Raw genomic sequence first — 72,089 nt, 5'->3', positions numbered from 1 at the left:
TCTGTTGAAGAGATTATTCTCAGCAAACTTTTTTTTGTTTTTTTTTTTTTTTTTTTTTTTTTTTTTGCTAGGGAGCTTAAAGAGATTTTGGCAAACTACTTCTCTGTGAGAGTGTACTTTGAAACGTAAAACTAGATTGCTCTTCATCCTATTGCAAGTACTGCCTCCTTATCACGATCTCCATGGTTAGAAACACTGGAAGAAATAAGTTGGTCAGATGTGACCTCAAGTTTATGAAATGACTGTAAATTTAGGACTGAGGGATCAAGCTGATCTTTTCTGAACTGCTGCAAGCGGAATGCTGAATGATGTTGCTGTTGGTGCTTTTACAGGAAATAGAACAAAAATTCCAGTGATTCAGAACTGGATTTTTTTAAAGCTGTACTCAAAACTCAAATATTTAAATGATTGAAAAGAAAGTTAACTTTTTTCCCACTAATGTATACAGTGATTCAAATTGTGTTGTTTTTTTTTTTCTCTTTCATTGCATAGTAGGTTATCTCAACTGGAAAAGTATACACTTTCTATTACAAACAGGAGAAATGCTGGTGGATGTTCTAAAACATTTTGAACCCTGCTTACCAAACTGATCTGGATTGGATTCCATATATTCAAATGCAACTGTGAGAGCGAGAAAGCTGTCCGATTCACAATCAGATAATATTTTTAATAAACTCTTAATTGTAGTCAGAGGTTTCAGTATAATAGTTGTTTCAGTTTCACCCTCTCTTGAGAATGCTTACCAAAAAATCACTGACATAATACTAATGCCTTCTCTTTCAAAAGTTTTTGTAGACCTTCATCCCAATTATAGTAAAATTAGGAACTTATTTTTATTGAACTGATCAGCAAGCTCAACTCTCATGCAAGAAAGTATTCCAGACAGTATGCAGATGTCTACTGAGTTCTTTCTAGCTTTGTGTTATGCTGTCTTTGGATTTTGGTGTTCCTTAATGGGTATTAATTGGGTTCTAGTGAAACCAAGTGAAATAGCTTAACATAATCAAAGTTCAAAGATCTGTGTTGTTTGTGTATAGTATCCTGATATTGTTGGAATGTGTCCGTTGTTGAATGAACGGCATCACTCAGGATGTTCTTGTTGCCATAGGTGCAGTTAAGGTGTAGTTAAACAGTTAGTATTTTTAGAATGTGTTAGATTTTTTTATTGCAAGAAGTTAAGCATAACTTATGGTAATATGCTAAATAAACTTTTTTAAAATTAGTATCTGGCCACAGAATTTAAAAAAATATTATTTTGTTTAAAATATGCATTAAATTCTTAGAAAAATGCTATGCGTAATGAATTTTTGTAGCAATGTGGAAAATGTATAGCACTTTCCTATTCTGAGCACAGATGAAGATCAAATTTCACTGTCTTTAATGATGACTCGTTTAAAACTCATTCAGATCCTGATTGTACTATGAGCAGAATTTAATTTTTCCATTATTTAAAACCCGGTGTTTCAGAATGGATGTAAAGCTTGTGCTCCCTTTAGTCTTTAGAAAAGCATTAACTTAGGAGCACATGGTGGTAGAAAAACCCCTTATGTTTCTGTAGGTAGCATATATGAGTTTTTTAAAAATAAAAAAAAACCCCAACCAAAAATACCCAAACAAACAAACAAAAACCAACAAAAAACCCCCAACCAACCAAAACTGTGCACTTACTAGTCATGATACTGTTAGGCTTGCTATAATTTACCAAAAACAGGACAAAGCCACTATATATACTTTGATGATTTTTCTTAAGTTAGCTAAACACTCGAATACTAAATATCTAAAGCTTGTTCCAGAATTAATCAGATCTGGTACTATGTGCATGCTGGCTGCTTGGTCTGCTGGGGCTGCCAGTGGAGAAGGCAGAGTTCCACCTGCTTTTCCCCTCACTTAAGGCATGAATTCAAGTTCCTTTTTTCTACAAAGCTGCCAGTTTTCACAGCAGTTGTAGAAGTCTTTTTTATCTTCAAGACTTTTTACACCTCCTTTAAAACGCACCTGAAAATGGTCAGAGGATGCAAACGCTTATTAAAAGGACAAACAGAACATGTAAATGCAGTTTCTTTAAGAAACCTTAGTTAATTAGACATGCTAGAAAAGAAATTTTTGTAATTTGGGAGTTCAGAATCAACTGTCCCCACATGGATAAGATGTTGAGATGCACCTATTTTCTGTGTTGTGGTTTGTTTTTATTTTTTTTAAAGAAACACAGTTCCTTTTGGTTTTTATATGTTTGTGTAGTGTATAAACCATCTTTAATTCACCTTTCTAAAGACACAAATCTTGAGCAATTATGTCTTCTTTAATCCTGTATCTCAATAAATTTTGAGCTCATGAGCTCATTTCAGCAAGGAAACTAGCCAAGGGGCAAGGTCTCAAAGATTTTACATTTTAATAATGTTTAACAAACTTTGTTAAAATTGATGGCTTCATTGAGTAAAATCACCTCTTTAGGGGAAGGTTTTGCATGAAGTTAGCAGTTACCTGTATTTAGCCTGCCAGCTGGCCAGCAAACAGTCGTCTGTGGGGTAAGAACTAGATATGAAGTGTAGTACTTTTCAGTCAGTAGTTAGAGGACATGAGAGGTTAAGTATATTGTGGCTAGTACTTGGAAGAGAGGGGTAAGATAATAGGCATCTGGGATAGAGGTGGAATGTGACTACTTGGAACACAGGGGCATGGCTGAGAGAATGCAAATCTATGGGAAATGGGGCTTTGTTAGTTCTGCTATTTATCGGACAGTTCCTTTAAGAGGAGGGTTAGCAGCAGCTGCCAATTTTGGTTTACTAAACAAAAATCATGTTACAATAGGTTCTTAAGAAGATGAAGACTGGAAAAAAAGGGGGGGGGAAGAGTGAGATCCGTAAGGTAGCTGAGCAGACTGCTGGGCTGCTAAGATTGTGTTGTAACAGTGGCATTCTTTTGACGGCAGTGATAGAAATTCTTAGGGTGAGGTGGCTGTTAGATGTTTGGTGATAATTGTTGCTTCCATGCATACAGGCTGCTTCTGCTGTGCCTGCATATGTCTTTGTATGGGTCTGAGTTGACATGATTACCCTAACAGCTAGACTGACACAGTGCATGTAGCAGCACGGGGCAACAATGTGCACGAGTAAGGGAGTTACTTAAGCTGTGTAAGAAATACATGTTATTCTCAAAATGCATTATCAAAAGCATTATTTTATTATTACATCGTATATAGTTACAATTTCTTTAGAAAACATGACTTAGATGTTTGTCTCATGCTAATAGTATAATTCAGTAATGCCTCTGTGGGCTGTTGCATGCCGTGGTATATTTAACGTACTCCTAGGTCTAATAGATTTGTCTGTAAAGGTGAGCCATGGTAGTATCAAATTGTTTTAATAAGCCTGAAATAATTTGCTATTTATTACAGGTTTATTACAGACTAAAGATTTTATGGAGTTCATGAATCTTGAAATAAGTATCTGGTATACCTCTATTTTGTAGATAATGCTAGTAGAACTGGATGAGAAATCACTGGCAGGTGTGAAATACTCTTAACAGCAGACTTTTAATTTTATTTGCTGCAGCATATCTTTATTGTTCAAGAAGATGCTTTGCTGTTATCTGATATTTTCATAGGTGACTTGTAGAAAGATCAAGCATAAATATATTTGGGGAGTAATTCTTGGGAAAATTCTGAGAGGCTGTCAAAGCTAGGGCTTCAGAGTGCATTTTTCAAAGGAAATTGCGTTATATGTTTGCAGAAAAATCTCTTTTGTTGATTCATCTGTTTATCGATATGTTCTGAGAACATCTTACTTTCTCAGCAGGATAAACTAACTGAAAAAAAAAAAAATACAGTAAGTTTCAGAATCTAACCACCCCACGAGACATTAGTACTTGTTACTGATCCAGTGCCTCAGAAGCTATGACTAATATGTACATCCAGATAAATCATCTATTTTCCTGAAGCTGTTTGGGGGGAGTGGTGGTGTCAATTTCTACTTTATACTGAAGGTTAGAAATGCAGAAAAGTCTCTTCCCATGTAAGTCCTAAGCCTGATTTCCCCAGGTGGAAAAAATTATGAACTATTTCACCTCCATAGGAAAAAAAAAAAACCACCACACACATGGAAAAAAAATGAAGTTGTACAGTGTGGCATGTAATTGTATCCTTTGTCAATTCATGTGTTTAAAACCTTAAAAATCTCCACCTCCTGTGACCACGCTGTGCTACATATCTCTTTTTATAGTAATCCCTGTCTTTTTACAGCACTCATTTTTTTCTGTTTATTTTTTCTTGACTCTTTAAAAATTTGTCCCATGCAGAATTTATCTCTTCTAACCACCTTTTTACTGACATCCTATCATATTTGTAAGTGAGCTAGAACAGGGGAGATCTGTTAATTCACATCCCTTCACTCGCCCTTTCCCTTGCCTAGGCAATGTATGATCTGTAGTTTACAATTGAAGCGTTAGTGCCCTCTTGTTTATACTTCTCTTTGGCATTCTTTTTTGTTCTAATCTTTCTTCTTGGAAACTTTTCTTCCTTCTTAAGAGACCAGTTCAGCACTCCTCGTTTCTTTCTCATTCTGTTTCCTCTTCAGAGTATCAGTTGCTAAGTTTGCCCTTGCTCCATTTAGGCTTTCCTGAGAGAATGAGAGAAAAAAAAGTGTCATGAGTTCTGTACTTGGATTTCTTTCAGTTCATATTCACTGGTTCAAACTGCTACTTTCCGTTTGTTTTTTGAAAGGGAATGGTAGGTTATCTTAGCCTTCTTTAACAGGTTTAAGCCTGGGAACAGGGATTCTGCAGGGGCTCAGCAAAAGTACGCTAAAAGGGCATCTTGGGTTGATAAGTACAAAGCAGTATGTTTCACATTGGCTTATGAAGCTGCTTCAGTTAAAAGTTTTGATGTCTCATTCCCTTTTTCTAAATACTGGTCTTGTCTTTGGTAAATGGGGGTAAGGGGTTTTTCTGTGTGTGTGTCTCAAACTCTGCATATTAAACTGTCTTGCTGGAATAATTGCCAATACCAGATTATTATATTTTACTTATGCTTTGATATTGGCTAGAGAGCTTGACTTGGATTAGGACCTTTTGTGCAAGGCACTGTATAAATATTTATTTAATAAGTCAGTCCCAGAAGAGTTTGCAGTCCCATGAATAATAAAGTTTGTTTACCGAGATGCATATATTGGATTAGACAAAGACATTGAGCAAAGTATTCGTGTTATCTTTCAGCTATTATGCCTGTTAATTCTTCAGTCGTTTTAAGCTGTGCCAATCTTAAAAAAATTAATTAAAGCTGTCTTTAATAGCTGTAATTCATTGAGCTGTTTTGACACATGACTTTTAAGATTTGTCTGAATGATTCATAGAAGAATTGAAATTACTTGAGTTAGACCCTGAGTAGCTCGTATTCATTGATAGCTGCTTAGGGTAGAGTTAGGTGTATCAAAGCTGGGAGTTCAGTTGAAGGTTGTGACAGCAGATCACATCTATGATGCTTACACTCTGGACTTCAGTCAGAATGAGAACCTTTTTTTTTGTAAAATGAGTTGAATACAGCGAGAAATTTGACGACTAGCAAATTTTTAAGCAATATAACTTTATTGTGTATCTCAGTTAGGACTTAGCATCAATGTATGTGTAAAACGGCTTGCTAAAGAATTAGTTCCTGCTCCCCCTACAAGAAGCATGTTTTGATCTTCCCTTCCTAGGCCTACGGTGCAACACTTTCTGGATTCCTCTTCCACAGTATCTGGTGAAGGAGAATAAAATGAACTGTAAGCAGCGGGAGAGAACTGTCATTTGGATTGTGGAAATTTCTGTTTTCTCCAGCCTCTTGCTTCTAGCAGGTGATGTGTTTGTCAGTAAGGTTCAGAGAAAATACCCGTTATTTGTTTCTTTTTTCCCCTGCATGGTGTTGAAAACCCCTGTGGTTTCCAGGCTGAAAGGAAGATGTCAGTTCTCCCAGTAGTACTTTCATACAGTTACTGCAGAAGAAAAAAAAACCCCAAAACTATGATAATCCATTATCTTCACTCTTCTGGTGACATAGGTCTCATCAAAGCTGTGAATGGTACCAACACGGCTGCATCATTTTGGATGCATGCAAGTGTCATCCTTCCATAATGTAGCTGTATGCATGCAGAAGTTGCTAGTGTAGCTGCAGCTACACATGCAGAGTGGTGTTATTTTTCTGGAAGAGCATCAACCTTGACTTGGGCGAGTACTTTTGGTTTATTGATACAAAATATGCCTTTACTGCCGTGAAAGGAATGCTTTAACACTTTTGTCAGTACTTCTATGTAAATGAGATACTCTTGGAGTAATATAACAAAATGGCTTTGAGATAGCAGGTTTAAAGCAAAAAAAATGGTAGAATGCAAGCATTTGTGAGCATCGGGGGCCAGTCTGATAAGTTTGCTGTGACTGAACAGGGAAGATTTCTTTCACTGACAAAAGCAGCTGGTCTCTGGTGCTCACTCGTCTCATTTGTCTGTGAGCCAGGTCAGTCTATGTACTGGGGGTTAGAACACTAATCAGAAAAAGCTGATTGCTATTTAACTGTCTTAGGTGATCTCATGGAGTGAGACTAACCCCTTGATGCTCAGGAGCTGTTAGATCAGTTCAGTAGTTTCCTGTAACTTCGCACTGAGGGGGATGTTTTGCACTACAGCAGTGACAGTGTACGGATTTGCCATCCTTTCCCCTTAGTTCACTGATGCGGTTTATAGTATGGTCCCACAAATAGTTTTTTCCACAAAACTGTGGTATGGTGATGAAGTGGAAGAAGAGATAAGAGTTTATTAAGCTGATACTGTTGATGAAGAAAGCCTCTCATGAAACTGTAGGCCTAAGAGATGTGCTATGATAGACAAGCAGGATGACTAGTTCAAGAATTCATCTCTGACCAGTGTGGCACTGCAGCTGTTTACAGGGTCACCAACACAATCACCGAAATGATGCAAATTAAGTTAGCTCTTTGAAAAGTAGGAGAGGAACTAGTTGAACTGACTTCACCCCAGAACCCACATATGTGGATTCTGCCACTGTGTGAAATCTTTACCAGTGGCCTACCTGGGTGAAAGATGGTAACAGTAATCTTTCTGCTGTTTCCTGGAGATAATCAAGGAGTCTTAAATGCTTTCAACAGGCATGATTTAAGTGAGCTGCAAGTGATGGTGCCTGTAAGAATCCTAGCATTCTTCTCTTTGTCAGTAAGAACGGCTAGGTTTTTCTAAGGTGTTCAGTCTTTAAATGTTGTCGTCCAGTTTTGCAGTGGAGTAGGAAATTCAGATCCCATTGAAACTGGTAAAAGTGTGGCTAATACATAAGCATAACTGCAATGAGGTGTGTAAACTATGGAAAGAGAGAAAGATGGATAGAATCATTTAGAAAAGAGGCGCAGCACTTGTCAACACTTGAGGAAAGATGTGGTTAAAATGGGATAGCAAACAGATCTTCTGTAAAGATACTTCGTTTTGCCTGCGTACTACAGGGGAGTATTATTTGAGCTGGCCTTGAGTTAGAGCTTTTTGTAACCTTTAATGGTTATAAGAGGAAATTGGTGAATCTATTAAATTATAATCTGCTATTCAGCCATGTTAGTGAATATAAAGCTTTGTTTAAAGATGAGTAAATTAAAATTGGTGTATAGGTGTTCTCTTTCTTTAAATTGCAGATTTTGGATGGACTTTGGAACATAACAGTAGCTGCTGCCGATTTGGCCTGCATGTTCAGATTCTAGGCTGGCAGATACTAACAACTTCTTCAAGCTAAAGCTTAATGTAAATGTCCATCTGTGTGCAAAATGTTCTACAAAACACAAGTGTTTAAGCCTTATCTAGGTGCTGAAGTTTGACATTACTTCTTCCTTGTTTCTTGGCTGAGTTTGTTGTATTGGTTTTGCTTAATTTTTTCTTTTGGATTTTAGTTTCAAGTAAATTCACTGCAACAGAGAGTATCTTAAAGTACCACTTAATGGTGTTAGCAGAGTTGATGGAGCTACAGGCTTCCTTCCTGTTGAAACTGGCCAAAAGAACAGGCCAAACTGTAGCTTGTGTTTCTTCGGTGTAGAGCCAATGGCAACTCTCCGGAATGTTTTTTCCACTCCCCATCAATGAGTGGAGAAATTCTTGCCAACGCAAATGAGATCGAGACCTGCAACTTGACTCAACATAATACAGTTCATACTGAAAAAAGTACTGAAGCTAGAAAAATATCCAGAGTTATCCTAGTATGGGGTCTCGTTAATTAAAAAACAGTTGTCTTCTGGTTTGAAGTTTTTAGGAGTCTTAGAGCAAAATAGTATTTCAGCTTTGTCTGTGTAACTTCAAGCTGCTGCCTGTTTGTGATAAGGGCAAATCATCACCTCACACTGTCATGTCAATGAATGTTGCAGAATGCCTACAGTGACTGCTCAGACTGTCAAAATTCACTGGTTTCAAAAGCACTTTCTCATTTCATGTTTTGCTGTTGCAGTACAGCTTCTCTGGCTCTTGTGGCTTTGTTTTCTGATGTACATGTATTAACAGGATTTTAAATTGATTTAGGAGAAGCCTAGCAGTGCAGCTTTGCCTTCTAAACTTAAGACTTTATTGTCACTGCTTTGTCATACTGTCTGAACCTATTGTGAGAATTAAACTATATGTAATTGGAAGGAGTAATACCTACTTTGCTGTTCATTTATGGGGGGAAATTGTGCTTTTATCACAAATTTAAAGCACAAGAGTTTCTTCATACCTTTGTTCTTGCCAGCTCCTGTGAAAAGTCCACATCTCCATTTTTAAATTATGCCTCCCTGTAACCCATGGCTTAGTATTTTTGCAGGATAAGCATTAGAAAATTGGAATGGGTGAAAAATTGAATCCTTCTGAAATATGAAGCTAAGTATAATAATTACAAATCCTCTGACACTTTATCTGCGTGACATTGTTCGTCTTATCTCTCAAAAGTCGGTCTACTTCTATTAACAGGCCTCTTATCTTTGTTGCAAATGCAAGAAATGTATTAGTATGTTTAAGTTGTGAAGAGCTATCCAGACTAGCAGAGTTACTTTTCCTCCATGGAGTTTAGTCTTTTTTTTTAATAAAATGGGATCTCAGCTTTTGCTTAAGTTTCCTGAACATACCTGATATCTGGCTATATCTGTGGTTAGAAGATAACATTAAACACTGAGACTTAATGATTCTTCTTGCTTCTATGTACTACTTATATTTTTCAGAGTTTAACTCCAGTTGTAAAGAGAAAGATAAAACACAGCTAATTTCTTAGCTAAAGGCTATAAGGTGATAGAATATCTGGAAAACACAGGGGAAGGTCAAAATCTGAGTAGGAAGATTAAGTGTTTAATAAAGGGAGTGGGAAATTATCTAATTTTTAGAATGATTGGCAAGTTAATAACAAAATTTGTCATTTTAGCAATTAGGTAAATGTGTTTTTTTTTACTTTTGGCATGTATTAATAATATGTCCAAAATATTGGCAGTTTTATAATTAAAAAGGTTTATTAGATTGTGTAGTTTAATAATACATGTATGTCAGTTTCAGAGAGAACCCTTTTCTATTTTTGCTGCTAGATGATGGTGTAATCTTGACTTCTAGATTTTTAAACAGTGGTTTATTTCTGCACTTTCCCTCTGCCCACCCTGTCCATAGTTTGCAAGAAAGGGCCTTGGAATAGGAATAAGAAAGGGACAGAATCTTAGTTGCAAATGTTCTGGATTTTTTTAATGTGGATTTTAGTCTTCTGTAAATCCTGCTTCTGTTGTGGGAGTCGTTTTTCTTCCCAAGCAGCATGACAAAGTGGAGGACCTTACAAGGTTAAAAGCCGTTTACTCACCTTGCGCTATGAGGCATCTTTTCTATTCTTTCTCAGCTTCCCTGTATTACTTTGCTCATTTGCCTTTTTCAGGTTATTTTTAATTTTTTCCTTCTGAGTATCCAGTTGTCTTGTTGCCTGTATCTGGTGTCAGGATCTTTGTAAGGAGATACTGTTTAAGGTAGAAAAGGCAGAAGATAGGTTAATTTGTAAAAGGGTTAGTGGCCATCTTTTAAAGGTTGTAACAGCAGGAAACTGTGTATTGAGAAGCCTTGAATACTGGAGGTAATTCTGCTCTCCTCAGCTTTCCTCTCTGCTTCCCTTGTTACTCTCTTCTTCCTGAATCCTCTGTGGAGTAGAGTGCAGAGAAAAGAGTGTTAGTCCCATACATAGCAGAAAGTGCAGTGATTGCATCTTTCTTTCCTTTACAGAAGGTTGGAGAACAAGTAGTGTACTTCTCTTCTTTGAAGAAAGTTCATTGTGAAACATCGGAAACTCGGGGAAAAATAGCAAGTTTTAAAATGATGTAGTATCAGTTCCTAGGTAGGAAATCTGTATTTTATTCTAGAAGAAAAGTATGGGAAAATAATTGGGAGCTAGAGGAACAGCTGGTTATGTCTGTGTTGCTTTTCCCTTTTTGTGTATAAAATGTGCTCCTTGAAGAAAAGCAACAGGAACAATAAATTGTATTGGCACCACCACGAGTATTTCTATTTGACTCTTGCCTGTCAGTGTCTGTTACTTCATCTTGGGTTGTTTTTTTTTTCCAGGTTAATGGATTTTTGTTTATTTTTCCCTGTTACTATGAAGTTGGCAGAAAATGAGTGGAAACTAGAGGCTTCCTCCCAAATGTTGCAATGGTGGTCTTGGTTTTGTCCTTACCTATGTTAGTTTGAGAACTAACAGAGAAGAAAGAGAAAAGAACTCCTAGTTTCCGTGACCACACTTCTCCCTTTCTTTCCCCCTTTTCCCTGGCAGCTGTTCTGTCAAAGTAGTTCTCTCTTACCCTAGGACATTCTGCCAGCGTAGTTTCACAGGTGAAGATAACTGCGCTTAAATACAAAGTCAAGCTCTGTTAGCCTAAAGCTGTGGCAGCCCAGCTGTAGGCCTCTTCCTAATATGGGCACCCTTCATATCCAAGGGCCTCAATTCCCCTTCTAGAGAAAAGGACAAACAGAAAGGGGGACTTCTGTGGCCATGCTTTTCTTCATGGTGCTGTCTTAAATAGCTGAAGGTCTTTCTTCCGTACCTCTTGCTGGTAGCTTCCCTGGGTGCTGTCCTACCAGTCTTTCTGAAACTTCTCCACCTGCTCTCATTTCAGGTGCTTTTAACACAGTTGTTTCCATTTAGCTGCTAACAACTCAAGGAAGTGGTTTGCTGCTGTTAACCCTTTTTGTGTTGCTTCTGTAGAACTTCTATGTCTCTTCCTTCCTCTTACCCTACAGGCCTGCATTGTTGTTTGTTTGTAACAGCTGCCGGAGACAGCCTTGTGTGGTTGGGCTAGATGTTTAACTTGCTAAATGTTTATTCTAGTGCTAAAGGTAATGAATAATCAGAAAAGTCTCTTTTAGTGTTGAGTACAACCTTGGTTTTTTCCCCCCTCCTTGAAGACTACCCTCAGGAAAAATAAAGGGTGTGATTTGTAAATCAGTGTAAGTTGGCTCTGCTCCTTCCCCTGTGTTCACACTGGCATTCATCTGACTCAAAACTAAACTAGCAGAAAATTAACACTACCTTCCCCCTGTGCTGGTTTTGCTCCATGATCGGGCTTGCTGCAGGATCAGATGAGTGCCAGCATTGGCTTAGATCACAGGAGGGAGAGGGGGAATGCATGCCTGGGAGCAGGAGGAATGACACTGGCAGTATTGAATTGTTTTGGAACTGCATTTTAAGGAGTGGCTGAAATACCCTGCCTTACTGTCATTGAAACATTATGAGTAAATGATACATTAGTAAACAAGTCAAATCCCTGACTAAAGTGGAAAAGGAGTTTATTTTTTGCCAGTCTTTCAGTAGGTATTTACCCAAACACTGGATTTACCAGCGACACCTCTCCTATCAATTAAAGAAATTGTTTGAGTTTTGTAAAGAGGGGAAGAATCAAAAAGAAAATATTCAAGCAGCCCAGAAGTAAAAGTGTGTGTGTGGCACAATCCTTTGTGCTTCTTGACCAGGAGAGAATAGCATGAGGGTTGCTGGGAAATTAAATCTCAAAGTGCATGAAATAAACTGAGATGGTTCTCAAGGTGAGTCACCCAGGGTGAATGAGAAGGGAGTAGAATTTGCCCTATGGTCGCAAATGTTGTTATGATTAGGGAACATGAGGGAAGTTGGAGCTCATGGTACTTAGCTACTTAGTTATCTGACTACATGCCCACTGGTCCAGTCGCTTCAGACCTTTCATTCTGCTTGCATCTATTTCTGTGGGAAATAGGACATGGGACTTTCTCATCAATACCTAAGTGCCTGATAGTGGTCACACATTTTACTCTTTTTACTAATTGGTAGTGATAGGTGATACTGTCATATTTATTACAAAAGGTGGAAGTGTTTTGAAAATGATCAGTGTACTTTCAAGGAGTGGGTGGGGTTTGTTTTTTTCCTTTGCTCATTAGCTTCCTTCCCCCTACCCACCTCTCAGCTGATCAAATTGCTATGGAATGGGAGTTAACCACAAGAGACTTAACTGTTTTGGGGGCTGCTGGGCAAGGTATCATTGGTCATGCCTGAGGAGAGCAAGAGAGTTGGGTTTGATACTGCCTTGAGGCTTCTCCTACTATGCCAGTTCCAAGTGTAACTGGAAAAACTTAAGTGTGGCAAAATGAAAAAAGGAGACTTTTTAATATTGATTATAAGCTTAGCAAGGAAAGTTCAGACATTTTTCTTTAATAATTGCAGTCATTTTTTCAGGAAAGTATGGGTAAAATGAAGTACAGCAATATGCAAAACTGAAGATGTGTTCTATTTTATCTTTGGATGTAGCTTTTAATCGTATGTTTGGTTATTACACTATATCTTTAAGCCTGCTGTTCTCAAAAGATAACCTCTTTGAATAAATTCTTGCATGGAAATTTTCCCCAAATCCTTAAAATAGCCAAAAATGTTTGCCCCCATTAGAAAAAGTCTGCTTTTACTTCATTGAAATAAGAGAAACCTATGAGTGATTGCTTTAGCCAGTCATTTTCTACCTCAAAAAAACCTTTACATTTCAAAAAGAAATAATTTTCTCTGACTTCTGCTTTTCCATTTGATTTAGACTGTGACATGTATAATAATTTTGCATGGTACACTTTAATTGATGTGTGAAATGCGTTAATATACTGACTGTTTATTTTCTGGATTGAAGTAGTATGCATGTTTTGAAGTGGTATTTTCTGTAAGGAAACATTTTAATTGAAGCTCTTGAGCAGCAAGAAGTATGCTGTATGTGAAAGGTGTAAAGAAGACGACAGACTGCTTGCTTTGAAAAGCTGGAGAATCTAATTCTGTGCCCGAATATTCTGAACAAACTAGTTTTTGATTAGGCTTAAATGATTCATTTAATCTCTTTTATGGTTAGATTCAGATCTCATGACAGTTCTGATTCAAGGTTCTTTCCTTGCTTTTTAAATGAGGGAAAGGAATTGGTAGTTTTTCGTCACCAGGGGTTTTTTGGTTCGTTTGGTTGTTTTTGTTGTTGTTGTTTTTTGGGTTTTTTTGGTTTTTTTTTTTGTTGGTTTTTGGTTTTTTTTTTAAGAAGCCTGGTGATTACAGATGTTCATAAGGGAGAGGTTTTTTTCATTTCTTCCCTCTTTCTTCAGCAGTTAGGGATAGTGATGTTCTAAGTATCTTTGCTCTGTTAAGAAACCATGATTACAGTTTTCAGGTATTTGCAATATAATTACTTAAATGTCTTGGTAACAATCAAATTATTTGGTTATTCCATATGCATTGTTTATTTTTACATGACATGCATGGAGAACAGACATTGGCCTTTATCAGTGAGTAAATAGTGAGTCAGGGGCATCAGACTGAACAACTGTGTGTGTGGAGGTCTTCTCTGATAATCTGAGACTTTTACTCCTCTTTTCTCAGTTATGATCATGTTTGTTTACATTTATTTTTTTCTTTCCTTGACAAAAAAGGGACATTTTTTGTTGTTATTGTCCCTACATGTTAAATTCATCGTCCAACTTCATGTAGGTAGCTGCTGAGACAATTTTCTTTTTGCAGCTCAGTGACTTCTTTCATGGACTGAGAGAATGAAATTTAAAATGTTGAAGAATGAGGGGGAGAGACTGAGCTTTGAGTCTTAAAATTATGCTGGTGTCTTAACATTTTGAGGTAGATAAGAGTTTTGGCAGAGGAGCCAGTAAAATTATCTTTCAAGGGCAGATGCAGTTTCCAAGGACTGGATCAGTGAGTTGTAGGCACATGGACTTCTATATTGGGGACCTTGTAGTTGTAAACAGTACTTGGTAGGATTTATATCAATAACACATAGGTTAAAGGAATACTATAGAGGGTAGTCGAAGACTGTTTCTAGTAGGCATTAAGTCACCTGTCCCCCTCCAAATGTCTGCAGTTTAAACTGAGTATCTGCTACGTGAGGTGTTTTTTTTCTCATTAGTGATTGTTTTTCAGGACCTTTCTCCTCTATTCATTTTCCTGAGTGTCCTACAAGGGAATCTGTGCTGTGCTCTTTCTGTACCTGTTTTTAACCTCTTCGTCCAGCCTATAGTGACAGGTCTGTTTCAGACTACATCAGTAGCTGGTTTTGTCCTGCTGATGGTAGCAAGTGGAATTTCTATTATGACTGGAAAGTGAAATTTCTTGTTTTGTTTGCTCTTTAACAGATGAGAGTGTGGGAAAAAAAGGATGTAGAGTAATTGAAGTGTTGGTTTCTGAATATATTTGTTCTATAATTTCTGAATATATTTTTTGTTTACTGGTAGGATGTGCATGAAGAGATTACAGCAACAAGTAGCAGAAAACCCCACTGTGCCAGCTCTAGTGGTTTTTCAGTGAGCTGTGTGATACTTAGTGTTCTTTGAGCCGCAGCTCCTGAAGTCAGAATTTGAATGTTCTTAAAACACAAGCTTCTGTCCTTCAGCCAACCCAAAACAAATACAAAAACCACAAGAATCCAGGGTTTTCTAGATTAATTTTGAATGCTTCTATTTTTTTTCCTTTTTTTTTTAATCTTTGGTATGGGTGAACTCTGGGTGATGTGGAAATGAAAGGGGAAAACAGGAGAGAAATGAGGACAGGGCTGCAAGAGTAAGTTCCTTCTCCAAGTCCTTCAGTCAGATAAAATTGCCAGAATATGTAGAAAAGCATTGCCACCAAATGTGAAACTGAAAGTCTGTGCTGAGTTTAACTGCTCAGAGTCCTAACCTTCTAGACTGGTTTTGCTCTTTTGCCTTCCACGTTGTCAGGCAGAGACTGTGGAGCCTAGTGTCTTCCCATATACTTTAGAATTTTCCAAAACTTAGCCTCTAACACTTAGTCTGCTCCATTAAAGGGTATAACTGATGCTTGTTTTGAATAAACCAAAGTGAAAGACAGAAAAAGAAATGATACTGGTAAGAATTCCTTTCTTCTTTCTTTCTTGCCTGAAGCTTTTCAGAAAAGCAAAGCTCATTTTTATGTGGTCGTGGCAATCTTTTGGTGACTGTTCCTTGCTTTTAAAACTGGAATTACAAACACTTCTAGTCAGCTTCATGCTGATGATGACTATAATTGATGCAGAATTACATTTGTTGTAAGGTTATAATTGTATAACTATCCAGTTGAAAACTTGGTATTCTGAAAGGTTTTCACAACTGAGTGACTGGGTGGTAAAATACGGATCTGAGCAAAAATGTCACCATTGCACGTCTGGTGCCAAGCTTGAAACTGTTATTTTTGTGAATTGCCAGATACCTGTACAGCTCAGTTACTTGATATGCTTTGTTCATGCTTCGTGATGTAGGTAACAGATTTTTTTTTTTTTTTCCCCCATGTTGGGTTAGAACTGTTCTGTGGATGTGTTCATGGAATATCTAACACTTGGCCTGTCTTGATTTTAGTCTCTTTGCCTTAGTTCACTTGCAACTTCAGGGGACTTATAGTGGAAAGATGAATTGGTGTTTGGAGATCACTTTCTGTTCCCATACCGGACTGATGGGTACTAGCCCAGTTGCTAACAAAGAAGTAGTTTGTCTTAACTCTTTGGAGATTCATTGAAAGCTTGGAATCAAATACATATGATCTTTATTTCATATTAATTTGGTACTTCAGATTATATTTTAATATTTTAAAATAATTATATTTTAATTATTTTTTAATAATTTTAATGCAAGACCAAGGATAATAGAAGGTACCTAAAGTCAGTTAAGCATTTCTTTTTAAAGGCTCAAGTGCCTTTAAACGTCTGTGTAAAAGTAGTAGGCTTGAGAAATGAACTTTTTACGGTTTCTGTCAGCAGCATTGGTATGGCTAGGTGTTTGTTGATGATAGCAGTGGCACTGGTCGCTTTGTTTATAACTAGCAACATGCTATTTGGCTGTTAGCTCTGGAGTTCAGCAGTCATTCTGCTTGAATAGAGTGCCAATCTAACAGCCCCCTCCTAACAAGAGAAATACATCCCCAGTCTGTACTCTTCCCCTACGTCTGGGCTTGTACTGGCACTTCTTAGGTCCCTCTTCCAGCCAGCTCAGTTTGCTGGAGACTCATTCAGGCTCCCCCTCACCCACCAGAAAATAACTTTCCGCTGTGCTAGCAAACGGAATTGCCTCCTCGAAGGGTCCAGTGAGCAGCAGGGCCAGAGCAGAGCTGGCGTGGCGGAGGAAGGCGGGCAAGAGCTCTCCCGGTAGGTGGCAGCAGCAACCTTTTGAACTGGGCCGAACTGGGGCTGGGGGGGGCGGAGGGATGAGGACAGGTATATGATAAGCAGGTCAAGAAGGGTCACTTAAGGTGGCTTGCTAGCTTTTGATAAATGGGGTCCTGTTAAAGGATTTATCTCGGAACTCTGTGAAAGTGGTTGTGATGCAGAATGCTTAACTTGGGGACGCTTACCAAAAGAGCTCTGCAGTAGTATTTAGAAAGGAACCCCTCCAAATGACAGCAAGCTGCTGCTGTTTGCTCAACTACCTGTTGCAGGATCTTCTGAGAAGGTAGATTAATTTAGGTGCATCTGTGTTACCATAATGATATGGTATGACTTTTAAATAATACATTTTACTTTTTGTGCATAAACAGGTAATACTTGTGTTAGGTGACGTATTTGGCCACATCAAAATTCATGACTCTTACCTGGTCTTGTACAACTGTGATAAGGTGCTAGAACAAGTACCTAAATAAAGTTGTATGTTCACGGGTTTCACAGACTACAGTTTAGTTTAACTGTGAGTTTATCAGAATTCACACCATAAGAGCAGTGCAGTGAAACCTGACCCTGAAGAGGTGTGTTCAGACCAGGTGAGAAACCAGCCTGCTGTTTCGGGACTTCAGGGTGGTGTTTCCTTTACAGTATAGACTGCTGTGGAGTTACGCTACAGGACGATCAGTAGTTTAAGATCATTTGGTCCAGGTCTGACACATACATGCTTATCATTATTTTGTGCCTCTTAATTGCTGAACAAGTGCACACTTAATGGCTAGTATTTTTATCTGAATGGACTTGAAATTGCACAACCTTAACTCCTGGGAGGATAAGCATCTATGGTGGGATAAGTTGTATTCAGGATAGAGGGTAACTCTGTCTTAACCTGAATTAAGCCTGTGTCAGCGTTTCACACTAAATTCATTCCTGCTTGAGGTTTGGGGAAAAAAAAAAAAAGTCCTGAGTCAACAGATTTTCAGGTATTATTGTTACTGGTTTGTTATATTGTAATATCTGTTGGAAGTTTACTAAAAGATCAAAATACTAAACAAGATCTGTTGCTCATGATCCATCTCTGAGAAGTGATAAATATCTAAGCTCACATGTGTCCAGTGATGGCTGGAAAGAGTACAGTGTATTCTTGGCATTAATATTGATTGAGAATAATTTTTATAAGACTCATACTTTGATTACAGTATTCCTCCTTTGAAATTCTAAACTGTACTTTGAATTAGATCTGATGATAAACATCTGAAGTTAACAGGTGAAAAAAATACATTTATTCCCTTATTCTTTAAGTTGGTAACATTAAAATATCTCATGAATGCTTTGAAGCAAATTCATAGAAAGAAGCTACAGAAGTCGGACTTAGCTGTTCGATATGTTTTCAATTTAAACATTTGAAAAGATATATTTGATTTATTCACTTTCCTGACATGTGTACAGAAACTTGCCTAAATGTGAAGCATGTATGTGTGAATAAGTTATGAACTGCTCCCAAAATTAGGTTTGGGGTTTTTTTTAAGTAAAAGCATATACTTGCTTTCAGATACTAACTGCCATCCTTTAAAAAACTGCTGTAACCAGAAGGAGGAAGGTGATTATGCGTCATGGATGCTGCTTTTCAACATGGTTGAGACACAGCTGTGTGCTCCCTGTGTCTTGCATGCCATGCTTATATGATATAAACCATCTTCTATTTGGCAGCCTTATCCATGTAGTGATAAGCTTGAGCCATTTGTATGCCAATAGCTCTTGTCCCCAAGAGTAGAAAGCATTTATATCAATAAAGCACAACCAGCGGGGTTTCATACCTTTTTGTGGCCTTGTAGACATGTTTATCCAGTAGTTCTTTTGGACTGAAAAACTTGAGGAGTAGAGCAGATTACTAACAGAAAGGCTTGTCCTATTGCTGCTGAAGGTTAAAATCTTATCAAGGAGGTGGAGTGTAGCACTTACACAAACGCAGTAACTAGTATTGTGAGATGAGTTGTATTTTTTTAGTCTTGTTGCTTTATCATAGCACAGAAAATGTGCTTACATATAAAGGTGCTGTAAACAGATATTACTGTCCTAGCTTACAGTTTATTTTCACCTCCTTTTCCATTGCCCAGGAGAACAAATTCCTCTTCCATTGCTAAGAGAACAAATGCAGTAGCATCTTGCCCATTTGCCTGAAGGGCAGAGATCCAATACCAGGTTTTGTGTGTGAACTAGTGAAAGAAAGAGTAAATGACAGAATACATTTGTTCCATGCAAAGAGGGAATGATAATGATGGGGGGGGGCGGGAGGGGGGAGGGGAGCAGTTTGCAACTTCTGTTTTAAAAAATAATAGTTCCTAAGAGAATTTCTTATAGCCCTTGCATAGTATTTCCTGAGAAGTGGGTGGAAGCCTCCTGTGCTTTTTTCTTTTTGTGCATTTGTGAGGTAGTACTCTTCTATTCTGCACTATTTGGATAATGCACTTAATCAGGGAATGCCAAAACATTTAAAGACCAAGGGTGTAGTTTCATGAGCATTTTTTTCCATGTCAGCGCTGGCATGAGCTGCCCTGACCTTAGCTTCTTATTCCTGCCTTGCCCCTCAGTTGCAGTAGTATAGCTGGTTAATGTTCCAGGTGGCTATGCAGCAAAGCAGATTGTGGAATTTACCATCAGAAAAATATTATTTTTAACCTGGATCGATTCCCTGACCAGCCCCACTGCTCAGCTGCACAAACACTTGTGCCAGCACAGCTGACGGATGAGGACTGCTTAAGCTGGTACTGTAGTGGAAAAAGTGTTGTGAAACTATAGCCTATGGCTTAATCTGTGTATTCTAGGTGTTTTGCTGGTACAGTTACACTATGCTAGCAAAATATTCCTCACACAGATGCAGCTTTCATCAGTACAGTTTATTTTGATTGTGGAATGGAGAAAAGGATAATTGTGGGGTTTGCTCTGATACTTCTATGTTGTCAAAATACATAATACATACAACATATGTCAGTCAATTCTGTTTTAAAATTATTATTCTTTACGTAAAAAACCTGATTTGAACTACTGTGGATCATTAGAAAATGGAAGAACTATAAAATCAAGGCATCCTCTGTTTATTTGTGTTGTCTGCTTGAAATACATGTAATGTTGAGATAGTTGCTTCCATCTTTAACCACATTGGTATTCCTGCAGATGATGAAGGATTAATAGCAATCTTTATTTTTGAAGGTGAAGGCAACAGGAAATCTTACAAGAAATGAAATTCACAGTTCTTGAGTAGATTCAATAAGAAGCTAAAAGCTCTGAAGAAGAGGTTTAAGATTGCAGGAGATAATACAGAATTTCTTAAGAATTCCTTTTTTTTGTCACTACACACTTAGGAAGGTGGTTATGTAGCTATGGGTCCACTTAGGAAAGGAAGCATCAAAATGTTTTGATTCTTCGTCCGGAAACTTTGGCTCTCTTATTACTTGTCAAATTTCCTGCACTCAGGCAATTAGATTCTTTAATTTCTTTTCTGATGTGGTGGTTCTTTTGTTTTAGGTATTAGTTTATTTCACTTCTCAGTCTGATGCTATAAATGGGGGGGAAAGAGGCAAGTAATCTGCCTTACTTGAAATAGTTAAAGAATTTGAATTTTTTTTAGGCTTTGCTTTTACAATTTGTAATTCTGTATATTGCTAGATATGATACAGAGTGAAGAATAATTTAAAACTGTTACATTTCTTTGTATTCAGGTACCATTCAGCTAAGGTGGGCTTCCTTCAGTCATATTTGACTAATAGTGTATTTATAAGGTTTAAAAAAAATGCTACAGTATTTCATATTTTTTACTCTTTAAGCTGATAAATATCTAAGCTCACATGTGCCTGTAAACCAGTTTTCATTGATTTAATTTGGTAATTAGTGTTTGGATTGCCTTCTGCCCAATTCAACTTCCAAATATCAGTCTGGAATGGGCTTTGTAATACAGGGACAATGGGAAATCTTAGGTTTTGCAACAAACTAGTATTCTAAATGCTTTTATCAAATGTTACTTATGATAATGCCAAACAATTACAAATCGATTGAGAAATGTAAGGTAGTGTTACAGTAGAAATTTGTGCTTTGCATATTCCTTTAAGAGTTCACTATCCCTATGGCAACAACTGGAAGGAGCTTTTTATAATTACGCAAAGTTTAAGGTTTCATTAAAATGGAGGAGGGGGAAACCAGCTCCTGCACTTCTACTTCTTGTGGCTTGGAAAGGAAACACAAATCTGTTCTTTGTAGACAGTTTTTTGCTGACTCTTTGTAGCTTTCCTAAGCACTGAAGAGAAATTTTAATGTGTGGATAAACTTACTGATCTGTGCAAGAGTGATATTGCTAAAATCTCTATATTTGAGAAAATTATGCAATAGTTCAGAAGCTATAAAGAAAACTCATGCAGAATTTCTTCCAAAGTTGGAAAAGGCATATGGGCAATTCATTTCACCGTAATAGTAGTTTCCCTTGCTCTTGAATCCATAAGAAATAAATTTCTAACTTCCAGTGTTGTTTGTAATGGAGTTTTCTTTATAGAATTTTAAGTTACGAGAAGAACTGCCTTTGTTTCTCTTATGATATAAATTGAGATACAAGGAATATCTTTTCTTAAAAGGCAAGTTACATTTATTGTTGTAGAGTTCAAGTAATTTACTGTTAGATTAGTTTTTACTATGAAACATAGTGGATAGAATATATTTCAATCTACTATTATACATATTAATTTTACTATTAACCCAGGCCTAGGAGCGTTTCATAGTTCTTCATTCTGAATTCATGTAACTGAAGTGGCAGTGTTGGTGGTAGATTTTGTTGTTCTAGAGTATGTTGTTTTGTACCTGAAAGACATGGGCCTGTAGCTTGCCTCTCATGTTGATGGTATTGGCATTTAGTTTTGATTTGGCTGGAGCAATCAATCCTGTTAGGACTCACTAATGGTAAAAAGGGATTGAGTTTACTGTAGCTGAAACAATGAAGCAAGTGTGAATATTTCAGAATATGTTTTAATATTGTGAAATGGAATGGTTTAGGTTTATTAGTTTTAAATTATTTATGATAACTGGTGGTGTTTTATGACAAATTCAGTGGATTCTGTGGAAGGCTTGCTTCCTTGGATGCTTTCTGTGGCCAGTGTCACTAAGCCTCTCTTACAGGGACTAAAATTAGTCATGTATTTTAAACCTATATAGCTCTTATTGATGTAAAAGGGCACAGTATGGTCAAAATTTGTGCTGCGATGTCTTGAAAATTTGTCCAGATGTGATTTTGTTACATGCCAATCAACCAAGCTGCTTATCTATCCCCTGTGGCTCCCGGTGAAATGGTTAAGATGCCTTGTTCAGTGTCATTAATACTGTTGTATAATAATAGGGGGTGAGAGGCCTCATCGTCTGCAGACTAGGCCAGTTTCCAGGGATGCCTGGAATTTTAGACTGTTTTGATTCCCTCAGTGGCCCAATCACTAGAACTGTTCCTTTTTTAAAATGTGTATAAGGGTACCCTGACAGTATCAGAATGAGGATGTAACATTTCCAATGGCAGATTACCGACTTCTTTACAGCTTGAACATAGCTTTAAGGGTAAGGTAGAAATACATTTAAGCTCAAAGGAGGTGTAGTCTCTCAATATTGTTTCATAGGCTGTTGTCTGCTCTTGTCCTGAGGACTTCTCATGTAACGACCAAAAGTGATTGCATGTCTGTCTCACGAGACTAATCAGTAGGCTTTCTGGAAGATCTGTAGGATAAGAGGAAGCCACAGCATTTCAAAATATTTCTAATCGGTTTTTTTCCACATAAGGAATTAACTATACCACCTCATTTAAAATAACTAGCCATTAATTTGCAACATGGTGGTAACTTTTATTTCATGGAAAGTGTAGCAGTTTCCATTCCTTACTGGAAAGAAACTGCTTTTCAAGGCAGTGGGGGGAAAATGAAGTTTAAAAGTACTTCTGAAACCATTTGGTTTTGGTTTGGTTGGGTTTTGTTGGTTTGTTGTTTTGTTTTTTTTTTTAACTTGGTTTCATAATGACTGGTGCCAGTAACAACTCATAGTAGCCCTTTTTGATATCTGTATGCTCTTTCACTTAAAAGGTTCAATGTTCTCTTAGTCAACAAATGGCCATCCTGCATTTGTCCACAGAGGCAGAGCAAGATCTGCTAGCTGCTATGACATCGGAAGATGTGGGGCTTGAAAACTTTTTCTGAACTTCAGTATATGATATTGAAAAGGGTTTTCCAATGTCTGTACTGGCATCTAAAACTTTCTGACTGTGAAAATATTGTTAGCAGTGGCTTTGATTTTTGGCATTAAGAAGTTTGGCATTTTAAAATTTGAATTTCAAATATATAAATGGGTTCTCTCTGTCTAGAGGGGACATTTGTCTGGGCTAGAAAGATGTAAGTCTTGCTCAAAGGGAACCAAATTCCACTGAAAGCTGTAAACATCTAATTAGTGGAGAGGGATCTAAAGGTCTCTGGAAAAGAGATTTGGGGCTCACAAAAGCTACTGATTAAGATTCTGCATAGAGCCCAAGAGTAGCAGATAAATACTTGGCACAGAGGTTTGAATTTAATTTGGGCTCGGTGTCATGAAATGCATTGAGGCTTATAATTTTTCCTATAGCTCTTCCTCATAGCGTGTTCAGCCCCATAACTTTCATTTTTCTCTGCATGTTTTTCCCCACTTTCTTAAGTTGGCAGCTCTCAAACTGAATGCTTTTCTCTAGGTTCTGCGGGTTGTGTGTGTCTATGTTCACAAAATAATCAGAAGTACATTCAAAGGTTGAAAGTATTATACATGTAACAGAAATACTTTTTCTCTTCTATACTAATTATTTTATTTCTTTAGATACCTATTTTTGCTTCATTTAGAATACAATTAGTGATGTAAAAGCACTGTAAAAGATTCAAGTTAATTAAACTTGCTTTAAAAAAGCATGTTTCAGACAGCAGCTGTAAATCTAAATGGGCTTCAAAGTACTTCCCACTGTGTCAGTCTTCTCAAAGCATAGGCAAAAGGGCTTTTCAGACTGGACATAAGAACGAACACAGCCAGCCTGTTGTAGGATGTGATTATTCCTTCTATTCAGCACCTGTGAAGGTGCATCAGACAGAGTGTCTTGAGCCTGCCATTACAAGAAATGCTGACAAACCAGAGCAATTTCAGCTGAGGGCAACTAAGATGTTTAGTGATATATGTGGAGAAACTGAGGAAATTCAGCATCTTTAACATGGGGAAGAGATGCCTAAAGGTGGACTTGCATATAGTCTTAAGTTGTTTTAATGGGAATTACAGGCAAGATGGGGGAGGCATACTCTTCTCAAGTGGTGAGCAAAATGAAAAGAAGTGATAGATTGCAACAAGGGAAATCCCAATTGGACATAAGGAAAAAGTTCTTGGGGGCATGATTAAACACTGGAGGAGGTTTTCTAGAAACCTAGTGGAATCACCATCCTTGGAGATTTTCAGAATTTGGCTGGCCAACACCCTGTGCACCTGGTTTAAACCTGAAGTTAGTCCTGCTTTGAATAGGTGTTTGGAGCTGTTGACCTCCAGAAGTCCCTTGCAACCTAATTTTTTTTCAGCGATTCTATGAAAATGGAGCTGTCCTTTTATTGCAGAGTATTCCAGGGTTGTAAGTCCAAGTTTAGAAAACATTCCAGTTCAATACTGTTTTATCAGGGATGCTGTTGGAGGTGGTTTGAGACAGAGCAGTCTTAAATTACATAATTCCAGTCTGTTTGAGGTTGCATAAATCGAGGCTAGTGCTTCCTAGAATATGTTTTTACACATTTCTTAGAAATGTTCTTGGTTTGGGTTTCTTTGGCAGTCACTGCTCTTACGCACCTATTCTAGTTGTAGAATTGGTTTAATATGCAATCCCACAGGGAGATAATAGGAGTGGAATATACAAATGGTGCAGTCATACCACTGATTGGTGCTGGCTGCTAAAATATAATACATGGTTCATAACTGACTACTCAAATTCAGCTTTTGGTCTAGCCACACTTACAGGGTCTGTAATTCAGATTCTTAATTACAGTTCTTGGAAAGCGAGTGTAATTTATGTCAGCCTCTTTCATTGTTCTCTCAGTTTAGCAGTGAAATATTTGCTTTCAGAATAATGCAATTCCAGACTTTTTGCATGGTAGGATCTTCCAGTGTGCCCTACTATCTGCTGGATGTGATATGGGTGAATGTACCCAAGATGGCTTGAGCTTATGCAGCAGCTCATCGCTGCTGAAGCATAAAGAATAATCCAACAAAAAGAAGGATATTGTCTTCTGATAGGTTAATCACTTGAGTTTGACCCAGAGAAGAGGTGAACAAATATCATGACCAGAGCAAGCAAGATGGCAGAACTGCAATATCAGGGAGCAAAGTGGAGGGAGAAGGAAAGGTATGTTCTCAGTCTTTCTCATGTAGTTTCACCCTAAATCACTAAGCACTTCATTAGTAAAGGAGCATGCAAGGTTGACTATTACTGCCAGTTAACTTGCAGTGCAGATCTTGTGCCTCAGAGGGGATCTGAAGTCGTCTTGTAGGGGAAGATTCACTTAATCTTATCCTCACAGTGAGAAGAATAGCGATAGTGGACTTGTGGAGTATTCCTCATAAGCAGTCTGGAAATTGAAGCTAAAAAAAAAACCCCAAAATCAACTCAAGATGGTTCTGTCTTTTCCTGGCTAAGGTAGCTTGTGCTCTGGACTTGTGCTACAGGAGGCGCCTGACAGATCTAATAATGTTAATGCTGGAGCTTCATTGTTAGCATCTGCAAAAATGAGTGGCCTTTGTACTTGGTTTGAAAAGGTTCGTAGAGATTTTGGGCATATATATTCAGAGGACTTTTTTTTTTCTACTCCTTCTCCAAAGGCAAAGTAGGCTAGATTGTTAATTCTGAAATTACTTTGAAGAGTTGAAAATCAGAAAACTCTTAGGTGGCTAACTAGCCAGCTTTCATTTGTATTGAAGCCAGTAGATTTTAGCTAAAATATTTTGAACTAGTGTTCGGGGGCGGGGGGGGCGGGGGGTGGATTAATGAAAGGCCTTAAATAGTTTGTTTTGGTAAAACTTGAGATTACTATTTTGCATTAGTATATTCAAATAAATGTTGTTATTTAATTAACAAACAACAATAATGTTAGGAATCTTCAGGAGGGGTGTGATGAATGTTACCTATGGAGTCCTTAATCTGAAGATTGAGCACAATTGTCTTCTTAGCAACTAATTTTTTTCTTTTTCCATGCATAATGTTTTTGCCATAAGTCATTCTCTTAGTTTGGCAGTCTGAATTATAAGAGAAGTCCTGCTTTTGACATGTTATGATCAGTATCATTACCATCCTGGACCGATGATTTAAGGTTACTTGATTATTTTTAGATTGTTTTAATTAATCTGATTGTAATGAATTGTTCTTGAAATATGAACATATAAAATAAGTCACTTTTTGCATACAGAGCAGGGAACTGAGAGCACTTTCTGAAAGGAGTATGTGGAAAGGAAAGGGAACGCTTGGAGTTACTTTTAAACTTTTTGGATTCCTTGTGGCTTTTTGTGACACATGCATTCACTACTTGGTGAATGCCAAAGAAAGTGTAATTTGATCGTTGGGCCACGTTTGGTAAATACTAGTTTTGTGGGGACAGCCTGTTCTGTCCATAGGGGAAAAGCTCACTGCCAAAATCTAAAAGCTTTCTCTTTTATTTGGTTCTCTATTCTTTTGCTCTAGACTACTGAAATACATATACGTGTTACTTGTGACACTAACAGCATCTGTATTTGCTTTAGTTGTTGTAGTGTTTGGTCAGTAAGTTTTCAAACTATAGTTTTGTTGAAATCTGGCTAAGTAGTTAATTTGAGAAAATATTTTGCAAAACTTTCTCTTAACATATGATCAGTGAAACATTAAAATCTGATGTGATGCCCATAGCCTGCTGCTGCTTAGCAACTGTTTGAATACTATTTGTGTTGTGTTGTTTGATGCTTTCTTTAACAGTCCAAACGTACTTCCAGTTTCTCTGTAAATGATGTATTTTAAAAATGATTAGCTAGTCTTCCACACATAATTTATACTGCAGGTAAGGTTGAAAACAGGAGCTGAAAGTTCTTTAAGTGTTAAATTTGTGTTCCTTCCATTTGGATTGTAAATGAGAATAAAGTACCTGTCTTGCTAGACATACTTTTAAAAAACATTCCAAAAGCTTATTTCTTTGGCACTAAATAATATTTTTTTTCCTCTAGGGAAGAACATCAGGGAAGAAGGCAAGCATTAACATTCTGTGAAATAGTTTTTAATCTTCAGATCATAGTTCTGAGAATGATTTTAGCTGGCACAGCTTCCACCAGCCTCTATTGCTCCAGTTGGCACAAGCATTTGATTGGCAGAGTGACGAACAAGGCTGGGAAACTGATTTAGGTTAAAATTAACCTAGCCCAAAAAAATGAGATTACTAAGTAGGCTAAGATGTATTCTGAATAAGTAATCTAATTTTTTCATACAAGTGCTTACTCAAGGGAGGAAGGGGAAGTGCCAGCCCGCGTACTAATGGAGAGAAAAGCAGGATCTTACCTTCAAGAGAACCTGGACCTCAGACTGTCCTAAATGCCTCTTGTCCTAACCATCATACCATGCCTGTTATAAATCTACTTAAATTACATATATGAATGATTTTGATACTAGTGTTTCATAAGGAAACTTTGATATACCAGAAGTGATAGTTCCACAGTGTAATCTTAATTGACTGGTTAGTTAATGATGCTGAGTTATGAATACAAGTCAAGCAACTTAAACTTCATTTACATTTTCTTTGAAACATGAGTGAAAGGATTTGGTTTGTGGTAATGAAGGGTTAAAATGTGGATGTGAATTCAGTGGCTTGAAAAGCAAAAACTTGTATGGTGAGGACTATACCTGAGTAGTAGGAGGAAGTTGTGTGGTGTCATGACTATACACGACAGCTAGGAGGAAGTAAAATAGCTTGTTCCTTTCTCTTCTAGTGCAGTGCGCTAGCAGTCCAGACAGCCAGCTGTGGGTTGGTGATGATCCATTTTAATGCTTCAAGCAATGGCTTTCATGTGAATGGGATCAAAAATTCCACCACCAGAGCTTCAAACTATACTTGTACGTGGCATCTAACGTACATTTGTATGTACAGGTAACTGTTTATACTATATAGGAAAGAACACTGAAGGTGGTATGTGATGAATTTATTTTTCTCTTATATCATACAGTTTGTGACTTTTAATAGCTTACAGACTTGCTCAAAATGCTATTGCTCAAGCTATCCTTGGTATCTTTTTGCTTTTCTCTAAGCAGATAGCCCCTCTAAAGCCAGTAGTACTGCTTAGGAGTTTTTCAATTTCAACATTTTTCTTTTGAGTGGTGTTTTGTATAAACCAGGCATTCTCAAAGTAGGCTGCGAATCACAGGGAAATGCCACATGAATGTGGCTTCAGCAAGCTGAGGGGGGGTGGTTTGTGCACATTGTATACTGGTGCTTGACAGTTCCTGGTTGTATGACTGCCACAGATATGAGAGCCCTGCCTATAAGATTTGCAAAATGTTAGTATTCTTCTCTTAAGTGCCTGCTGAGCACATGGGGAATCAGAGATTTTGACCCTATGACCTGGAAAAATTCTTCTGGTTTCACAAGTTAGAATTGCTGCTATGTTTTAAAATGAGATCAGCAATGAGACTGCACTGATAAGACTGTTCGGAAGATATCATAGTTCAGAAGTGTAGTGTTTTGCCTAGTGAAATACAAAAGAAAGATGATGAATGAGCTGGGAGTACAAGAGGAGAGAAATTGTTTCTTTGGTTGCATTCCAGTATGTTAAAATCAGAGTGTGCAGTTCTATTCCTGGCATTTCTGTGGAGTTACTGCATGATGTTAGGCAGGACTTGAGTGATGTGTGTGCGAATACACGTCATACAGCTTAATTGTGATGTTACAATTTTATTAGTCTTAATTTCTCAGTGCTTGATTTTTAATTTTTTTCCTAAAAGTAACTTTATTTTATGTAGATGAGTATTTAAAGTCTTTACTGAGTTAAGTCACTGTTAATATAGTCTGCTGTGCAGTAGGTGTATCAACTGTTGAACACTACACACCAATTTAAGATACAAGTGAAGAGTAATTAATTAAAAGCAACATATATTTAGAGTAGGTACTATTTCTGCGAGTTTGGCTGTCACATGACTGAACCACCCTTAAATTTATAAGTAATACAGAGTATCGCAACTAGATTTAATTTGCCTTCAGTACATTCATGCTTTTTTGAGGCCTTTTGATTCAGTTATTGCGTTGGTCTGACTTCTTGTTTGTAGAATATGATGAACAGTATGTAACATGGCTGCAAGGGCAAAGACCCAGCAGGAATATTCTTAGCAATTTTCTTGTTCATAGTAGCCTTACTGTAGCAGGAAATGAGAATTTTAAAGACTTTTTTTCTATTGTTATTATTCTAATATACCTATTGTCAGAAGCTCATTTTTTAAATTTGGTAATGAGAATTCCTCAGGCTAGAGACCTCTTGCTTGCCTTGTGAAATGTTATTGCATCTCATTGGCTGAGTTAGAAACTTAGTAAAATAAGTTTCCCTCCTAATTGTATGGCTTGAGGAGATTTCGGCACTGTGCCATGACAACTGCATTCAAAAGCATTATCATTAGTGTTGCCCTTGCTGCAGTAGTAATGACCCTTAGAGCAATAGAATAAATGAAGGATGGAAAGATCTCTGGTTGACTCTATTCTGGGAACATGACAAAGAAAACAGAATTGTTGTAAGTCTTAGAGCAGAGGTGGTAGTTCCCTCCAAATCAGTTTTCCAGACCTAGCAATTTTGTTTCTCCAGCTTCTGCTTATGGCAAGAGTTAGCCTTATCCTTTATATTACCTTATACCCTTATAGTTACCCTATATTTCATCCTCAGTAAGAGGATTCAACTGTCAGCCTTTAGACAAGCACTTGCCACTTTTAGTGGTAACTCATATGGGGCTGTACTAATACCATCTGAATTTTTCATCTGCTTGTCTAAACAACAGCTAAAGTTGCCTACTTACCTGGTTTAATCAGCTTCAAGAGACATGGGGGGGGGAACCACGACACACATCATACTTGCCGAAGCTGAACATCTTCCAAGTAAGGACATGTAAGTTTTGATCTGAATTTTAAAGAACTGGAGAGAGTGTCAAAGGTGCAACTGGTCCTGAACTTGAAACATATGCTCACCTTTGTTTCTTTCTGTAGTCATACAAACATTTGAGATTTAACCAAAAAAAAAAATCCAAAAAGGCAGTGAGATGTAGAAGAAGGGGGTAACTCATAGCCTGTATTTTGAGGGTCAAGGAAGATATGTTTTATATATTGCAGCTTGGCTTTTCTCCCTCCTTCCCTTCCTCTCAGCCCCATGCTGGCTAGGTCAGTTTCTTAAAGGTAAGACCAGGTTTTGTTGGAGTAAGACTTTCAGATCTTTGCTTCCTGTATCTTTGTTTCCTGGCAGTGGACACCACTGTCTTGCTGGGCCATATTGCAGTGGCCAGCTTGTGCCAAAGTGAATCACTGTTTAGACTGGGGTTGCACAAGAAATTTAAGTTAAAAAGCAAAAAAATGGAGACTGACTTAATGAAATCAGAGAAATAATTAGAAAAACTTTCTCATAAGACCAAGAAATAACCTCAACTTTATGTGCGCCTAAGAAGGAGAGAGATGCAAATGACTTATGATTTTTTTTCCATAAATTATTGTTTTCAGTCAAAGCAGCAAGAAAGCTTCACCTTAATTTTTAAAAATATTTGCAGTGAGCTTTTTTTGTTTCAGAAAGTCTCATTGTTGATAACATTAGGTGTGCTATAACAACATTTTAGGCCAATGTTGTAAGCAAGCGATTTCTTTCCTCTAAGGAAAAATGTAATGCATGGATTAGAAAAAAGGTCACAGCGTATAATATGAATAAGAAAACAATTGCCATACCTTGTTGCTACTAGGATTTTTGTGAGTATGTTTTTCTAATGTAATTGTATGCATACAACTTGCTATACAGCCTGACTTCAGCAACATCATCAATTGTAGGGGAAAAAATTCTTAAAGCATTACTTAATGCATTGGATTTTGATGCAGTTGAAAGAATTGCAGTTATCTTTGGGTTTGACATCACTGATACAGATTCATAGAATGGTTTAGGTCTGAAGGGGCCTTTAAAGATCATCTAGTCCAAGCCCCCTGGTGTGGGCAGGGACATCTTTCAGAGGATCAGGTTGCTCAAAGCCCCATCCAACCTGTACGCTTCCAATGAAACATCCACAACTTCTCTGGGCAACCTGTTCCAGCATCTCACCACCCTCATCATAAAGAATTTCTTCCTTATGCCCCATCTAAATCTATGCTGTTGTAGTTTAAAACCATTACCCCTTCTTCAGAGTTGTTTGTCTGTAGGTACGGGCCATTACTGATATACTTTGATTCTGGTGTATTGCCCCTAAAATACTGTCATGTCCCTTGATCTCTGATTAGCTTCATTTCTGGCTTACAGTTGTAGGATAATGGAATTTCTTAGCATTTTTAGGGGTACTTGCTTTAGCATCAGTATGAAACACAGAAAGAAGTCTTTCAAATACCAATCTAGTCATAAACAAAACCATTGTAAGATTGGCTTACATAATGGAAGCTTTGAGATTTTTAATGCTGTTGCTGACTTCTGTATTGAACTGCTGAAGTTCAGATATTTGCCTGGGTACGGAAGCTTTCCAGAGCTTCCTGCTGTGAACTGAATAACCCAAAATGCATACCAGAAATGGAACTACCAGGCAAGCAGCTAAAACATGACACAACACGGCTCATCTTCTTTATGTTCTCATATGAATCTTGAAGAAATATGGTAATGCTGTTAGCAGGAGCATATTAAAAGGTCACAAAGTTCACTCTTAGACTTTCCACTGTTGTGGAAATGTGACAATGGCATAATTTGACATCCAGCAGTAGTAGGTCACTATAAACGAGAGCAAAAGCATTATATATCATGCATGTAACTTAGCACTTCTTTGGCCTTTTGCATTCTTTCATCTTTGAATCAGCAATATAAGGAAAAACAGTAATGTACTTTCAGTTACAAAATTGAAGATTTTTTTTTTCCCAAAACTTTTCATGGATAAATCTGACAGTTATTTCAGTTTCAAACTAGTTGGGTTTGAAGTGCCTCTCTGATGCAGTCTTCCCACTGAGAAGGGTGTAGTAACAGTATTTTTGTTTAGTTCTGAAGTGATGACACTTCTTGCTGTTCTGTTTAGTATGAGAGCTAAGATATGCGAAGTAACAGAAAGCTATGAATAACTTTGATTTGTGAGAAACTGTAGCAATGCTATAATAAAGGGTGATCTCTACAATGGTTGTAAATTAAGGCATAAATACATTGTTTCACAAAATTGTTGGCTTCTCAGTATGAAACCCAGCAATTGTTCTTTACCTAAGTATTTCAATGTGGATTTAATTCTTTGTGCTTTTTAAAATCCAATTTCAAACTGTTGCCATCTAAATTTATTTCTCTGATAAGTCATATTTCTGTCTTCTAAAACTAAATTGTTTATGTATAATTTTGAAGAGAGCTTTACACTGAGGAAGCCTGAGATTCCTGGTCGTGTGATCTCTTAATAGCAAAAAGCATCGTGCTCTTCCTATGTGCCACCTCCTATACAGTGATTAGAATCATAGACTCGTTTATGTTGGAAAACACCTTTAAGATCAAGTACAAGTGTCAACCCAACACCACCATGCCCACTAGACCATGTTCTGAAGTGCCTTGTCTATGCATTTATTGAACACCTCCAGGGATGGTGACTCAAATACTTCCCTAGGCAGCCTGTTCCAATGTTTGACAACCCTTTCTGTGAAGAAATTTTTCCTAATATCCAATCTAAACCTCCCCTTGTGCAACTTGAGGCCATTTCCTCTTGTCCTATCGCTTGTTACTTGGGAGAAGAGACCAGTACCCACCTCACTACAACCTCCTTTCAGGTAGTTGTAGAGAGCGATAAGGTCTTCCCTCAGCCTCCTTTTCTCCAGACTAAACAGCCCCAGTTCCCTCGGCCGCTCCTCATAAGACTTGTGCTCCAGGCCCCTCACCAGCTTTGTTGCCCTTCTCTGAACACACTCCAGCACCTCAATGTCTTTCCCGCAGTGAGGGGCCCAAAACTGAACACAGGACTTGAGGTGCGGCCTCACCAGTGCCGAGTACAGGGGAACAATCACCTCCCTGCTCCTGCTGGCCACACTATTTCTGATACAGGCCAGGATGCTGTTGGCCTTCTTGGCCACCTGGGCACACTGCTGGCTCATATTCAGCTGGCTGTCAACCAGCACTCCCAGGTCTTTTTCTGCTGGGCAGCTTTCCAGCCACTCTTCCCCAAAGATGTCCCATGGTGGCTCTTCAGATAGTAATCATGTGTATCAGTCTCTTCTGAAAGGTTTGGTATCTAATTTGTGTGCTGCCTTGTTTTGTTTTTAAACTGGGAAGTCACTATCAAAAAGTACTGTGAAATATGTAGGGTTATGGCTTCCTAGAAATCGTGATCCTTGTTTTGGCAGATGTCTGTTTCATTTAGCTGAAGATTTTTAAATGAAATATGGGCTTAGCAAGCATAAGCTGAATCTTACCTGGACTCAGTGAAACTACCATGGGACTAATGACTCTAGAGTGCATTGACAGCTCTGAAGCAGCCAGTCATGCTGGACGGTGGTTTTCAGTGGTGGAGCCAGAAGTCTGAAAGCTCTGCAGCTCCAGGTCTAATTGGAGTGTAGTTTCATACTATTGAGAGGGGTTTTGGAGCCAAGAGGTTTTGAGATGGGCTTCTGTGTACTTAGGCTACAGGGTAGTCCCCTTTGGCCCAGAGGCAACTATTGTAGAGGTTTCTGAAGCTATTGAATGAACTTGTCATTCATGTCCATTTTATTGCTGCTGTTGGCAGTAGGTTACTGGCAAGTTCCCTGAACATCTACAACTTTTTAGGGCGCAACTTGTTCAAGGAAGGCTTTGATCTGATTTGGACTGAAGTCAGATACAAAAACTGGATCTCTACAAACTTTTCTGGAGCCAGCTGCTCTTAAAATTGTTATGTGTGTTGAGCAGTGATTAAAATTCATGAGAGCAGGGAGATAGAAATAAACAAACTAACATTTTCAGGTGCTTGTTACCCTACTTGTTACTGTGGTCATAACCAGCATGTACAACAGGCTTTGTATCACAAGCTTAACACTTTCCTGACTTTGAGGTACTAAGGGCTTTGTTGACTATGGCTCTGAGTCTTCTTTCTGTTGCAGCTTTTGCCAAGCTATCTCCTACTCAACAAACTAGGAAGTAGTAAAACATTAGAAAACATTTTAGACTTTAACAGCTAATGATGTTTAGGGAGCTAAATATGGAGAAGGAAAAGCATAGGTGGGAGTGACGGGTAGGAATAGGTGATTAAAGTTCCAGTATCCAGAAATCTTGTGGTGTGTAGTAGGCCTGGTGATGCTTACAGGTACTATATTCAGAACTCTCATTACAATTCAGAAAAGAGGTCCTGGATTCATGGCAGTTACCTGAAACTATTGGCTCAATGTTCAGCAGCGGCCAGAAAAGTCTGCATAGCTCTTGGGCATTATCAGAAAGATACTGAGGACATGAGAAACTGTCTTTTTGTTTCTGTGTAAAGCCCTGGTGAGCCCTGCTCTTGACTACAGGGTGCTACGGTCCCTGTATTTCAGGGAGGATATACTGGTGTTACAGAAGGTAGGGAGAATTTTTTTTTTTAATTTTTTTTAAATAAGATGACAGCTCTTGCCTTTCAAGGAGGGACTTAAAAGACAGACTTAACAGTTTCAAGAGGCGAAGGTGATAGGAGTATTTATGAGCGAAGCTTACAAATTCATGAAGGTGGTGAACGCAGAACCGTTACTCGCCAAATTCTGCAACCTTAGAACTATGTGGCACTCAAAGCTTATAGGACAACTGGTTAGAAAGAGTCTGCAGAAGATTTTTTAGTTGTTTTTTTTTAATTATTATTATTACTTTTAAATGCATAGAGTAGCAAACTTCTGGAATCCTTTTCCACAGGGTATTGTGGAGGCAGATGATTTCAGTGGGTTAAGAAGAGGAATTTGATGAATATGTTGTCAACAGGTCTGTAAATAGAATAGATGGGGATCTACTGTCTAATTTCCTTAATCACATAGTTGTATATACTGAGAGAACAAGAGGAATGTAGTACAGAAAGGCTTAGGCTTATGTACATGTTCTTCCTGAATATCACTTTGTTGCCCCTGGTTGCAGACAATACTGAGCTAAAATGACCATTTGTCTGACTCAGTGGGATATTTCTTATGTTCCTATATTAGTGCACATTGTGATCAGAGAATCTGTAAGAGATGATAGTATCAATTTAGATTTAAACTGGTTGTTTAAAATCATCACTTCATTTTAGGAAGGCTTTGAATTTTTTTGTGTTTGTCAATCATCAATCGAAAACTTTTAAAGGAAATCTAGTCAAGTGAGTTGAAGAGAAAAACAACAAGCTTAATTAAGCAAATATTGCTTTGTGTGGATTATGTTATTGTTTTCAAACCATCTTTTAATAAAGGCTGGTCATGTAAGTGTGTTTTCCTGCCTCTTTCTCTGGCTCTTTTTGTCTACGTTTTTTTTTTTTTCTTCCTCCAAATCTCAGAACAGTTGCCCTGGAAATAATGCATACTTTTCAAAATAGCAATACCTGCATTTGACAGTAGACTCCAGGGGGTTCATAGAGGATTATCTTTATGAAGGCTTTATGTTGCAGCCATAGTAGAAACTTGAGGGTGCAAAAGGAGCGGGGGAAAGGTGGAATATACTTCGCAGCTTTCTCATATTGTTAAATCTGTGGAAGAAACCTAATACAATAACAGTTGGGGATGTGAAGGTTAATACTTGCTACTTGAACTTCCCCTGAATTAATAATGGATTTTTCATTCATTGGGAAGCTGACAAATGGAAGCAAGTATGTAGATGCATAGGAAAGGGAATAAATCTGCTTAAATGTGGAGAGAATTAATTACCTGAGTAAAATTGGCATGAAGGATGCTAAGACTGGACTCTTAATACAGGCAGAATTTAGAGTTACTATGGAGTTCATTAATATAAATAACAAAAAAAAAAACCCAAGTGGGTTATGTAATGCAATTTTTACTTTGTCTGCTTCATTTCCACATGACATCCTACAGTTGCCATGAAACAGGTGCTGCAAGACACATGCAAAACATATAGTTGGAGAATTTGTAAGATTCTGAGATTTAAAAGTTTCTGAGTTTCATCAAGTACTGTATTTAAGATACACATGGTATTCAGTCATGTTGATTTTTATCTTCAAGTATATTCCCAGTGTAACTTAATGGGTAGGATCTCTCCTTTCAAATTCATGTGAATCTAGCAAATCATTGGTTATTTGATAGCAATTAATTGCACTTTCACTGTATTTATCAGGGAATAAAAATGAAGAAAAATAGCATGCTTAAATTTTCTCCTTGTGACCTTTTTCATTTCAACTTGGTGAGATTAGTTGCAGGGGGACTAGTATGTTCTTAACCAGAAGGCTAACTTGTGATGCAAAGCTTCTCGCCGTTTTGGAAGATCTGTGTGGACAGGAGAGCACGTGAGAGGTATTGCTCTTAAATGGTTGGATGTGCCCTTGAGAATAAGCATAGAAAGAATTCAAAATGCTTTCTCAGCTGTCTTAGAGATGCTTTTCTTTCCTCACTTCTAATTCATCTCCAGTAAGAATGAATTGAAACCCTTTTTACAAATTTCAAAGCTTTCAGATCCAGTTTTCTGTTGTTAACATACTGTGGAGAGAATACAGGTCAAATTTCAAATGGTCAACTGTAACAGTAGTTTGAGGTGAGCTTGATAACTGTTGTCATAGATTTTTCTCTAATGAAACCATACTCTTGAGGAATTATAGTGATCTGAGAAACCTCATTTTTAAGGTGCTCATGTATGAGGTTTGCTAACATATTGCTGAGGTATGAAAAAGTCAGCTGTCTTTGGTAGAATCCACAGAATGGCCTGCAGTAAAGGAAGGTGGCCTTGGTTTTAATTCATTCTGCAAGGGAGGGGAAAAAAAAAAACCCAACCCAAACCCAACTTATGTAAAATCTGTGAATAATGTGCAAGTTAGCATGGCTGACCTAGCAAGAATTAAAATAATTCACAGTAAAAAACCAAAAAAAAACCCAAACCACTTTTTTATTTGTGCAACATGAAAAAAGTACAGCCCCAACTAACTAATTTTCCTTGAAAAAGAAATTGTATAAGTGCTCATAGTTTCCAAGGAAATACCTGACAGATTAAACCTCTTTAAATGTTTTATATGTGAACACTTTTGCTGTGGTACCTGTTATTCAGGCCAGGAGTTATTTCTGGAAATGAATATTTGTAATTAATTTGGAGGAGGAAAAAATATCAACTCGTGCTTCAAGGTATGAATTGCTTCCAGGTATGGCCACTAAAACAGATTTTCCATAGGAAGAGATTATTTCTTTGAACTGTTGCAGAGTTTACTGTCTTCTTCTGATCTTGCTCATCATTAATTATTTGATAGAAGTCTTCTGGTCTAATCCAATCCAATACTGTGTTTGGGGGAAAACTCTTAGTCATGGTTATTTGTAATTCCGAGTTTTTAGTTTTGTGGTCATGTAAGGAAGTCAGGTTTATATCCTCTGTCATATTCTTGTTTGGATTCAGAACAGTGCAGAGTAGAGGTCTGGCAAATAGTTAAATTTAAGTATCGCTGTGTAGTAGGTTGAAGATGAGACCAGAAACTAATTTTTATGAGCTGAATTTATTTTAATTTTTTTTATTTAGGAGGTGGGTGGTAGTGAGTGAAGGATAACTTGTGGTTTTGATAAAATTATTCTGTTTTAAGTAGAGATACTGTTGAAGGACTGTTGAAATGGTTCAAAATAGCCATGGAAAAGCTGAGTAATGTATTAGAAAAATTAAATTCTTCTAGGAACATTTAATAATCCTGTTTCCATCATAAGGTACTCACGCACTCTTTCTTTAAAAATATGCATTTAAAGCATTAGTGGTGTTAGTTTAAGCTTTTATATTCTATCATTTCACTTCTTAATCTCTTTTGCAGAGCCAATATGGGACTCTATGGTAGAATGTTCTTGTGTCTGTATTTTCTCCCTTACAAAATTACTCTAAAGTTTAATTTTAAGAAAAAGTGTGTATTCAGGCCGCCTGATATTTGACTCCATGTAACCATTCAGAAAAAGTGTGTTAGGGTTATGTGGTGGGGGTGGGGAGACCATTTCATTATTTCTTGCTGTTTAATTTCTAAATGTATTTTGTGTTGTAGCTTCTCAGAGAATCATACAATTTTGGTTTTATTATTCTTGAGTTTTTCTTTTTTCTCTTTTCCTGCCTGCAAGTTGTCAGTTTTATAGTTAAAACTGTGGCAGCCTTCCCTGGAGCTAGGAATCTATTTCTTTAAGGAAAGTTGGACTTACATGCAGTGGTATTTCTTTTTTTTTTTTTTTTTTTTTTTTTTTTTTTTTTTTTCCTTTCCTTCATTTGCTAGGCACATGTAGTGGGAGTTTCTAGTCTTACATTTAACAAGGACTTGCCAGTATAGTTGAGGAAGGAAAGGAAGGACTAATAGGTGTGGAAGTTGGTATGTAAGAGGTTAGAGAGGCAGGTTGCAAGAGGAGACTATGGCATTTATAGTCTGATTCCCTCCTGCCCCAAGCAACAGGGATATGAAAATATACCCCTAACCTAATTCTAAGGGAGAGTGTTGACACATAACAAGTAAGTATAAACTGGCAATAAACTTGCAATGCTTGTTACTGCCAGAGGAATGAGATCCTGCTTAGGAGGGATATTTTGTGTATAGACATTCATAAGCTTATAATGTGATTACCAGCCTTAAGTATAGACCAAAGGCATTGTTATATTCTTGAAAGAAAGCTGATAGAAATGCTGGCACTATCTGTATCAGCCATACTCTATCATTCAAGCTGTTTGGTGTAAGGAAATCCTCAATGGGAAGTGACCTAAGGTTGGCCTGCAGTTGAGTCATGAACTTGGAGTGTATGTCAGAATTGAGGTCTGGCTGAAAAGCAGGGTCCATAGAAGTTTTTTAATACTTGTTCACCTGGTGCTTGGATAGGTGTTTGGATAAGATAACAGGAAAATAGTAGCTAAATATATGGGCGAAGGTACTGTTCAAGAAAGTATGGAGTGGGGAGGGAAGACAGTTTTCCTTTTTTGAGCTATCCAGTGGATAGGTAAATAGTTTGGGAGAAATTGGGGAACAACTTAGTCCTGCTGAAGGAACCTGAGATAAGTGTAGAGGGGTTGAGTGATTGGTTTTGGGGGGGGTTTAGTCATCTTTTTATAATTGCTTATCTATTTCTGCTGTCTTTCTGCACCTCTTGGATCCATCAAAAGAAATGCCAGAAATCCCTTGGCTGCTATCTCAACAGGCACTTTAGCAACCTCTACCGGTCTTGCATTGCAACTTGTATCTAATTTGCTGTTATTACAACAGTCTTTTTTATGCACAACATCTATCATCTATACCATTAATGCTACAAGGAAATGTCCTCTTGTTTCTGCATTCACAGCACCCTTTTAATAATTATTTACAGCCAGGTTTCTAAAATAAGCTTTTAGATGCGTTACTTCTATAGCATTTTTAGCCATGTGAGTAAAACACAGATCAGATGTGATCAGATTAAAACTACAGAAAATCATGAGCATTTTACTTATTACATGTAGCTGAAGTATAAAGGCAGGTACAGAGGTTTCATTCATTTGATTTTGGGGAAGGTGAAGGTTTACAGTTGTAGTGTTCTGCGTATTTCCAAAAGCTGTTCTCTTGAACTCAAAGGCTGTTTCCAGAGTGGTAGCTGACCAGAAATGGGACTTCAGTCATTAGGAGTGCATCATAAGTTCAACTGGAATTGTTCAATACAGCAGTTATGCTAATATTTGCACAATTACCTTTGGTATTTTTTTATGGTATGGAATGAACAAGAAGTGCACTTAACATTCTAGACTATCAGCTTTGTTTAGATTTATTTTTTTTTTTAGGTATAATTACTTCATAAAATCAGTTTTGGCAGAATTTCCTCTGAAGAACACTTGCATTGTAAGAGTTTTGTGAAAAATCAATGTGATACTAAGCTTAAGGTTTGTATTGAAGAATTGTCTCTGATCTGTTGAACATGTGCTTTGTCAGAAGAAAGGATACTTAAAAATTTATTTATTTATTAACTGGCTATTGGTCCAGCATTATAGCAGCCTAGTATTTGGCACCTGAATCATATTTCACATTAAGTCATCTTTGAGTTTTTAATAAACAAGATAAGCAGTTTATTTTGTGTCTCGTACTCACGGTTCTGAGTAGCCTTTGGGAGATGACGCATTGTTTACTTTTGTATCAATAGTTTTCAGAGAATAAAGCTTCAATGGGAGCTCCATCATGTTACAATTGCCAGGCCTTTTAAGTTATCTGGGGATCTTGCCAGTAGTCTTTAAAAGAACACAGCTAATTAATTCTTCCAGTTACTTAGTATTTCTGGCATAAGTGAGCACTAGGATCTTTGTTGTGCATGTCTCTCTCCAACAGTATAAAGTCACACTGAAGGGTTTTTTGAAATAGCTAAAAGCAGTATGTAAAAAGGGTTAGTAAATGGACATTACTACAAAAATAACTTTATATTGTACTGCACCCCAGTATTTAAAAGTTTTCCTTTGTAAGTAAACTCTGCTTTTAATGGTTTTAGGAAGAGTTCCTTCTCCAAGTCACCATTGCTGGATTTAATTTCTGGTGATAATTAATTTCTTGAATAGATTTTTCAGTTTACTTCTGTAATGTTGTACTGCCCTTATTTTATGCCTGAGTCTCTGAAGAAGCCAAAATGTTACTGCCAGCAGTTTCCCTTACCTCCTGTTGGTACCCTTTTCTTCTACAGTCTATTTACTGGCAGTCTTGGCTGTTCACTCTTGCATTTGTGCCTTTTATTTTCCACTGGTATATATAACTTTCTAACAATATTCTGGATGTCCTGCTGCCACATTCTGACCTCCATGGCTGACGACAGCACTACGTTTCTGTTCCTTAGGCATGCATCTGTCGAAATAACTTTCAGTTCCTTTAAGCTTTCCTCTAGCAAGTTGGATGCTGAGTCCTTTTTATGGTTCCTTTTGCAACATCGAGAATTGGGGGGAAAAAACTTTTAATCTCTCTGTACTAGAGAGGCCTCATGAGGCCTCCTGGCCTGCCACTTCAGACTTCCTTAAGGTTAATTTGAGTTTATTAATAATCTTTAAATATCTTTTAGCTCTGCAGTAGGTTTTTCTTTAAGTGATGATTGGAGTGAGACCTTAATATTCATATGATACAAGTGCATTTTTCATATGCTATATTGTCAGTGAAGCCATGTTAGTTACCTGTTGTAATTGAAACTGAAGGAAAAAAAAAAAACTTTTTTGTGAATGTGGTGGATATACTGCCTACAGGACTTTGAGTATATTTCTTTGTGAATAAAGACAGTGGGAGCAGAGCCTATGGTGTTTTTCTCCCATACTACAATAAATACAACTGTGTTCCACCATGTTGACACATTTGATGCATGTGTACAAAAATTTCATAGTAACTTTAGTAAAATGATAGATGGTAATTCTAGCTCTTCCTGCACTAACTGCGTGCATCTTCTTGTTGCTAAGCCACCAAAACTTAAAAAGTACAGTAGTAAAATAAAAATAAGCAATGTTCCAAGTATTGCATGCTATCAACAGATAATTGGATTTTGCAAACATTGGATGATGCCCCGTAAGTCATTATATGCCCATGAAGATGCAGAAAAGCTTCTCTGCAGCACTTCTTTGAATTTTAAGGTAATTATTATAATTATTTTGATGCTGTTTCAGAGTAATAAATGGAAATTGTGGTCATTGTGTGTTTTATCAAGACTACAGACACTGAAAAATGAGCTAGAATACCAAGTGTTTTATTGAAATGAAGCACTGGGGTGATGGTGTGGAACGTTCTCCTGTTTTTAAATGTTTTAAATAATGTTTTCTAATCTATTCTCTGTGCTCTCATGAAAAGAGTGGGTGCATTAATCTTTCTATGCAGTTTTTGCTGTAAGAGCTGTGAAGGTGCTGTTTTGCCAATCTGATACCTCAGATGAAAGATGGAAATTTATATAGAGCATAAATACAGACTTTTTAGTACTGTACAGGGAATTTGAAATGGAGAGTATAGAATTTACTATTCTGATAATGATACAGTATATTGTGGTGTGGGTTACTTTAGGTTAGAGAAATTGGAAAAAAATTAAGAAGCCTTAGGAGGATTAAGAGGGGGTTAACTAGTTAGCAGCAAGTTTAATGGGCTACTCGGTAGAAGAGGGGTCGAAAAATGTCATTGATGCTGAACTAAGGTAAACCAGTTTCCTTGTTAATAGAATCCTGTATTTTTCTGGACTTGCTGTGATCTTGCCAGCTTTGAATTTCAATTAGAGAAGCATTGTGGTATAGTTATCATTGATAAACAATTGAATTATTTAACTGCTTAATTTGTTGTGTTTTTTTCTCTGCTGAACAGTGTTTTTCTTAGCAGTTGCTTAAAAGAAAGCGTAAGATCTATAGGGTTTTGTCACTGCTCAGATTTGCCTAGCATTCTAAACCATTGAAGAAATAGCAGGGGTGTGTTTTTAGTGAGGTGTGGATTCATTAATTTTTAAAATTGCACTGCCACTGCCATGGAGTTGACTTTTTCAGAGTTAAGAATGTAAGATTACAGAGCAGTGTCAACCTAGCTCATGTTTTTTCTGGCTGAGGGCATGTAATCTCAGCAATTGTGAGTGGGATCTGCAGTGACTGTTAATCCAAGCTGAGGGCAGATAGCTGCTACAGGTCGTTTCAGGAGAACACGTGTGTGCAGCCGTGCTCTCAAGGGCCTGCCCTCTGGTCTGGTTGAAGCTTGTGCACTCTGCCTGGATCATCAGCTCTTCCTTTGGCTCTGCTGTAGTGAGCAGCCATTTGCTTCAAGACTTCAGGGACTCTTACGGTATTCTTTGTTCCCAAACCGTTATGAATTGCTTGCTTTAGGCCTGAGTAAATGTAAACAGGCTTTAGTGTCGTTTTAACAGTATACGTACATACTGAACATTGTGCTAGCCAATGCATCTGAAGTGGGAGGGGAAAGGAACTCTCTAGTACTTGAATTTGTGTTTAAAGACTGTTTCATTACTTCATTTTAACTTTTGCAATTCTTATCCCTTATTTTAACCATATCCATGTTATGTTTAATGTAGCTTTTCTCTATAACAGATTAAAAGCCTGACACTTTTTCTGGTAGAAAACAAATTACCGCTTTTTGTTTCAGATGAGGTATTGTGTTTCTCTCTGTGTAAGCCAAGACTTGCTGCTTCAGTTGGCTTTTGAACATGGTTGTTTTTCAGATGTATAGCTTGAGCTGTTAAAAAAGAAAATATTTTGATCCTCTGCTTGTCCAGTGGCGCAGTTTCTGAGGCCTCTTAGGTGTGTCTAAACTTCAATCTAAATTATGACCACTGCTTGTTTTGGCATATCCATGCTACCTTTAAATTTGTGATCTTGGGTACTGATAGCAGCAGGCACAGGGCACCTTATGTAGCAGTTGTCTTCAACATTTCTCTACCCCTTTGAGATAGCACTCTTGGTATATGCAGAGTAAATTTGTACAGGATTAGTGCAGGTGTTTATCTAATTAAACCATAATCATACTGTGACTGTTAGTGTTAAATGTGTGCTCAGTACTTTTACTTATGTAGGACTCACAAAATCCTCTCTTGCCTGCTATTTTCACAGATCTTCATCCTGGTCACCTCTTTGCAGATAGTTTTGTGGGGGTTTTGGGGGGTTGGTGCTTTTGGTTTTTTTGGGGATTGGTTGGGGTTTTTTTAATCATACAGGTCTGAAGGGAGCCAGACTTCCTAGTTCCTGAAGAGTTGGGCTACTTGGCTCTGCTAAAGTGCACAAAGAGAAGGAAAACTGAACTTGCTTAGTCAGATAAACAGAATGTGTATTCTGGGAAGGAACACCATAACCTGAGTTTCCAGTTCTAGCAGTCTTGGCTGGTACTTGTCATATGTTACGGTTCTTTTGAAGTTGTGGTGCTGTTTTCAATAGTGGAATATCGTACTGTTATGTACACTAAAAACTGTTGGTAGGATTGTGATCTGTGTTTTATCAAAACATGTCTGAATATTCCAAGAAAAAATTCTGTTCTTGCTTGTATTTTTAATTAAGTATGTATTGTGATTATATCAGAGAAGTTGGGATTTATGGGGCTACAATAGTGAGCAGATGTTTACTGGAATATTCTTAGGACTTTCAGTCTTCACTGTTCTATTAGCTGACAAGCTGTTTTTTCCCATGTGTAGTGCATATAGATGGAGACTCCAGAGTAACAGGTATTTTGGGTTGTTTTGGTTTTTTCTTTCTTTCTTCAGAGCTATTAAATTGTTGGCAGAAAGTTGAACTGGTTAATGTGTTGCTTTTCAGTTCATGTTCAGCTATTATTGGAGGTATTCTCCTGCAAGCCAATTACCTGTTGACTGGTAATTGTATCAGTTCAGACCAGAGAAGACATAGGAGTTGAAAAATTCTTACGATAGAGTGGTTCAGGACTAGTATATAATATAGTGGTTCAGTGGTCTGGGAATAGTATTAAGCCTGTCTCATCATCCATGCTGAAAATTATGTGCTTTGTGCTTTCCCATCAATTTTTGCAGGTTTTCCTCCATCTTTTTGGTCTCAGGAGAAGTTGTAGCATTGCACTATGTTACATTTGAACCACAAGTGGTGTTAATGCTCTAGAAAACTCTGATTAATGCTCCCCAATTAACTTGCCACTAGTCCCCTTTTAGTGCATAGAAGTACAGAAACACAAGCATGTAGGCTCACTTACAAAGTGAATGTGCCAGTGGGATTGTTGAGAAAGAACTTGGGCTGACAGGATCCAGGGAGCAGCATGTACAGGTGCCTCCTGGTACTGGAGGCGGTTCTCTGCTGGAGGTTGCCGTGGGTCAGTACATGGTGTCATAGTGCATGTTGAATATGAGGCAAAGAAAAAAGAAAAGAAAAGCAGGTAGAGGAGGGGAGGAGAAAGTGAATAACTTGATAGAGATGTTTGTATAAGACTTGCTGACTTAAGACGTAAATGAATGTTGGAGTTGACTACTTTGGGTTTTTTTGTAAACCATATGGTCACATTTATTTGTAATATTAGTTTATATGAAGAAGATACCATTCCATTGCCTAACACATAGGTGCATTCTTCCAAACTTAATTGGTAGAAACTCTTCTTGGTAAAAGCCTATGAATACCGTATGGCCATGATAGATAATTTGTATAAATGTGTTGATTGGGTGATTGTGATATAATGTTACTCATAACTCTTCGTAATTTCCTTCAAAGGAGAAACAGAGTTAGTTGAAGAAACCTGAGTTCTTATAGGGTTATTTCCTTCTAGTCATAATCTCAGACTATTTCTTAAGTATGTTGGGTGAAAAACAAGTAGACTATTGCTAATAAATCCTGAAACTTAGAAACACTGAACTTCTAGCCACAATATCCTGATAGTAAACAATAACAGTGATGGTAAAGGTAATGGTGTAAGTGCACTCAAAAGCTGAATGAACACTGTCTTCCTGTTTTTGATGTGGACTTCTTCGTGTTTACTTGTGTTTTAAATAAGTAAAAATGCTGTTCTTAAAACCAGGAATTTTAATGCTTTGATAAATCAAGTATTTTTTTATTCTTAATATATTTTATAATGTCAATATAAAAACCAAGATAGAAGGAAACTGATCAGGAGATGTGTCTATAAATGACCCATTTTCAAGGTTATGAGTGTGTGAAGGACAATTAGTTAGCCAGAGATGTCGCGTGGGAAAATACTGACGTAAAATACAGACTTATGTTTCATAATTGGAAAGAGGGTGGGTGGGTGTGTGTTGGGGTTTGGGGTTGTTTTTCATTGGGTTTTGTTACATCAGAAGTGCCTGCTTTCAGTGTCTTAAGGCTTTCCTTCCTCTTCCAGAAAATGCTGGGACAGAAGAGATGAGTACTCCCTTTACTAAGGCCTAAAACTGCCTGTTGAAAAACAATCCTGACCAGGCAATATACGAATGGCCCAAGGAAGCCAGCAAATTGATATTCAGGTTTTACATGACCTGCGACAGAAGTTTCCTGAGGTACCTGAAGGTGTTGTATCCAGATGTATGTTACAGGTCAGTGTTCTGTTAATGACTGTACGAGTAAGCACTGTTGCTTATTTTAAGCTTTATGTATGGGTGTCTCCTTTGAAAGCAGATTTTTTTTCTTTCTATTTTCCTTTTTGAGTGAGACAGATATACACAGTCTATTTCTTTGTTGCACAGCAAGGTAAGTATTAAATTGGCCTCTCTTTTTCCATGTCTAACAAGGGTTGGCCCAAGGTAAACCAGCCTGTAAATCAGCGTGTGCATGGAGACTATCGTCTCGCCAATCAGTATGCTCGTGCCTTTTGGCCATCTCAAGAGCCAAAACTAACTGTGGCAAAAGGAGGGGTGCAAAGCCAACTTGAGTCCAGCAGGGACAATTTAAGGCAGTGCTACAAAAATGCAGCTTTTTTGTTTGGTTGGGGTTTGTTTTGTTGTTGTTTTTTTTTTTTGCTTTGAGGGTCAGGGCAGGTCCAGAAGCAACTTTGCTACCTGGTTTCCATCAGGCTTCAAGGTATTTAGTGGGCCCTTGCCTGCATGCAGGTCAGCCCCAATGCTTTCCACTCTCAGCTCCCTTGGCCTGCAGAGCCACTGCTGGTAGCCTTACGTATCTTCTGCAGCAGGGAGCCTAGGGGCGTAATGCGGGCACAACCAAGTTCTCTGAGTCAGCCTGCATCAGGCAAGACTAAGTGGTCGTAGCTTAGCATCCACCATGTTAGACCTGAGTGGGTGTGATACACTGGTTTGCTTCTGCCCAGAGCTTCCCAGGGCTTTGGCTTCATTTGTTTTGTTGTAGCTTGGGAGTCCATGCTGCTAATCTGTGGATTTCTGTTGGGCTTGGAAGTAACAAAGCATTTGAGTCTGGTACTGCAGTTATTGCTAAGGCTATGGGACTGCCATATCCTTCAACTTCTACCTCCAGCTATCTGTTTTCTATACTGCCACTATCAGAACACTTACGTGCCCATATTTTATATCAACTTCTGCTCTATAACATCACATTAGTTACTTCAGGAGGTAAATTAATGTGCCTATCCAAAGCCTGACATAGGGACGCCTGAATGCCTGGAGTTAACAAATGATGATAGACTTACTTAACTATGTTGCTTAAACATGTTTGCTTTGCATTTTCCAGTGATCCCAAAGCATCCATACTGATTGGATTTTTTTTCATTATCTAAGGTATTCAACCTTTGAGTACTCTGGATAATAAGAGGATTGTCTGAATATTCATACTGATGATCAGTATACACAGCTTGATTGGAAAAAAGATGGGTCATGAGTTCCCAGAAGCTAGCTGTCTCTGGACTATGGCTAGGACATCTGTGTTTATGATTCAACATTCTTTAAATCATAATTGTTTGTCTTGCTTTTTATATGTATTTTTATTTATAAAATACATATATGTGTATACTTACATATGTGTATGTAGTCACACACATGCATTCAAACACAGTGTTTGTACTGTTGGGAATAGAAGTGTGACTGTGCCAATTTAATGTTGATATTTTCAAGACTTTATCATGACTCTCCATTTTTACTAGAATAAGAAACTGTGAAAAGTGCAGCTCTTGAGAATTGTTTTTGATTTGCAAGAGGGCAAAATTCTGCTCAGGGCTCATGAGACTTCAAGCTTTCCTCAACTCTTTCTTTCTAATTATTTAGCTGAAGGGGGAACAGAACCGGACTATAAACTGCCAGTATTTGTTCTCAGGATTGTACACTACCTTTTTTATATTGGTTCTCGGTAGGACTAATCTAATTCTTATACTACAAGTACCGTTTTGTTCTTCAAACATGAGAACTGCTTGTTGAGCAGGTCAATGGACTTGCCAGAGTGAATGCATCAGTAATCACCTTTTGAATGTAATTCTTGATAAATTTAAAGGCTAGTGCTTGGCTCTTGAGAGACTCAGCAGTCTTCATAACATTGAATACAGTGGATTTTTTTTTTTTTTTTTTAATAAAGAGCATTATAACTGTGAAGAAAAGATACTGTACATCCCATACTTTGACAGAGATATGAGAGAAGGGTTTAGATGAGGGAGTATTTTAGGTCAGCTTTCATAAGAGGATTTTTCAAAAATTCTGTAGGGTAATTAATGTTCTATATGTGCCATTATTATTACACTAATTCATTACACTAGAAGGCTACCTTTTTTGTTGTTAACTGAGAGCTTCTAAGACTCGCCAGAAAAATCCTATCGTGTTGGTGGTTCTTTGAAATTTCATGAGCTCTGGTTTCTCTGCATCAGTTAGCTTCTAGCTCTGCTACTTCTCTGAGATAGTGGGGAGTTTTGTGGGTTTTTTTGTGGGGCTGGTTTTTGGGTGGTGGTTTTTTGTTGTTGTTTTGGGTTTTTTGTTTAAAAAGAAGCCTAACATGACCTCTTTAAACGAACAAATTTTGTACTTGGTCTGGTGGTAAAGACTGGAAAGCAGAATTTGAGAGTACTTCTGCATGTGTTTGCAATACTGCTGGAATGGTGTCTGAATCCTGAGTTCTGCCTTCTTGTAGTTGAGCATAGTGGAAGGAATTTCCGATAAACACGGTAACTATGATTTAGGTTAGAGAGAAGTACTTAAGGACGTTATTGGGTATAAGAAATGGTGCATTCACCCCCACAATACATAATATGCAAGCATCATGTGTCAGGGTGAAGTTTTCTTTTTTAAACCAGGATGTATAAGATATCCCAGGAGAGAACCCGAAAGAGTTTAAGCAGTTACGCAGTTTATAACGATATTGACAAGAGGCTTCTGTAACAAAAAAAGTTTCTTCAGATCACTATGAATTGTGCAGGAAAACTTTACAGATATTTCAGTCATCCTCTGAATTTTTTTTAGCCAAACACTTTCAGCTTTTTTTTAAAGGAAGGTTGATAGCCTTATATGCTTATAATGAAAAACTTAAGGATAAATGTAGTATGCAGATGTCTTGAGGTGAGTCGCCCACTGTTGAAATATCTAAGCAATATCTAGTATACTAAAAACAGAGGACCACCAAAAATCTAATAGGATGAAATTTAAACCTATGTAATCTAGGGAGTAAAAAGTTTTATTGCTTTCTTGGGCTGACAACACTGAATGTTCCTGAAAAGTTTTGCATCCCTCCATTCTCCCCAACAAGCCTTCTGTATTCAGCTCTCCCCTTCTACTCATTTAAAGGAGTCACTGCAGTGTCCCCAGTCTGTGGACATTGTCTCCTTTTGTTCTTTTTTGTGTCTGGAGCATTCTATAACTACCTGCTCCTCAAGTCTGTGTCCTCTCCTTGCTTCCTCATTTACCTCCAACATTCTTATTCTTTCTTTTTTTTTCTTTCTCTTTCAGGGTGCCAACATTTTAAACTCAAATGGGACATGGGCAGAGCTAAGATGAGGGGTATTGTTTTGCTGGAATATGCTCAGTTCTGCCATCAACCGGTTCTCTGATCTATAAAGAGCTAGAAGCGGTTGAAACTCTGCCTCTGCCAGCCAGAAGATGCCAGGGGTTCCATGTGCCCCCGTTTCCCCTTTGAGTTCTCCAATTTGCTCATTGACGTCTCTGAAATTTTGGAATTGATTGGATGCAGTCTTAAAAAAAGAAAAAAAAATTGTCCAAAGAAATGCATTCAAGCTGAATGTAAGGGCCTTGCAAGCTTGGCCTGTTCCTTTTTGGTTTGGTATTTTTGGCCTTTGTTAATAATTTTAATTCACTTAAGTTCATGCAAAATCTGCCTTTAAGATCTTTTTAGCTTGTTTTTCTGTGGCATCCTATCTTTTTCCTTTTTCTGGCTCCCTTTTCTCCTTTGCAACAAATACAAAGCTATTGTTCTTATCTTCTTACCCACTGTTCTGTCTGTGTGTGATTCCTTTCTTCACTACTAACTTCAATTGATTACTTTGTCCTCTGGTGCTTATTCCAAACTAGAGCTGATACGCATACCATCAATTTGACCCGTTTTCATATCTCTCAAGACTTTTCTGCAACAATCCTTATATACAGCTGGCTGTTAGATAGCCTTTAGGGAATCTGTTATTTTAAAAGGTTTTGTGGCTGGGGTTTTGTGTGGGATGATTTTTTTTTTTTTAAGAATTCAGAGCTGCATCTGACCTGTGTGAGCACATAGTTTTGGTTTTGTGGGTGGAGTTCAGCCTTGTTGTCCCTCTCCCACTTCTGTTATGTCCGTCCTTTTTTCTTCTTTCTTTTTTCTTTCATAAATCTGTAAAGTCGACACAGTCTTGCTATGTCTGCACAACACTATGACCCCTCATCCTGGTTGAAGGATGAGAACTACTGTCTGCTAGTTTAACAAATAATAACTTGACACAAAGCATGTAAGCATGGATCATTTTATCTTGCTTGTGTTGCTCTTCAGCTAACTAATGTTACTACTTGGCATATGAATTTTTTTTCCTTGATCATATGCATTTATTCTAGTAACTGTTTCTGTGTGCTGGATGGATTTGACACCTATTTAGTTTTAATAACATCTGGGCCTCAATAGGTGCTCTTCTGGCTGAAAGTATTAACCTTTATTTCTTGGGGTGGGGGAGGGGGTGTAGTTCTGTAAGAAAAGTGGTACGGACAGAGCATAATATTAAGAAATTATGCCACTGATGCATGTTCGCTCTTTTCCAGAAATCTTTATGTAGGAAGGTAAATTGGGAAGATCAGAGTACAATGTTACTAAACGTGGAAAAAGAGAAGAGGGATTAGCAGTTCACGCCTGAAATGTTCTTAAAAACCAAATTAGCTAGGTTGTGGTTTTTGTTCTAAGTCATCCTATTACAGGTTTTATAAAGTAACTTTGTACAATTGTAAGTATTTAAAAGCTTTGCAAGCAGTGGTTTAAAATGAAAATACAAATGTCCCCTGCATTTTCCATTAATAGTTTCATCTTGCAAAAGAGTAATCCTGCTGTATTTGTATAAACTGAATTTTTACATTTCTTCTGAAGTCATGTACAACTCCTTGGGTTGGCATATTTCTCCTCTGCAGTAAGATTCACTTTCCATTTTCAGCAGGAGGTAATGCATAACTGGTATTGAAATGTTTGGGAAAAGATGTAAAATAAACGTGTATTTTGATTTTTGTTTTTAAGTTATTAACCAGTAATATGCAGATGCTGTGAATCCATTCCTTCTGTCATTTCCCCCTTAAGCCAGAGACTTGGTCATTGCTTGAAGATTGTTCCGAAATTGAGAAAGAATAGCAAAAATATTAATCCAAGGTGTATCATACTGTATGGTGTTAGCTTGTCAATGTCCAAGATCTCCCTGTCATTGCTTCAGCAGCAATGCAGACCTCCACCCTCAGTGCCAGTGACTAAGTCACTGTTCTCAAGATAGTAAGCTTCACATGCGAGCCCCTTGTGCATGTGTAGCAGCTATGCTAGCTGACCACCTAAAGCTTTCTGTTTGATGCTACATTAATTTTTCAATGATGATTGGATGCATATATATCTAACTGTGATGATATTTTATCAGTAATGTCAAACTTTCATCTGTCTTTTATAGAATAACAATAATTTGGATGCCTGTTGTGCAGTTCTCTCTCAGGAGAGCACAAAGTATCTCTACGGTGAAGGAGACCTAGGTTTTTCGGATGATTCTGGGATTCCTGGACTACGAAATCACATGACATCTCTTAATTTGGATTTGCAGTCACAGAACGTGTATCACCATGGAAGAGAAGGAAGTAGAATGAATGGAAGTAGGACTCTAGCTCACAGCGTTAGTGATGGACACCTTCAAACCAGTCAGTCCAACAATGAACTGTTTCAGCAGGAACCACAGACAGCACCTGCGCAGGTTCCACAAGGATTTAATGTCTTTGGGATGGCTAATACAGTTAGTACTTCTAATCCAGGGCAGCATCTTGGATTTCACCTAGGCGGCAAAGGAGTATCTAACTTGTCTCAACAAACACCCAGATTCAACCCCATTATGGTAACTTTAGCCCCAAATATTCAGCCTGGTCGCAATACCCCTACTTCTTTGCACATACATGGTGTACCTCCTCCTGTACTTAACAGTCCACAGGGAAATTCTATCTATATTAGGCCTTACATCACAGCTCCTAGTGGTACCACTCGACAGACACAGCAGCAGCCAGGCTGGGCATCTCAGTTTAATCCCATGCACCCTCAGCAAGTCTACCAGCCTTCGCAGCCAAGTCCCTGGACTACTCTTCCTACATCCAGTACTACGCCACATACCTCATCGCAACACTCAACGCAGCCAAATCATCAAGGCCACCAGACTTCTCATGTCTATATGCCTATCAGTTCTCCTACTACTCCACAAGCACCTATGATTCATTCATCTGGTAGCTCGCAATCCTCTTCTCATAGCCAATATAACATTCAGAATATTTCCACAGGACCTCGCAAAAACCAAATTGAAATCAAACTTGAACCACCACAAAGAAACAGTTCTTCTAAGTTGCGTTCAACTGGCCCTCGCACCTCCACTACTCCCTCTTCCCTCAACAGCCAGACATTAAGTAGAAGTCAACCCACTGTTTACATATCGGCCAGTCCTCCAAATACTGATGAAGTGATCACACGCGGTCAGCCCAAGGTCTACATTTCAGCAAATGCCACAACAGGAGATGATCAAGTTGTGCGGAACCAGCCCACGCTTTTCATATCGACAAATCCTGGAGTTTCTGCCACTTCTAGGAATATGTCTGGTCAAGTAAGCATGGGTCCTGCATTTATTCATCACCATCCACCCAAGAGTCGAGCAGTGGGCAACAGCACCACTGCAACCTCTCCTCGAGTGGTGGTTACGCAGCCTAACACAAAATATACTTTTAAAATTACAGTTTCTCCAAATAAGCCCCCTGCAGTTTCCCCAGGGGTAGTGTCCCCAACCTTTGAACCTACAAACCTTCTAAACCTTCCTGATCACTATGTTGAACCAGAGGGTATCCAGCATCTTACTGACCCTGTTTTAGCACATGTGGATAGGATCAGTGATGCACGGAAATTGAGTATGGGATCTGATGATGCTGCCTACACGCAAGGTAATATTCTTAATATAAATAGTAGAGATTTCAACCAGGTTGTCAATTCAGTATGTAGATTACAGAACAGGAAACAGTTGATAACCTTTGTGATGTTAATACAGTATCTTCAACTTTAGCATTCATGAGCATTTCCTAAATAAATAAAAAAGCTTTATAAGCAAATCATAGATTTCTTTTTATGGTGAAGACATGTAACTGAATACTTGGAGGTAATTCTTCTGTTTGTCTTAAGTAGACATGTTGCCTGTTCAATGAAGTGGACTTGTAGCATCTTCATTTTTCTGTTGTTCTGAAACATAGAGTTTGTTCAATTTGTCCTAATGATTTAAAGTTACAAGTCTACTGGCAGATCTTTGAATTAATTGAGGAACTGTTTCCATTGGATAATGTTCCCGTTTTTTTCTTTTTGAGAGTGTATGTAAGAAGCAAGAAAAGCAGACTTCAAAAGCAATTAGTGGGACGAAGTATTGGCCTCCATGTTTCCTAATGTGTGCCTGACAATAAAATGCTTAAAGTCTTGATACTTCCGTTATAAAATGTGAGAAGGAATGCCACACCAAAGAAAGCTATTTTAAAGGATCAGTGGTAATGGGAGGGTAAACCTTAAAATATGTGATATGGCAACCCAACCTATTAATCTTTTTCTTCTGTTTTCATGTTTTTGCATGCTTTTATTACCAACTTGATGGCTTATTAGCCCTCCTGTGGACTTTTTGTATAAAGTTGTTGAATGAGTCTTAGGATATTTAAGATAGGTTGTCAAAATAATTTCTCTTTGACCTCATTGGTCCTCTTTGGACTTACCAAACAATTCAGCATTAAAAAACTGGCTTGTTCTATGACCACTCTAAATGTTCTTCAGATTAATTTAGCCATTTTGTTCTGTGTAAGTACAATGGTCAGGACACTGAAAGCCTCTTCTTGCATCTGGAGTACTATAGTGATGAAGTCAATCAAAAACTGATGATAGCTTGCGCACTACTTCTGGATGTAATATCTTTGGTGAGAGAATAATCCATCTTAACTCAAGTGTCTAAAGGTTAGGTGTCAAAACAAAAAAAACCTAACCATCCTAGACTGTCTTTTACAATTAATGAAGAGTTAAAGAACTTCAGAAGGTGATTCATCTGTAGATAAGCAAAACAAATTGCCATCCAGAAGTGCTATTCCCTTTCCTTACTCTGAAGGGAGACTTGGATGGCTGTTTTAGGCCTAGAAGACTTCAGATATCCAGAAATTAAGCAGTTGAAATCTTGTCCTTAGGCTCTAAATACTCTTCTAGATCATGAAGTTGCTTCCCAAGCATTCTGCATTTTAGGTACTTGTTGGGGAAGGGTGTCCCTTTTTCCTGTTCTGTCTCTCTGATGGGACTGACTTTTACTAGGTCTAGCTCTTCATCTCTTGTACCCCTGGTAGTGATGGCTAGCGTAACCTGACTGCCTCCAGAATCTCCACAGGCTGCAGGTATCAGCATCCAGTTTATAAAGCTGAGGCAAGCTTGATATACCCATTTCTGCTATGCAGCCTAGAATTCAAAAGCATTGACTGGCTTATGTCCGCTGCGGAGCGCAGTTGTTCTTGAAGCCAACACAGATGCAGTTTTTAGATGAAATGTAGATGCATAAAGTGGGCTGGTGCAGCCTTAGGGACCTTAGGGAAGCACCAGCGTTCTGTGTCCTTCACTAGTTCATATAAAGCACACTCAAGCTTGTGAAGTTCTTCACATTCAGAAGTGTTTGGGATTTCTCGCATGTGTTGCTCCATTTCTGCTGCAACAAGTGCAGTATTTTTTAAACTTTTGTTCTTTAATCTTCGGAAAGTTGAGAAGTGTGTGATAGACTTACTTGTATGATCTTGATATCTAGAAGTCTGAACTATTGCTTTTAAACTTGAATCTTTTATTTGGGGGGGGGGGGTCTGTTACATACTAAAAGGGATTTGAGTTACTTGATGCTTTCTGCTGTGAGGCCGTGTTCTAAGCTGCTTATAATTTAGCCAGACTGTGCAAGAAACCTTCCATTCTAGGTGCTTTTCTTATTTTAATTGTAGCGAGAACAGATGAGTAGTTTCTCTGGCCACAATTAGAGAAAAATGTATTTTCATCAGCTTTTCCATTTCTGCCCAGAATGCTCCTTATCTTGGCAGGGAGAACTGAATCTGGCTTGGGGTAGAAGGAATGCGGAAGGTGGAGTTGCTTTGGTGTCAGTGTCAAAGTGTCAGGGATGACAGTGTCAAAGGAGATTTCGTTTTCTTTGTTCCAGTGAATTAAATTCATATGCGTGGTCCAACCCAGGAGAATAGAAGGTGTGTTGGACCTATCTGCAAGTGCTGCTGCCTGCCACCTAAGAAACTTTGCTTCCTTTAATTATGGTGCGTGTAGGCACTCCAGTCTCTTTCATGATTAGATTTCTGGTTTTCCTCCCAAGTAAGTTGCAGTGGGTAGTAGAAGGCTGCCACAGATCTCTGTCTTGTTTGCTGCCAGAACTGGAGGTTATATGATGTGAAAAGGAGTAGGATACTGCTCAGATAAAATCAGTGTAGTTGCCCTGGAATGCTAGGTTATGTCTCCCCCACTGACTTTGTGATGCTAAGAAACTCTGTCACCAGACTTTTCAGAAGTGGTTGCTAATTAATGTTTCTCGTTTTCTGGGATTCCAGTTTGTGATACTGCGGACTTGCTTGTGGAAATGTTGAGAGCACTCATTCACTACTGAAGTCACTAAGAATTAATGATGCTGTGAGAAAAACAATGCTAGGTGCATGCCCAAAAGGACAGCCAAAAGAGGATGCGTTTTTATGCTAATCTATTTAGTATCAGTTCTCTGTGTGTACAGGAGTATCAGTTCCCATTACTTAGCAGTGATTTCAATTTATAATATAATTAGTTTTATTAATATGAAGCAATTACCCGAGATTTCAATTTATTACTTTAGTATAAAGTGTATTATGGATGAAAAACAGTGAAATCCTGTTAGAAACTGAAAATTCTGTACTCAGGAATGTTTTTGTGATATACATTCACTATGCATGCAGTCGTATGTTGAATATGAGTATTATTTAGTGAGGCTAAATAATTATTTAATAGTTGTTCATTCTGTATATAGCTTTCCATCTGTATAATGGGCAGGCATCCTATCAAGAAAATACATAATTGTGTAAGAAAATCTTTAAGTTGATGTTTTCATACTAGGGAGCTTAAGTCCCTTAGTTTAATACTACTTGGCTTTTGACTGTGACTTCTTCATATTTTCTTGGGGAGGGGATGGTATGTGTAGAGTTAGTCATTGGTACCAGCTCTAGGTATATATGTGGATGTTTACTTAGTAATTCTTGCCACTATGTTTTTAATGTAAATATGTTAATTGATAAACAAGTTTAGTAACTTGACATTTTGCACAGTCCTTGCTTTGGTTTCTTGGAGACTTTTAAAATTTCAAAAAGAAAAAAGCTGCAGGAAACAAATTTCTTAAAATCCTAACCAGTCCTTGAAGATCTTTAAAAATAAAGACTTGAATGAGATACAGCTGTGCCCCATGCTCCAAGAGGCTTTAAGCCCATTACATCATGTGATTTAAGAAAAAAATACAGCCTTACATTTGGCTCTGTATATCAGGCCCCACTTGAGTGACGCTCTTTTTAAGAAATAAAATGGCAAGAATGTTGGAAAAGGAGAATAAAAAAAAAACAATGTGAACTCTTGAAATTGCATATTAAATGCATATTAAATGACTTAATTTTGTGCAACTTCAAATACAGATTTTGAAAATGTGCACAAACATGAAGCGTCTCCTGAGAATTTCATGAACCTACTGCCACAGAGTAATTGCATTGCCAGAATTCCCCTTTCCTCCATACTTGGCAAAATAAGAAATTTCAGAAATTCGTATGTCTGTAGAATAGGGTGAAATCATTGTGTTCCTAGATTAGCTTTTTTCTGAGAAACACTTATAATAACAGAAGATTCTCTAAAGCAGTACTTGTTTAAAACTGAGATTCACAGAGGCTTTGAGAAAACAATTATGCATACATTTTCAAATTTACAAGTATATTCAGTACCTGTTTGAGTAGGTCTCTGAGAAAGGAAAAGTGAACTTTTGTCCTTCAGATTTTAATGCTCCTTGTAACTATAATTATTACAGCCTTTTTATGGAAAATGTGCACTTTGAATGTCAAAGGAAACAGTGGCATCTGCCAAAGTGTTGAAGTATACTGTTCTTGCCAATCTGCTGAATGTGAATATGCAGAAGTTGAAAAAATTGAATGTGCATAATACCCTGTTTGCACATAATTAAAAAGTTGAACATGAAATCTGTTCTGGTTGTGGTACAATAATGACGAGTCAAGGGGGCAATCTTTGTACTTCTTTTGCTAGGCTGAGTACAGTAAATAGCTTCTTTTTAAGAATGTCTGAATAAACAAGTGCAAGCCTGAGGCTTTCTGGCTTGTACTCCAAGTTAGTCTATGTAGAGTAAACTTGGGTGTGCCTGTGCTGCCTGCAAAGGCGGAATCCCGTTCCTGCAAGAAGCACGGGATTATCAAAAAGACCGTTAAATGTCTCCTTGTAGACAGTGTAAACTAGACCTAGTAGCTGAACTGCATTAGATTCAGAGATGCACTGCAGTTTTTTCTTAACGTTTTCAGTTGCTCTGATCAACACTAGAGGGAGCTGAATACTTAAATTGCTGTTTTCCATTAATAAATACTGCAGTGGGATATGGGGACATTTTGTCTTCCAAACCCCATTTTTTTCCTGCAGCTGCCAAATTGGTATTTAAGCAAAATTACAAAATTTTATGTGAAAGCCACCACTTAAACCTATGTCTTGCCAGTCCCTTATCCAAGTTATTTTTAATAGTAGAAGTTTAGCATAGCAATATCAAGTGATTCTTCTTTAATTGTAATGGTAATTTTGTAATGAGTGTGTTTACAATTTCGAATCCCAACAGATTTTAAAATGGTAAAGTAGTCACAAAGCTGCTAGGACAATAAATTGGATCGTGTCTGGAAAGTGATGTGAAAATGAAGAGCATGTAATAGTGCTGTGGGCATCCATCAGTGCCTTCTGCTCCCTGTGCGGTTCATTAATGGCTGCTTAATTTCTAAACCACAGAAGTGGGAGAACACTGAAATGAGAAGTTGTGGGTTTTTTTCCCTTTATAACAGTAGCTTAAAAAAAAACAGGGAGGGGAGGAGGTGGCAGGGCAAAATCCTCCAGAGATAGAGTCTTGCTCATAGTCTTATGCTTGAGTCCATGCCATGCCATGTGTCCTGGAGATATTCTGGTAACCCTTTTTCTTGCTTGCCACATCCAGCGTACTGGCTGCTCACCAGCAGCCTGCATCCATAAGTTTGACAGGTCTGAGGAGTTCGGAGTCTGGTTGGTAGAGCACAGCTGTGTTGCTGCAGGTCAAGTACCAATAATCTGGGCTTCAAAGAGTTGCCTCAGCAGTAATACCAAGGCAATGAAAATTGAAGAGACTATCTAAAATTGGAAACAAAGTGTAGAAGGAAAAAGGGGTTGTACTCTTCCCGCAAGAGCAGAGGCAAAGTAGTCTTTTATTTCCTTTCTTTATAGTTGCAGCTACATTTGTAACTCCTGGAGTTTGTAAATGGGAAAAAGTTCCTTCAGCTGTTTCTAAAAGGCTTTTCAAGAGGGGAGGCTGTCTTTTGAGACTACTTACCTGATGATTCCAAGCTTTCAACAAAAATCTTTATCTTGGGATTTCAGTTACTATGGTTTTCTATTACATAGGAGCACAGCTGCAACTTTAACCATAGTGTGACTAGTGGCTACCCTAAATAAAGGTGCCTATTTATGCAAACATCTCTAAATCGAACAAAACCAAGCAGAAGCTCAAGCAGCTTTGTCTTTTCAGTATCTTTTGAACACAGGTGGCTCAGAAGCCTAGGCTGAATCTCAGTAAGGCCTTGCAGTTCTGTAACACTGTACAAAAATAGTTTAGCATGGTTCCTCCTTTTGAGAATGTCTGGAAGACAAAATGTGCTGGATGAATGAATGAACAGGCAGGAATTGCAGCAGAGGGCAGTTCCGCTTGCTGAAGATACGGAAAGTTGCATCTTGGGTTTTTGCTATTTTTAGCTCTGCTGCTACTTGGGAAAACCTAACCAACCAAATCTGAGTGCTTCTAATTTTTTGGTACCTGAAGAAATCGTGGTGAATTAAACATGATGTTCCAGCCGGAGTTTTGCTTAAACACTTTGTGAGGCAAATTCAATCTTTTTAAAACACACTGTTATTGCTACTTTTTTATTATTTCCACAGTGCTATGAAGGTATCCGTAGTCTGTGAAACTGGTCCTGGTTTATATGAATTAGTAATTTAATGGATGAATGAATGGCTGTGCAGAAGTTGAAATGATTGTTGGGTTTATTTCATGAAATACTTCTTCATTTTTATAGAAGGTGATTACTGCTTTGAGCAGTGTTATCTGCTCATGTGGTGATATTTGATAGTATACCTACCTTTAATGAAATTAACTCCTTAAATTGTATGAATTCGATTGCGTCTTCTGCTTTTTAAAGCTAACTTAATAGTTTCTAAATTGGGTCTCCTCATGCCATTTTCTTTACAGATAGTAAGCAGTGTTAGAAATTAGAAGCTGAGCTAATGGTTCTGCACCATAGTTAAGGAATAAAATGGTATACAATCCAGCCTCTGTGATAAATATAACTGATGTTTGCCAGCAGTATTGCTTGTAGTACTTCCTGTTTTAGTTTCATTTGGTGTCTCCTGCTATGACAAGAACACTGGATTATGTTCCAATCCAAATAGCAATAAAAATCAAAGTCTTGATGCTTATCTAGCATATATAGTACTTTGTATTGCAGCTGTCTCTCTGAAGTCCTCCTCATACTACCTGTTTTACAATGGTTGGGCTGAATACAATACAAGGAAATGTTTGTTGTTGGTTTCTGTTAGTCATTCTTGTAGATTGGTTGGGTTCTTGAAAAAGATGTTTACAGATTACAACTAAATTTTGCAGGGTCATCTGTTAGGTGGTATGACTTTCTCATTGTATTTGCTTGTTGTCTGTAATTGATTTGTGCTGTTTTCGAAAATACAACACTTTTTGTCTTACAGCAGAGGTTTTCTTGTGAGGAGAATGGAAAAGCCATCTGTAGCAATGTTCTTTGTCTGTATTTTCCCAAAAGAATACTAACTTTCATCTTTATCTGATGTCACCATGTGAAGAATAATAAAGTAGATAAAATGGGACTTTATGTATTGCAGCTTTACTGGTACATCAGAAGGCCAGGATGGAGCGACTTCAACGAGAACTTGAGATTCAAAAGAAAAAGTTGGATAAACTAAAATCAGAGGTCAATGAAATGGAGAATAATCTAACACGAAGGCGCCTGAAAAGATCGAATTCTGTTTCCCAAATTCCATCAGTAAGTTGAAATGTTTGTAGGCTATAAATGTAAACCACAAGTGTGGTCTGTCACAATAAATTAAAGGAACAGTTGCTCATATATTGACAATATGCTAGTGACAGACAGTATAGCTAGAATTAAACTGGTAAATAGCGTAGTTTAGAGTAAAGACTAAATATGTGTTATTTAACCACAACCTTTCCGTTCACTAATTGCTTTGTGAAGTGTTGCTTTTAAAGGCAGTCACAAAAGGCTTGACCTGGTAGTCTTCCCGGATGTTCTTAAAGGCATGATCACTTAACTTTTCAGACTACAGTTTAATACTCATACTGCTTTCCACACAAAGTGTTTTTTGGTCTTCATGCATATACCAATCTCAGAGAAATTGATTAATGCACCAGTTTTCAGTGCCAGAAGATCAGCCGTTGATCGTGGTGGACCATGGGCTGTGTCCTGATCACAGTCTGGAGTTGTTCAGTCAGCTCTGAAGTCTGATGAGAGACAAGAATTCAGTGGGTCTGAAAGCTTTATGTAAGATTATGCTTGGATTAAAAGAAAGGTCATTATAAGGAAGGTTCTTTTATCTTCACTTCTGAAATAAATCAATGCTGTCTACCTATGTGTGAATGATAACTGATAATAAAATGGGAAAATTTGGTCTAACAGGCAGATTTATTTTTTCAGCTGGAAGAAATGCAACAGTTAAGAAGTTGTAACAGACAGCTGCAGATAGACATAGATTGCCTAACCAAAGAGATTGATCTCTTTCAAGCAAGAGGTACAGTATGCCTTAGTACATCAGCAACTGTAAATGTTGATTTTTTTTTCCTTTCTTCTTTCACTGTCTGCATGTATCAAAAGTGTCTGTGTTTATAAATGATCAGTATAGACACTATTTGCAAAATCATCACATTAGTTTGAGTGAAACCATGGGAGTAATTGTCTTCTAAGCCTGTTGTTTTTGTTGGCTTTATGATTTTCCTAATCCCACGGTCATTCCTATCTCTTACTTGGCTCAGAAGAGAGAAACTTGTGATGCCATTTATATAATAAATGCTGGGGGCGGGGGGGGGGGGGGGACAGAATCTGGTTATTTGAGTATCGAAGAGGGAAGAGAAGTTTTCTAAATGATACAGCCATACATATGTGTCCATCTCTCTTTCTTGTATTCCCCTTCTTCTGTCTTGTATTCAGCCTCTCAAGTTAGCAAATACAAAGTACAGCTGTAACTTCCAGTGTGCTCTCCTCCTTCCACTTTCCTTGTCTGCAGGGACACAGCCTTTGGTCATGAGGGCGAAATTACAAGACAGCTGAGCCAATTCAAGAGCTGCCAACAAGAGGTCCCTCTCTCTTCCTGCTTCCCTCTCTTGCCACTTACTGTGCTTCGGCTCTATATTAGCTTTTTAGACCCTTTGCAGAGCTGATGCTGCTCACTAGCCAAGCAAAAAATGTTGCATTGCTGGAAAAGCTTGCTGCAGCTGATGTGAGGGAGAGGCACGGAAAGGGAGAACTGAGATGGTGAGAGGGAAGGGACTAATGCTTTCCACTTTCAGCAGCAGCGAGCTGTTAGATCGGTTCAGTCTTGAGCTGTGGAAGTTCTTCAGACAGTGTACCTGCAGATAAGGAGAAAGTAAACAGGTGTACTGAATGTAATGCTGCACTAAAAACTTGACCTTAAATAGAATATTCAAACTGCATGTGATTTTATATCTGTTTGTTACAGTAAGTTGGAGTTAGGAGTTCCTCAAAGTATTAAATCTAAGCATATATAATACACTGCATAGTAGATAGCACATCTCTTTCAGTATAGTTACAATTTAGAAAAAGTCTCGGGTAAATTTTACTAATAAAATGCTGTTAAATATTTGACAGAAAAAAAATGTTTAAGGAGTTTGGTCTGCTGGATTCTGTTACTGATTTTATATGGCATATTTGGGGCAGTAAGTTTCTTCACGTGTATTGTTGACATCTTTAATATCTCACTTGGGTCAGTATTGACACCTTGATATAAAAGGTGATAAGTGAATAATAGTACTGTTTCAGAATCACTGTCAATACCTGATAGGCTTTCCTATTCAAGTTTATTTTTAAAACTGCTACACTTTCTTTTTGTTTGTTTGTTTTGTTTTTAGGACCACATTTTAATCCCAGCGCTATTCATAATTTTTACGATAATATTGGATTTCTTGGTCCGGTGCCACCAAAACCCAAAGGTACTGTACTGGTAAAATTTGGCTTTGATACTAATACCTGGTTTGCATCTAATATCAAGTTCTATTCTATGAATCTAGTTTAAATGTTGATTATGAAATAGATTATTTCAAAAGCATCCAAACCTTGCATTTTATTTGTATTTGCAGTAAATGTGCTTCTGTTTGCTCTTGTTTCCTCTATTCATACATTCAGGAAAGAGAAGTATATTAAATGGGGTATATTTGAAGATGGCTAATATGTTGGGAGGTAGTTTAAGTAAGTGGAAGCATGCATCTTTTTTTAAAAATGAGTGTGAGATACATTGCTTAGGGATCAGTGAAACTTGCTTAGATGACTTCATCATTGTCCTTGGTGAGGAGTGGATTTATTTACATGTTACAATAACTCAGTTTGGTTACCCTGACTGGACTTCCTGGCTACTGTAGAATTTGTATTAACAATTTACATAAAAGCCTCTTCTGACTATTGTTAAATATAGTTTTAGATAGTTGAAGTGGAAAGGAATGCTGCCCAATAGGGCAGTCAATATTGCTGAATTTATTAGTCAGTCTTGAATATTCTGCTTGTCATTGTTTTGCACGTTGGTTTTTTTTCCCCCTAATGGGATGGCAAACAAAGCAGAATAATTACGTCTTGTGTGTTACATAAAGCAGAGAGTGAAATTACCTTGTTTGCAACAGCATCATACTGTGACCTATAGGCAGACCACCAAATGAAATAGATAATCCACTAAAGTTTCTGTGCAGTCTTTCTGTCCAGGAAGTTCTCCACATAATATATATGTGTGTGTGATTGGTCCTTGTGGTGTGCAGTAACTGTTGTTACAGAATCTTGTCTTAGGATTTCTGACCATTCTGTATTTCAGAATGGTCTGGATAAATTGGATTTTTTTTTTTTGTCCTCCAGACTGTAACTCCTCCAAACTGAAACTGTTCTTCATGCTTTATAAGGTTTTTTTATCCTTCATTATCCAATCTGTTAGTGAAAATACTGAGTAAAGTTAAATCCATATGCAGTCCTATTAGACACATTTTACATCTGAACCATGAAGAATTTATCAGCAGTTTTGTCAGTTACGTGGTTCCCTTTACAGTAAATAAAACCTAACCTATCAAAGAAGGAAAATTAAAATTAATTTTCTGTGACTAGCTGTTAACGTTTGCATTGACTCATCTTCTAGGAACTCACAAATTTAAGTGTTTAATTTGGTACAACCTATCCTGAAAATGCAAAGTTAACCCTGACTGGTTTATAAACCTCTGAAGTCCTTCTTATCCTTTCTTTCTTTTTAAAAAAGTATCACTACTGTATCTTAGTCCTTCATTAACTTTAACTTTCAGTTCATTTTATTTTAAGTTTCAGTTTAACTCTGATGTAGGTTATGACTTAAACCAGAATTACCACTGTTCAAAAAAGAATGATAAATAATTCTTTTTGTGTTGTGATCAGTAGCCTTGTACTTCCCGAAGCTGTCACTGTCATTTTTCAGCAGTTGCAATAGGCTAGTTGCTAATGAGATGTTCTCCAGTTGAAATAATTGGCTAAAAGATTTTGCTGCAGTTACCTAAACTGGGAACCCTTAACTTGAGAAGTCACTCTTCTCTCTTTTCAACTTTTTCATCTCTTTTCATCTTTTCTCTTTTAAAGTAGTTGAAGATTGTTGTCTAATGCATCATGCAAAAAGATGCACTTGTATGCTTGGGAGGATTACCCCATAGCATGACAGAGCTAGGCATTGATTTTTCTTTAGTGTATCTGACTGCTTATGTTGTTTGAGGAAGAACTGCTGATACTCATTCAAGGGTCAAGATGTTAAATATGTCCAAAGGTTACAGAGCACTTATTTCTTGTGATAATTAATTTTAGACTGCTCCATAGACCTCAGTCTTCTAAATCTTGTGCATGTTTCCTTTCCTGATTAATTTCTAAATTTTATCTCCTTTTCATGCAACAGCTTTGAACTGAGACCAAAAGGGAAGAAAGCAGAGTGAAGGGATGGGAAACTTGCTTTTTATAGTTTCACCTTGTGCCATTTGGCTGACTTACAATCAAGCTGTAGTCAAGGGGCTGGTAAAAAGCTGCCTCTGTCACTTGTAATAACTGTGCTGTTCTCAGAGGAACAAGATAGTTCTCAGTTACTGAAAAAAAATCATCTCAAAATTCTTTCCATGCTGTTCTTGGTTAGTAACTGCTTATCTTATCTCTTTCGTGTCACAGATCAGAGGTCCATTGTGAAAACACCAAAGACTGTTCCAGACACAGATGAAGATGAGGGAGCTCAGTGGAGTTGTACTGCCTGTACTTTTTTAAATCATCCAGCCTTAAATCGCTGTGAACAGTGTGAAATGCCCAGGCATTTCTGAGCCAACGGGCCCGTTACCTTTTGTAAAACCATAGCAAACATACAAGGAACTATCCAGTCATTGGGGGGGGCAAAAAAAGCATTTATGCGTAGGATTTTGTAAAATTGAAGGTGTGACGAGATGGTATTTTGCTAATATTAAATGTCAGCCCACAGAGCTAGTAATACCTCAGTGTTGTGTCACAGGCAGTTGAAATTGATCGGCTGAAAGGTAATCTGCTGAAAGACTCAGTTGCCAGCTGCCTAAACCATGTACAGTATTACCAGTATCCCAGTAATACACACCATGTTCAGTGCTTGGGTGTTGCCCATCCTCTTCTCTGCCCCGATGTCACTACTGAATTTTGACAGGGGAAAGGAATAGAGTGCTAGCGTTTTTGTTTTCAGAGCTTTCAGTGAAACACTACATGCACAGAGGAGATCTAAAAGGAACAAGGTTTAACTATTTAAACTGTTTGCTGCCACATAGTGCCTTCGATAAAGGGAAGAACTTCACAAATCAGTGGTACTCTTTGCCTTGTCTTCCCTGAAAACATCTCTGTGAAGCCAGAAATCAGTACAATCACATCTAAAGATGAAAAGGAAAAACTGCATGCGTTGTCTGTACAATACACACAGTGAAATACCCCAAAGCTTTTCCTACTGTACATAGCTCTAGAGCCTGCTTTAAGTGATTTCTTTTCTTCACCTTTATTATTTTCTTGTACTTCTGTATGTATAGTGTAATAGTCTTTTTGTTAACTTTCTTTTTTCCCTTTAAGTGATTAAGCACGATCATGTCCCTTTTTTTAAGCTTTTATCTGAGAGAAGCAATGCCTTAAAATAAGAGCATTAATAAGAAACTATGCACAAAATAGCTTTCCTCTGCTCATTCTGTACATTGCTCTTGTAAATGCTGATGATCTGTGAAGACCTGCAGATGCAGCGTGGTAAAAATGCAGGAAAAGTTGGAAGAGTTATGCATATAGTTCACTCTGTACACTGAGTTTTACGGTGGGTGACACAAGGTAGCATTTTGTCTGGCGTGAGGAAACTTTTTATACGAAGAAACTTTCAACCCACCAACAGATCAGCATCCAATTTAAGCTTGCTTCATCTGCTGGGTATCTTGCAGACTCCTGAAGAGAGATTCATTGGGGAAGTACATACAGTGCCAAAATCAACAGCAGCAGCATCGTACAGCTTTGTTCAAGGACTTTAAATGCTTTCCTGTTTTGGCAGCCAGTTTCTAAACCTGACTTTGTGGTGAAGTCTCATATTTATAGAAAACAAGGATAGCAATATTTAGGACAACTGAAATAAAGGCTGGAAAAGAGAAATCAAACAGACTTGAACACTGAAGCAACCTCAAGCATCTCTTTATTTTGATGATCTATTTTTTTAAGGAAAATATTCACATGATCGGGGATGTATGTAACCAAGATCAAGAAAATGGAATTCCAGTACAGTATGCATGAAAGACGGCACGCAAAGAATTATGTAGCAGCACTTAGCGTGAGGCTGGAGGGAGTGCTCACAATGTAGCAAGAGACAAAGTAGACTGTCACCCACTGTAAACATTTGCCAGTGGACACTTTTATTAGGAGTTTTACAAGTGATCTATGTGAATGCACAGAGGCCTTTGTTTTGAAGGCTTTGCATTTTTTTATGTGGAAAGAAAATGCCAATCCCAGGTAATTAGGCAGTAGACCCAAAGCACTTGCATTCAATGCATTTTGTTTATAAAATGAGGCCTTGTTTTTCAGCTTCATCTGCAGTTCTATGTGAAGATTGACAAATCAGTTTTTACCTGTTTATTAATAAAACCTAATTTGGATATCTTGAGTTGATGGTTTTGTGATTTAGCTGGGTAAACTGCCTTTGTAACAGATAAGTTATTTATAAAAATTAAAAAAAAATTATATTCTAATGTTTGGTTTTGTGATTTGTTTGCTTTTTTCCATGCTGTGGAGCAACAGAATACTCACGGAACAATAAGCATTAACGGTATTAAAAGTAGGCTGATTTCTTACGACCAGAGATTTTATTTAAGCCTTGGTTTTGTTGAATCTTGTATCTTTCCTCCCATGCATTATTCTGTTTAATTCTAATTCAGTGAGTGCAAGGAATGTATTCCATAAAGTTGCACTGACAAGATTGTGTCCTGACCAAAGAACCATTCACTTATTCATAAAGGAGTAAGCTAGACACAGGCCCTTTTTACTTCATGCTTTAAGGGTTTATGATTTTAGAAATACTGTTCGAAATGGGCAACCAGTTTGTCTAAGCTAATAGATTATATACTTTGTGTACTGTTAATAGAAGCACAGTTTAGGAATTAATATGGTTAAACTGTATTTTGGTGCTATGTATATTATAGTGCTATGAGATGTGGAGTGTTCCTGGACATGCCTTTCCCACTTGGACCCTGTCTAGACAGACATTTGCTATGTGGAGTTGGGCTTTTCCTGAGTCACAGTGATGCCATGTAAAAGCCCTTCAGGAGCCATCTATAAACAGATTTAACTACAGATCCAGCAAAAAGCTTTCCTTAACACAGATTGATCAACTGGAGTGCCTTAATCTGCTGTATGAAAAATAGTGTTTGGAGTGAGGAGGGCAGCTGCATTGAAAAAGCAAACAACAAAACTCCAGTCAGCTATGGGGTGGAAAAAGCATGTTCAGAGAAATAGGTAAAATGGAATTCTGCTCATCCTATCAAAGCATAATTAATCTTTTCCCTGCATTTTTTGAGTGTTTATTTTCTGAAGGAAAAAAGAAAAAGAATATTTACATCCTAGCTCCAGCTAGTTATGCAGAGCCATCAACACATTAGTATGAGAGTGTATCAGGCTGTATTTTCAATAACCGATCCTGGAATAGTGGGACAAGAGAAATGACATCTCCAGTGTCGTCCGTTCCACAGACTTTTGCCTTCACTGTCAGGGGTTTTATGTTCTTCCTGTATTTTGGGTCATGTATATCGTTACTTGTTTCTTCAAGTGGATACCAGTATATTGGCATATCACTGCTGTGTGTTTTTAAAGGGTAGGTTTTTAAGGGTTTAAATTTTGAAGGATGAAATAGAACTATATTTCACTGCTTTTTTTTCTTTTCTGTTTCCTCATAGAAGATAAACATAAAAAAAATGAAACATTTGCTATAAGGTTAAACTTTATATTGTGAACATCAGTAGTTTATCTTGGATGCTGATTTATGACTTTATGTTTCTGTACTGTCTTTGTCAGGTATCTCTGTAATTGTTAAAAAAAAAAAAAAAAAAAAATTTCACTCTTTAGTAGGAAGGGAGAAGCACACACTTCCTGGCTTTTAGAGATGCTTCTGCTTATTTTTCGTGAATGTGACGTGCATCACTTGGTCAAGCTTCAGAATTGGGATAACTTTAGAAATGCAGGCGGTGAAACTGAAGAGCTGGTAAAAGGGCCGCTGTGTCACGTCAGCTCTGTGGAACTGACTTCAGTTCACATTGCTAGTTTTCTACATAAGTTAGAAAAACATTTGTCTTCTGCAGTCTCCTATCAGTAGAGCTGTTCTGTTGCCCAGGAGTATGGTTATGTGTGGCACACCTAAAATTCAGATTAATTGTCAAATTTGGTATCATCAGTCTCAAGCTAATGATACATCAATTTTAAAACTGCATGGTCAGTATTTGTGCCTGTCCGTGTGTGTTATTTATGTGAGCTTAATCAGTTTTATGATCTTGAAACGTCTACCTTCAGCATATTTTGTAGATGCCCAGGGAGAATACATCTTTCATTTTAAGAAAAGTATCGTTATCAGTACTGCATTTCTTCAACCAAATTCGTCTACATTGAATGTACATTGGAGCCTAGACACAAATTAAAGGAAGACTTGATTAAAGATGCTGAACAAGCATTAAAAAAAAAAATAAGCCAAATACTGAAATCTACTGAGTGTTTGCCCTTTTCAATACTACTTCTTTGCTATTCTAAAATGGGGAGTATTGCTATAAAACAGTGGCAGAAACTTTTCAATACAGTTCACTAACAGCATCTATAATGTAGCTTGTGATCCATGGCAACTCTTATAATATTTAGTTCTAACTTTCAATAGTAAGGAAATGCTTTGACATACTTTCTTTATCTCGTATTTGTTAAAGAAAATCATATAGTTTGAACAGAAAATACAAATTAGCTTTAAACTTTTGATTGCTTTCATTGGTACAGAGTAGAATGATTAGAGTGCATTCCTTTTTCAAGCCTGACTGCTTGAATAGCTCTTTTATTGCTTTGAGGAACAGCCTTTGATTTTATGTAGCCCAAAATGCCTTGTGAGGCTCATGTTTTGTGTAACCTACTTAAAAATTACTGGAGAGTGAGAGAACAGGAAGAGTTAGTGTGAAATGGTTGAGGGCTTCAGGCTGCGTGACGAGCTTGAATGCTATAGGAACGCTTGGGGATGATGATGAACATTGAGAATGATGCAATTTTACTTTTTTTTCTTTTTTTGCTACAGTTCTCAATGGTTTTTTATTTGTTTCTCTTTGAGCAATTCCACATCAGTTACATGTTTGCTTCTACACTAGAGCTTCTCAAACAGTGCCACGTTCAGAGGCAGCACTGGTAGAACTCACTGAAGTGATTGCTTCATTTAGACAGTTAATTCCTAACAGTGTAAGTGGATGTAATTATGTTTTCATCAACTATGCAGATGTTTTTAATATTTAACCAAAATGTTACAATCTCTGGCCAGTGCAATGCTGCTGCAGGCGTGAGTTTAGCCAACTGTTTTTCCCAGTGTCCCATTCTCTTCATTGATTTAAGTTGCAGATATCTATGCATAGTTACAGAGGACTTTGAGCCAAAATGATTGGTTATCTACATGGGTTCAAACTGCCTATTATTTGCAAGTTTATTTAAAATAATAAAACACTATCATACTGCATGTGAGAGCAGATTTTGAAGGAGAAAAGTAGCATATCAATTTTGGTACTATTCAAATGAGCAATCTGAGATGCTTGTATAAACCTAATACCATTTTTTATGGATGCACATTGTGTTACAGCTTTAAATTCTGTGACTGCTTGCTATTTTTCCTCACTCTTTATAGGAGTACAGTGCCAATACAATTTTGATGTAGCTGATTTGGTAACAAATTAATGGAGAAATGTGTATTAAGCATTTTTAATGTGGTTTTGTCTTAGTAGATATCAGCAGACCACATCCAGCCAGTGACTGATAAGCTTTGCCTAAATTCAAGTTCCTGTTGCAAGTGATTGAGATCCAGGGCTAAGAAATATGATGATGGAGAGAGGGAGGAAATGGACTAAGGAATGCTGTGTCCTTTGTTCTTCATATGCAGAAGCAAGCGGTGTTGCTTTTCTTGCACCCCATTAACATGCAAACATGTTACATGTAACATGTAGCAAGTAAACACGTTTATCACATCACATAGCCAGTCATCAGGGGACGTTCCTCGTTTTTGTGGTGGTTGATTGAGTTGGTTGATGTGTTATGTTCTGGGGCATGATGACCAAATGTGTTTCTGTCCCATGATTTCTTTGCAGGCTCGCACAATACAGTGCGAAGCAAGGTCATCAGAGGAACAGTAAGGTTGGGGAACAGCAGCATCAGAGTATTCAGTTTATGTGCATTTTGACAGGAAAGGATGGCAGACATCTCGGGCTCGCTTCAGAAGCAGCAGGAGGTGCAGTCTGTGTAGGAGGTACCCAAAACCAGTTCACACACAACTCATTTCCCCTTCATGAGAAGTGCAGGTGTATCTGCGCGCGTGACAGTCATGTCTGCATCGTGTGCTGGGGTCTCACGCTTGGCATGTTTGGTTATGTGCCAAGGAAAGGTTCATAAGGTCCCACTAAGAAAAGGACAGTGGGAAGCGAGTCCCTGGCGTGCTTCGTCCGGCTGGTACGCGGCTGCTTACCCATGGCAGAGGAGGGGTGGCTGCGGATAAAATGGGTTATTCTGCCCCTGCGGTTTTGGAGGTTGGATGCTTATTCCTTAAAATAGACACTTTATAGTCTCAAAAGGAAGGCCAATGCATCAGTAGTTATGGGTTAGCTTTTTACCATCATCCTACAGTAATAAACTCTTAAAAGTGGTGTTTTCTGATTAAGATAATGAATCTAGAAGTGAATTCAAAAGAGGTTAGTGAATATTGATAGCTCTTCTGATGTCACAGGAAACGTGTGTGTCAGATGAGAGGATGGATGTTTGGAGTGAAATCTTGATTATGAAAATTATCAGCCCAAAAACTTCAAATAAAGAATTAGTTTTATAGTGGCTTTATATTTATGTTGATCTAAGATTATAAGCAAAGCAATATTTGTATGTATGGAATGTCTCTTATCAGCTGATAGAAAAAAAAATTACTTCATTTACAAACTACTCATGGTAGCAACTCTGTACTTCATAGTTAGCTGTAAATTGTAAGTTGGGGAGCCCTTTTTTTGGTTTTTTTTGTTTGTTTTTTATTATTTTTAATATTTGGCATTTCATGTGTTGTATCCTGGGTAGAACATAACTGGACAGATGGATTTATTTTTTACAAAATCTTTTCTCAGTTTTGCTTTTGTTGTTTGTTTTTGTTTTGTGGTAGTCAGATTTCCAGAACGACTTGTGTGGTGTCTTACAGTATTGTAAGGGAGGCTTACTGTCACCCAGTCTGGGGGGCTGCTGCTTGGAAGAAACATGCAGAAGATACTTGGATGCGTCACAACCCTTCATACTCCTCCGAGTTCTTTGGAGCTAGAGCTGGCTGGCACCCTATGAATCATAGTGAAAAAGTATGAAATGCCACTCAAAAGGCATTTGGCTGAAACTAAGTTTGTCTAAAGGGACTTGTTAGAGAGGACAGGGAAGGTAAATTGGGAAAGTTGTAAGAACCACCTTCTTGTGCAGCAATTGAAGCAGGAGCAGGTCTAGCACTTCTTTCTGCTGGAACATTTATGACACCACTTTAGGGTTTGGATGCTTCCTCTCATGTATAACCTGTAAAGACATCCTGAAGTTAATAGAAGTTTTCTCACAGTCTTTGTTGCAATAGCATTTTTTTTTTGCTGCTAATGGGGGTGGAATAGGGCAGAGAAACAAAGGATCCCAGAAGATACTAAATAAAAATTGTAAACATACCACAAGTGCCAGTACCACCACAGTGATCGCTTATCTCGGCAATATTACTGCGTCACTGGCTCACTTTCTAAAAGATGCTGTGC

General features: G+C 37.8%; 1 protein-coding gene and 1 long non-coding RNA gene across 2 annotated transcripts in view; both read left to right on the top strand.

Moving 5' to 3' along the window:
- Positions 1 to 15,255: 15,255 nt before the first annotated feature.
- On the top strand, positions 15,256 to 66,806 carry TAB2 (TGF-beta activated kinase 1/MAP3K7 binding protein 2). Its single transcript, XM_010581924.1, has 7 exons — positions 15,256 to 15,356; positions 45,756 to 45,945; positions 51,411 to 52,923; positions 60,179 to 60,339; positions 61,006 to 61,099; positions 62,454 to 62,534; positions 64,753 to 66,806. Exons 2-7 carry the CDS (start codon positions 45,844 to 45,846, stop codon positions 64,896 to 64,898), a joined length of 2,097 nt encoding a protein of 698 aa, XP_010580226.1. The 5' UTR covers positions 15,256 to 15,356; positions 45,756 to 45,843; the 3' UTR covers positions 64,899 to 66,806.
- A 3,483-nt stretch (positions 66,807 to 70,289) lies between these two features.
- Positions 70,290 to 72,089, top strand: part of LOC104840740 — a 10,804-nt gene continuing 9,004 nt past the window's right edge. Inside the window, exon 1 of the long non-coding RNA XR_775288.1 lies at positions 70,290 to 72,089. This exon is cut by the window's right edge and continues 2,328 nt beyond it. This is a non-coding gene — a long non-coding RNA (uncharacterized LOC104840740).

This window comes from Haliaeetus leucocephalus, unplaced genomic scaffold, assembly GCF_000737465.1.
Source record: "Haliaeetus leucocephalus isolate CR32 unplaced genomic scaffold, Haliaeetus_leucocephalus-4.0 Scaffold819, whole genome shotgun sequence".
Taxonomy (NCBI): Eukaryota; Metazoa; Chordata; class Aves; order Accipitriformes; family Accipitridae; genus Haliaeetus; species Haliaeetus leucocephalus.
Note: the sequence above shows the minus strand (reverse complement) of the source record. Positions and strands in the feature narration are given on the sequence as shown.

Coding starts and splice junctions, on each gene's coding strand:
- TAB2 (XM_010581924.1), top strand. CDS start 45,844: ATGGCCCAAGGAAGCCAGCAAATTGATATTCAGGTTTTACATGACCTG. Junction 52,924..60,178: donor TGATGCTGCCTACACGCAAG/GTAATATTCTTA, acceptor TATGTATTGCAG/CTTTACTGGTACATCAGAAG. Junction 60,340..61,005: donor CTGTTTCCCAAATTCCATCA/GTAAGTTGAAAT, acceptor TTATTTTTTCAG/CTGGAAGAAATGCAACAGTT.